We start from the raw sequence: 62,412 nt of genomic DNA on the forward strand, positions 1-62,412 counted from the left end.
TGGTAGCTAGGACGGGTGTTGAGGACGGGATATTTCTTCCGGCATTCTCTTCCTTTTCACGTTAAAGAAGCTAAAGCAGTGCTTAAATCGCAGCCTAATACCAACACTTTTGATAGAAGCACTTGAGACTCATGTATTCATGTCTACTGCTCTTAGCATCTTTATAACTGCTTTTTATTGTCCTGGCCATTTCCATTACCCTTCAAGGACTCCTGATCTGTTAAAATAGTTGCTGGCAGATTCGGCATCCCCTCTCCCCTTACTAGAATTCTTCCAAGTTTATATATCACCCCACATTTTCCTATAACCCGCAACAGACCCTTCCTCCACTCTCCCTTTGGGCAAACAACCAGCACGCCTACAAACCCACCTCAGCCCTCCGCCGCCTCGCCCTCACACCGCCGCTCCCCGCCTGTTGCACCAACACCGCTTTCCGCCCACTCCGGTGGCCGGGCTCTTCCCAGACTCTAACCCAGAGATCGTACGCGCTGGCTCCACGCCCGGTTTGCGCGCAAGTGGTTTAATCACACCCAGCACCGGGCGAGCTACTCGGTATAAGTACAGTTCTACAGGTCTCTAACGAGGGAAGTCCGACACGAGTCACGCCTTCCAATGTGGTGCTTCCCCGCAATAAATCCCCGCTCTCCGCGGACAGCCCGAGCAGCTTCCCTGCGGTGCGAAGAGCAGCGCGCCTGGAAACACAGCGATCGCTACCACCCGCCTCAGCCACCAGGCAGCCGTTAACGGCCCCGCCTCACCGCGCCGCGCCCTTCCGGCGCTGCGCGCGCAGCCCGCCCCGCTTCCGGAGAGCGGCCCCGCTTGCAGCGTCATCCTGAGGGGCCGGTTTGAATGAGACCCCGAGGGAGGGAGGCAGGCAGCGACGCGACGGACTTGGGGCTGCTATCGCCCTCCCTGCTAACGCTGCTGCCTGCCGCCCTTTCGCTTCCCCGCCGTCAACCGCGCCCTCCCAGGACACGGCGTGCCGCCCGCCCTCTCCGCCATGCCGCTCTTCTCAGGTGAGCTACTTGGCCTTGGCGCCCGCCCGGCCCAGCCCGGAGTGGGGCTGTCCTCAGCGTGGGGCTGAAGGGGAGGGCATTCCCCGCGGCCGCGGGGCTGTTACCTCAGCGACGAGCTCTCCTCGGTGGCTCTGCAGCCCCCGGCCGGGCCCTTCCCGCCGCTCCCTCACGTGGGGAGGCTCCTCCGGCGGCCCCGCTGTCCGGCCGCCGGTACTCGCACGTGTCCGAGGCCCGGGCGCCGGGAGTGCCCCGGGACATGCGGCGCGGCCCGGCCCGGCCCGGCCCGGCCCGCCGAGCTGTGGGGGAAGTGTCGGGTCGGCTCTGCTCGGCTGGGTCGAGGAAGGAGCGCTGTTGATGTCCGGGAGGGCCCGGGTGTCAAACGCGAATCGTGTGCGATCGTGCGTCTTGGGTTGGTTTTGTTTTGCGCCGAGTGAAGTGGTGCTGTCTGTCAGGTGAGACGCAGTTTTGCATCCACGCTTCCAAATGTATGCAGGTGCATCAGCCTCTTCTCTTTTAAATCCACTATTTCCTAGTTAAAATTAGAGTATCTTACTCCCCTCCTTGTCATGAAGGAAAGTTTCTAGTGAGGACTGCGAGAGTAAAACCTCCAGTGACATATCCAAGACCAGTTACTGCTTTATTTATGCTTAACAGGTCTGGCCTCCTGGGGCTTTTCAGTACACGAGGAACAGGTTGTAGAAGGCCTCAGTACACAGTCACATCCCATTTTCTCCATTGTTTTAATTGTGGTTGGCAAACTGGAATTCTCATGTCCATATAACAGGACTTTTTCTGAACTCTAGCACATCTGTACAATCTGTGTTATCTGTTCACAGGGCAGATATGTTCTTCCCTTTTTTAAATCTCCATTATTTTCAGATTAACAATTTTCTTTGTTTGTGATCTCTGAAGATGCTCATCTTCTTAAGTTTCCTCCTCTTGAGTGCCAGGTTGTCAAAACCAGTGACACTACAAGTCTTTAGTAATAATTGCTAACCCTTCTGCATATTAGGTGCTGAATGCATGACTTCAGAAATGCAAAACTCAAAAAGCTGTGACTGAGTGGGTTGTCTTCCTGAAAGTACTTGTGCTTGGTACTAAGTATGGTATACAAAATCATAGAATCAGTTAAGTTTGAAAAGACCTTTAAGATCAAGTGCAACTGTTAATAGATCTGTTTAAAAAAAAAAAGAGGTTGGGCAAATCAGAAGGTACTTTCTGCTAGAAATACTGAAAAGCCAGTTGTTTGACATGCTTTGTAATCTAATTTAGACCAAATTTTGGTTTTTCTGTTTTATAACCCATTACAAGCACTGCATGCATCTGAAATCTGAACCTTCTCGGAAGACTTTTTAAAATCACAATTTTTAAGAGGTTTGTGATGGAAAAAAAACTAGAGTTGCTGAATATATTGATGTAGAATCAAAGCACAGGTGGAAGGAAAGCTAAGACTTTCTTAAAGTATGATATTTCTGCCCCTTACCGTGCACATAGGATATTACTGTGTGCTATGTATCGCAAATTTTCACCAAAACCGCAGCTTGCTGAAGTAGCCTTATATACCTGTGATAGTGGTTGGAAGTGATCAAAGATGTGTAGCCATTCTTTGGAAGCACAGTTTGTTCCAGCATTTGTGCCTGATCTTGATTAGTACAAGCTTTACTAAAGGGAAGTTAACGTGCCCTCTGTTGTTCTGCCTAATGTTCCTGCTGATGATCCCATTTCCAGTGTCAAGAATTGCAGTTTTCAGACCGTATTTCGCTTTACTACTTAATTCCACCTTTACTGGGGTCAGGTCCTCTGTATCTGCAGCTGGTTATGTGAACACTGTCAAAACTGAGGAGGGTTGCAGTGGTGGCATCATGGATGTCACTCTGAGGTGAACTGTCCATTGGTGTGCTATTGCATAGGTTGTGTCTTGATGCACACTTGCCTTTTCATGTAGCTCCACATGAATGATACTGGTAGCCAAAGCTATGTCTGTCAAACAGTAGCTTTGCTATTAAGGAACATGGTATTGTTTTCCATTGAACAGGAACGGAAACGCTATGGAAAACTGAGCTGGAATCTCACATCTGAACTTCCTTCAGAAAGTTCAGTTGTTTACAGTAAACAGTACCAAGAAACTGGGAGAGTTAGTTTCAAACTGCTTTTCAGAAGACTTGCCTAAAGGATTTCTGGGGCTGTTATACACATTTATTGCTTGGAAAATTTCTCAGCTTATATATATTGCATACAATTGTTTTGTAGGACATTTTTAGACATGTTGGAAGTAATATGTTCTGATGGCTGAGCAAGGTGTCCCTTAGCTTGGTTGACAAGTTTTAGAGTTGAAAGCTGAATGTTCTGAGATGGTATAAATGCTGGAATTTGAAACAGTGGGTTGATCTTGGTAATAACATTCTTGTGTATTGAGAAATAATCTAGTTTCAAAACATTTTTTTTGCAGTTAATGTGAAATGGGGAAAAGAGAAATTCGATGGTGTGGAGCTTAACACTGATGAACCTCCAATGGTCTTCAAAGCCCAGTTGTTTGCACTGACTGGAGTTCAGCCAGCCAGACAGAAGGTTATGGTTAAAGGAGGAACTCTGAAGGTAGAAACCCATGTTTGGTTTTAATATTATTTCTAACTTTATTTAATGTTACAATGTCATGATCAATGACCGTATTTTTAAGTATTCCTCCAGAAGATCTTTCATTGCATGTATTAAACTGACTACACTTTTCAGAAATAATTCTGTATGATTTGTTGCCTACTACTAGAAAATCCTGAAAAAGTGCTGCTAGATGGTTGGGAGGTACACTGCTGTTTTAAAACACTTCTCCACTCTTTTATACCAAAACCTACTCTGCTTTGTGGTTTGGTTTTTTTTTGTTTGTTTGGTTGGTTTTGTTTTTTTTTTGTTTGCTTTTTTTTTTTAATGCTCCTTCTAAACATTCAGAATCTGAATGCAACTTTTTGCTTTTTAGCTCGAGAAAAGTTTCTCTGGCACTTCTTTGCCAGAAACTTACTGGTATAGTGCAGTATGGGCAGATTTTCTACAAAAAGTTGCTTCTATCTAAGCAGTGTTGAACAACAAATTAAAACCTTATTAGAAGATGACTTGGCTGCTTTCTATTTTAGTCAGACAAGACTTGATGTAAATAGTTAATATTGTGAAATCTTCAATGAAACAGTTGTGTATTTGGAAATACATTATTAATATTTATGAAGATACTTACTTGTCTTTTACTGTAAGATAATTAACTTGTCTTTTATTTCAAAAACAGGATGATGACTGGGGGAACCTAAAAATAAAGAATGTAAGTTCTGGGGAATAACTAAATTTTACTCGTTTTTCTCACATCTAAAGAAAAATGTAAAAGTTCTGCTGTTTCTGTTTCAGTCGGTAGCTCTTTCCTGAAAATCAGACCTTGATGAAAAATAATTTTACAGGCGTCATACGTAAGCATTCTTATGTAGTTCTCACCAGTGATTTGTGAAAAACCTTTTGGCTTCTGTAGGGAAATTGTCAGCTTTCTGAAGTCCTTTGAAGCATAGATTTCTTACAAGAAATGTTATGGGTCGGACCAATGGTCCTTCTGTCTTGTCTGTGACCATAGTAATAAGTGGTGTTATTTAGAGAGAGGTTGTGAACCTGGCCACTGCCTGTAGTCCATTGTGCTTGTATGTACCCAACATAGAAAATCGTGGCATTACAAGCACTGAAATTAAAGCTCAGCCTGTTTATTTCTTATCTATGTGCTGAAATTTGTCCTGGACTAAATTGCTGCTGATTAAAAACAAAGCTGTTAGTAATGGTTATTTATTTGACTAGTTCAAAAAGAAAACAAAAAGTGAATGTATTTGTGTTTCTTAGCTATATAATATTGTAACGGGGAATCCCAGAGATTTTTGTTTGGGTTTTTTTTGCAGTTTCATTTCTGTAGATACCTTGTAACATCTGTTTCGTTCAGGTTTTACTCCAGTTCTTCACTGAGCAGATTGAATTAGTGCCACTGTTACCCTTGTAATTAGTTTGCAAGCATCTGTTAGCTGCTTATAGCTACAGCTGTTGTAGCAAAGTCATTCAGTAAAATCCCTGGTACATAATATTTTTGTCCTTTAATGCATACTGTTACTCTAATAATTGCCTTTATTAATTTTGATGATATTATATACAAGTTCTAGGGGGTTATTTACATTGTCAAAGCGGTTTCTTTCCATTATGTTGGTCTTTCTTTTCCTTAGCATTGTATTTTTTCAAGGCCCTAGATAGCCATTTTCTTCCCCTTTGATAGAACTTACCGTGTAGATGGACTCCTGTGGAATGCTGTAAAACTCCTTTTCCTTATGCTAGTCCAGCAAGCATGGTAACTTGATTGCTTCCTACCCCCACTTCTTGAATGTCAGTCCTTGTGCCTAAACTGATGGGGTCATTTTGATTATTGTTCACTTTTCAGTTAGTTTAATGATCTTGGAATTTGCCACACAAAGGATGGCACTTCTGTTTCCCACTTTTCTTGTGAAGGAAACAATTCCAAATTCAGCTATGGTCATTATTACCCACATCTGTCTGAAGGGTTTCCCTAGATTCTAGGCTAAAGATGAGGGATGTTTTTGTTGTTGTTTAGAGAATTCTGAATTTGAGAAACTCAAACGTTGCAGTTTTTTTCAAATCAGAATTGAGCTGCTCAGTTATCCTGGGTTCTGAGGTACTTGCTAAGACTTAAGGGAAAGAGGAGTATTTGCACTGCAGTGTTGAAGATGCCTGATCCCTAGTGGTCTGTCAGAAAGGGAGCTTTTCTGAATGCTTCATATTGGGGTATTCAGTGAATGTTAAATTTAGTCCCAGTTGGAATCTTATGTCGCTGAGCTGGTGTCAAGCTCACCAGGCTCAGTGGAAATGTCTAGCATGGATGATGCTGTGGATTTGTTCTTGAGAAGTACTTTCTAGATAATGTGAAAGTTAAGGTATATCCTAAGAAACAACAGCACAGTATCAGTTCTGTGAACTGAGAGAAAGATTGTGTTTATTTTTGGGGAAATAACTGAAATCTATCAAGAGCTTAATGATTTTATTTATTTATTTTAAAGGAGAAATAACTGCCCTTAACTATTTATTACTATTTTTACTGTGCTTCAAGGGGATGACCTTATTAATGATGGGTTCTGCAGATGCGCTTCCGGAAGAGCCAATTGCTCGACCTGTCTTTGTAGAAGACATGACAGAGGAGCAGTTGGCTTCAGCTGTAAGCATATTTCACTCTTTGGCTCTTTGCCATTATTTCTCTTATTCTAAGGTTTACAAGTTCCTAAATACTAGAAGTTGCTTAAAAGTGGATTTTGAAACTGTGATGTCTGTTTAGCATTTATAGCTTTTTAAAGAAAACACAAATTTACATTGATGACCCAACTGGTGGCACTGGTAAGAAGCCTGGAATTTAACTTGCAAGTCATGTAACTGGTGCTGTTTTTTCTTTTTAAGCAGGCAGCTTAGTAAATTTTCTAAAAATAGCATTGCTGATATTTTTAAAGAGAAAATTGTATTACTCTTTATGTATTGGTGTCCTGAGCTTTGCCAGAATAAGGGCTCTTAGATGCCTCCTTTGTATCCTTGAAGGGAAACTAGTGTTTGAGGTGGGGTGTGTTTGGGGTTCTGTTTGTCCTTTGAAAGTAAGTTTGATGTCAGTGGAATAGGTTATATGTTTTCCTTTATGGGACTAAAGTCTGGAAGATCATAATTATTATTTTTTAATGAAGTAACTTATGTTTGAGTTGTTTCCCTCTTTACAATTTGAAAGGCTTAATTTTCTCATCAGTCATTTGAACTGGGAGCTCTGTCATACTTAACAGTTGCATGACTGTTGTCACCTGTGCATGCAGAATGGGAATACATTTATGCACGTCTGTATGAAAACAAACCTGTAGTTTAGGGCTGGTTTTGTGTTTAAGTATTTAATGCTTTCCATGGCACCAGCAGGGGAAGGATATTAATGTATTTTTGAGACTAACCCTATACACAGACTTTGAGATAACTGAGGCAAGCAAGGAGATAGTTCATTTTCAGAAAGTTGGTCACATTGCATTCCTCCGATTCATATTTTGTTATTAATCAAAATTCAGTTGTCTGTACTGCATGTATTCATTAAAATTGAATACACAGCTAAATGAATTCTCCTTTCCTGAACTAATTCAGTGGTATTGGTATGCAGCACAACTTCAGTTTCATTAAACTACATGCTTTTCCCTGACAACTGCTCAAAGATGCAGGATTAAAGAAAATTTAAAAATCTATTATATTGTGATTTATAGTTGTTTCTGAAACTGGTTAGTTTAATTATTACTTGGCCTTCGCATTTGTCAAAACTTTAGAAGTTCACAAGCTGCCTGGAAGGATCAAATTAATGATCTGTTGCAAACTTCTGGAAAGGAGCTTAAATAATGCTTTTGTTTTTGACTATGTAGTTCAGCACATTGAGAGTTTTACCAAAAACTGATTTTAATTAAAACATCAGTGTTTTGTACAAGTGTATTCATGTGGAAATTCCATGGAACTAGAACTTTAAGGTCAAAACTTGAGTGTGATTATAATTGAACTTTCTGAATGACTGCCTGCTTGAAGACATTTAACTAAACACGCACAGAAAAAAAAACAACCCAAAGCATTCCTGAATGTCCTCTAAAAGCACCGAATGGTGAAATGATTAATATAATCAGAAAATGGATCTGGAAAGCTTCATAAGGTTCGATGGAATATTCCAGGTTTTACACATCTCTGATCATTCCTTTTCATAGAAGTTGATGTCAAGTTATATAGTGTTTATGCAAAAATGGTTGCACATCTCTCTGTGACCCTCAAACACCCTTGTGAATTTTTTGGTAGATGGAATTACCATGTGGATTGACAAACCTTGGCAACACTTGCTACATGAATGCTACGGTTCAGTGTATCCGCTCAGTGCCAGAAGTGAAAGAGGCCCTTAAAAGGTAGGATTCAGCACAAAAATACCACAACCAAAATGTTTTCTTTAGCTTATGAAGTAGATATTTTGTAGAACAGTTGTCTTAATACTGGTACGAATTTTCATAGCAATCTGTTATTCTTTAAAGCAATTCAAGGTTAACATCATGATAGATTGAACTCGTATCCTATGGCTGTGTTAGTCTAAACTTTTTAAAGAATTTAAGAATATGTATTTATTGGAACTGGCTTTTAGTAGATAGAATGTATTTTGCCTAGTTAAAAAATAGTTCCTATCAAGACTTGTTTAAACTGCTTAGAGAAGCTACTGAACTCCTAACCCTGTTTTCTGATGTTAGTTTGTATGGCTAGTTCTGTGTAAAAGATTGTACAGGAGTCCTGTTCCTTTGAGGAATATTCTTTTCAGTGGCTTTAATGCTGAAAACACATTGTGCAATGAAATTCTGCCGTTATTGATGTTTGGTACTGGGAGGTACAACAGAAAGCTCTGAGAGAGGACCATGGGGTTACTGTGGCAGCAAACTAAGCTAAGATGGAGTTACTGTCATGTGGATGGGTAGGGAACAGAAGACATGCCCTTATGGAATCTGTTTCATTCATTCTGAATGCAGAATAACTTAACCTGATTTGTTTAATTATTAGTATGATAAAAACCATCAGTATTTAAGAATGTGAAGATTAGGTAGAGCATTGCCATCTTAAGGTTAACTTCTTTAAAACACACTGCTTTCTTGACACCTTGGTACCCAACTGGATAGTCTAGGTTACTGTAAACACTAGTTACTTAAATATGTATGCATTTCCCTTAATTCTGTTAGCAGGTGAATCTTAATTATTTATCACTTAGAACTATTTGTGAAGTACAGAAACACTGTTTTAAAGCTTTTTCTTGGTTTTCAGTATTGTCATTTTAGGTAAGTCTGTTTTATTTCCATATAAAGGACTGAGTTACTGCACTGAATCAGAGTGTTTGACAAATTTAACATACCAAATATCAGAATGTATGCTATAAGACTGGCAGACTGCAATACAAGATGTGGCCTTACTGTCTCTGGGAAGTCAGATTCAAAGACAGCTGCTGTGTTTTCCCCTGGAGACTTAAGACTTTATTTGGTCTTCCCTGCCTGATGACAGCATGGAAGGGTATATTGCAGTGAGAGAGAAGTGAAAGTACTCACATCCTTGAAGGTGTTTTTTCCATGCATTTGAAGAAGCTGTGGCAAATGTTTCAGAAAAGGGGTAGCTTCTATTCAGACTTTTACTTAGTCTCTTTAAAGATGGAGTTTTTGAGGTAAATGGATTGGGAAGCAGCAGGAATGTATCCAGACTTCTCAGTCTGCATTTATTTATTGTCTAAGGATGCCAGTTTTCCTTTGCTTTCATGCATTGCTTGCAGAATAGCTGAGACTTTGAGGTGAATGTGAGTAAATCTGATTTTCAGTTATTTCTGGTTTGGTGATTTATAGAATCACAAAATGGTTTGGGTTGGAAGGGATCTTAAAGATCATGCAGTTTCAATCCCCCTGCCGTGGGTAGGGACACCTTCCACTAGACCAGGTTTCTCAAAGCCCCATCCAAACTAGCCTTTCTTTTGACACAAATAAATGTAGCTGCTGCCTGCTTTATGATTTGAAAACCTCTCTGCTCTTTTTGATTGTGTTTAATTGCATACAAATTGTTTTTCTTCTCTTTTAGGTATGGTGGTGCCTTAAGAGCTTCAGGAGAAATGGCGTCTGCTCAGTACATTACTGCAGGTTGGTGTTTAGAGTAGAACACAAGGGTTTAGGCTAGTGTGCAATTTCCTGCTAAACTGCAGATGAAAATTGCAGTTAGAGCTCTGCGTGTTTTTCTTTAGTGCATATGCTTTAGCAATGTCAGATCTGCTGACACTGGAGAATTCCTTTTGCTCTGTTGTTAATATCTTTAAAGGTTATTCTGACTGTGGCTGCAAAGCATACATCTCTGCATATTATTACCTAGCTGCATACTAGGGAAAATATGTACAAGTGTCATTTAGGCTTAGACAGAAATCATTCCTGTCTCTTAAGTGTTTTGTGTGTAGGCATAAAGTAATTGGAGCTTTCTAAAGCGTACTTCATCCATCTGCAGATTTGATCATTTTGTGTAGAAATAGTCTAGTGCACAATTCTTCATTTCACTTAATGATAGGTTAACACCATACTCCCAGAACATGTAGTTCATTTGTATTTTTTAATAAGATCTATTGGCTGAGCATTAATTATTAAGTTGGTAGCTGATGCTTTATAAGTGGTATTAGTCATTACCCAAAAGATCCAGATTTCATAACTGAAATAGAAAGTAGTGTCTTCAAAAGGAAACTTGCTCTATATTGTGGTGATCTGGGTGCTCACAATGTGGGAGCTCACGATGGCCCTGTATCTCCAAGTTCTAACTAGAATTCTAGTTAGACCCCTTACATTTGAACGAGGGTACTACTTGTCCACTTTTTCTTTTTTTACTCTATTTCATTGCCCCACTAAGATGATGGGCCAGGACACTGGGATTTCTACCAGTCCATTTAAGGAAAAACAAAACAATATAAGGAAGGAAAGGTCCAGTTTGTGGGTATGCCTGCTGATCAAGTTTTGGGGTGGTAAGTTCAATGGTTACTCTATACAAACCACACCTGCCCCTCCCCTTTTCACTGACTTTACTTCATGTCCCTTGTTTTCTCTTTAAGGTGACAGCTCTGCTTTTTTAGGAATCTTAATAGTTGAAGTAATTCATAGTTAATTCTTTTGTGCTGAGCTGGTCAAGAACTCCTGCATGACACTTACGGCATTTTTTTTTCTAAATTGCTGTCATATCAGTTGTCCCTCTTAATCAAGGTCAGTGCAGATATTTCTTAAAGTGAGGAAGCAGTTGATCTTGTAATCTTGTCTATGCACTTATTCAAGAGTATCATTCATTAGTCTCTCCATTTGTCAATTAGTGACCATGCAGACTGTTGCCAACCTCACAGGGTTGTTGTGAGGATTAGTAGATGTCTCAAGTGATGCTGTAACCTGTGTAGATAAGACATTTTATAGTACTGTATCTGGAACAAAAAAGAAAGCCACGTGTATTGTCATGCAGTCGGTAGCATCTGTTGCATTGAACATAGTTACGAACTGTCTGCATGTATGCATACACATACTTGTTTTCCTGGGGCTTAAATTAAGCATGAGTATTTTCTAGATATTGTAGTTGGGAATAAGTAAAGGTTTTTTTTTTTCCCAGTAGTTGGTGAAGCTGAAGTTGCTTTAGAGGATAGATTGTGAATGCCTTCTGGTTTCTCTAGGTGTCGTGCTCTTGTGAAAACATTGTTCCTCAGATGTATTTCAAATGAAAACTTAACTGCTCAAGTTTTATTTTTCTGTTAACAGCCAGGAAAGATAAGGTCTTTTGTTCCAAACTCTCAGAATTGTTATCTTTATGCTTACAAAGTCATGTTCAGAAATGAGGTCTTGGGTGTACCTCTTATGACGCATGGAAAATTTGGTCCTGGTTTGGAAAGATCAAACTGGACACTGTTAAATGATAAGCCTTTAAGTGTTGCTGCTGTTTTACTATTCTTTTTCAACTTTCTGCCATGTTTGAATTGTTTTTCCACTTCTCAAAGCATTCACTTTTTCTTCAAGCTCTTAGAGACTTGTTTGATTCCATGGATAAAACTTCCTCCAGTATCCCACCTATCATTCTCCTGCAGTTTTTACACATGGCCTTCCCACAGTTTGCAGAGAAAGGCGATCAAGGCCAGTACCTTCAACAGGTAAAGACGAATTATTAGCTTATAGTTTGAAAATTCTAGTGTGTTGAGAGCAAGGATATTTGAAATCTTTCCTTCTCTTGTGAAAGTAATTTATCCCAGTAAAGCGTTTGCTTTTATATTGTGTAGAAAAGTTGATACTAAAAGTTGACTGTGATACTAAAAGTTGACTGTGATACTAAAAGTTGACTGTGATACTAAAAGTTGACTGTGATACTAAAAGTTGACTGTGATACTAAAAGTTGACTGTGATACTAAAAGTTGACTGTGATACTAAAAGTTGACTGTGATACTAAAAGTTGACTGTGATACTAAGTTGACTGTGATACTAAGCACAGGCTCTGAAAATGTATGGTGGAATAGGGAGAAATTCTTAATGTAAGGAATTCTTTGTTTGTTTTAGTGTGAAGATTGATGGATTTAATATTACTAAATCATAACTCTTACCAGTTACATCTAATGTTCTGTTCCCTTCTTAGGATGCCAATGAGTGCTGGGTGCAGATGATGAGGGTACTACAGCAGAAGCTGGAAGGCATAGAAGGTGATACAGTTATGGAGGTAATTTTAGTCTTACTCTAAAAGGAGTTAGGATTTATAATATTATACTTGTGGTTTGCATATATTTTCAGTAAGGATTATCTATTTTGTGAGGGGTTTAACATGTATCTATAGGCCAGTAAGTGAAACTGCTTTCTGATGTCTCATCAGCATAAAGCTACCTATGTCATGTCAGCTATGCTATAGAGCGTACTATAGGAATACTTCTCCTCTGGGCTCTGGAAAGTACCACCGTGGTGACTGTGAGTGCGTAGCACCTGGCCCTGGAAACCTGTGAATTTGGCACATAAGTTTCTTTTCCTGGAAGAAGTGCTTCAGCACTGTTGGCTGCAAGAATGCTGCTTCAAACAGACAACTCGCCTAAGCAACCTCATAAGAAGTTAGTTTTTCCCAAGGCTTTACCAGACTGACTTTCTTCTCCATAAGCTATTTTCTGGAGAGTCTTGGCAGTGGGAAAAGTCTAATTGACTACTCTAAAATTTAAGACTGATTTAAGTTGGGGAGCAGGGAAGTTTGATTTTGATTCAAATCTTATTTGCTAATATGCTTTGAGGTGGCTTTAACAGCATGCAGTAAATGCTTTTGGCTTGGAACTCTAGTGCTGTGTCAGGAGATTGACTAGGGAAAATGCACCTAAAGAAAGGTGAAGGAATAGGCTTTAAAGAATTAAAATAAATGAGATATTTTGTCTGTGAAGAATACTGTCTTTACATGACACTTAAATCATAAGAGAATTTGTTTTGCAGACAGACTCCGGAGCTACAGCAGCATCTTCTAAAAAGAAGAGTTTAATTGATCAGTTCTTCAGCATTGAATTTGAAACAGCGTATCCTAAAGACTAAGGCAAGCGATAGAATGATAATAATTTCACACTTTAGCAGTAGAGTGTGGGGAGCCTGAAAGCATTGTTCAGAATAGTATAGAAAACCAAGGTGTGTGTTGGGGAAGAGAGGGAGTGATGTTTTAGAGGAGTACACAGAAGTTAAAAATAAGATTGGATTGAGAGAGAGGAGGATGTGGGGAGGAAGAATGGTAATGAAAAGTTGCATAAGAAACCCACCTAATTAAATACCAGATCTCCTCCCTGGAGAAGGTTGCCAGTTCAAAGATACTGACATGTTTTATCCAAATAAAAGTAATTATCATCCTAAATGGCTTTTCTGTGGCTTGTAAGGGAGTGTTGCTGGTACACTTGGCATACTGCACAGGTACAAAAGATAGCTTGACTGATTTCTTAAGAAATAAATTTGATGCACACTGTTAGATGTATAAGGAACTATTGCAGCTGACAACTTCCTAGTAGCTTTTTTATAGCAAGGACAAAAAGTATATGACCACATGGGGCACACACCTCATGCCAAGTATTACTCTTTTCCCACTTCTCCACCCCACAGTCCTGGTTGTCATGAAACTGACCACCACCTTTTAGAAAGGATTATACTGTCTTATTTTGCTTGTCTGAAATATGGAAACATCCTGTTAGATGAGTACTGTATTTCACAGCTTGTTACTGACCGTCACTGGTCATTACACATGAAGGAGTAGATTGGTTAGAATGAAGGGGCTGTTTCAAATCTGGTGGGTTTTTTTTATCCTATGAGAAGTAAAAGTACTATTAATGCACAAGCAGAGGATTAGTTTAAGTTACCGTGCTGTTCAACATGTTTTCACTAGAGCAGTAGTTCAGCTCTTGATGCACCATGGTTTTCCTTAATTTTGTGAAGTATGAAATGTACAGAAGCTGAAGAAGAGGAAGTAACTAAAGGAAAGGAGAATCTGCTTCAGCTCAGCTGCTTTATTAATCAAGAAGTCAAATATCTGTTTACAGGACTAAAATTGGTAAGTTATTTATGTAACATTTATTTTACTGAAATTCTAAATTACCTGTGTTTTTAATCTGTGACTTGTAAAGCTTGGACAGCAGGTATCAATTCCAAAATTCCAGTTTGTTTTTTTGGTATTCAGTGGGAAGGTGGCAGTGAAAACAAACTGTATGTTAGTGTAAAAGCAGACTTCAGCAGAGTGTTTTCTTGACCCTGACATTGTCTTCCACATGCAGGTCACCAAGTGCCAGCCAATTTGCTTGTTCAGCTGGGTTTCACTCCAGACTGAACAGTATCACAGAATGGTTTGGGCTGGAAGGCACTTTTAAGGATCGTTTAGTTCCAACCCCCTGCCATGGGCAGAGACACCTTCCACTAGACCAGGTTGCTCAGGTGGTCTCAAACACTGCCAGGGATGGAGCTGTTACCACTTCTCTGGGAAACCTGTTCCAGTGTTTCACCACCCTCACAGTGAAGAATTTTTTCCTTATATTTAATCTAAATCTCCCCTCTGGCAGTTTAAAGCCATTCCCCCTTGTCCTGTCACTACCTGCACTGGTAAAAAGTCCCTCTCCACATTTCTTGTGGGCCTGTCCTGGGTTCAGCAGTAGCAGTTATGTTTCTCCTCCTTGGTAGCTGGTGCAGTGCAGTGTTTTGACTTTCGGCTCGGGAACAGAGCTGATAGAGATGTTTTGGTTTGGCCAAGGACTTTGTGAGCCTCATGCTCTGCCAGGGAGGAGGGGAAGCTGTGAGGAAGCAGAGACAGGACACCTGACCCAAACTGACCAAAGAGGTATTCCATACCACAGCACGTCATGCCCAGGATGTAACTGGGAGTTAGCCGGAAGGGCTGGGAGACTGCAGGGTTGGAGGAGGTATCGGTCGGAGCTTGGTCGGGCTTGGGGGGCGAGTTATCGGTCAGCGGGTGGTGAGGTGTTGTATTCTCTTCCCTTGTTATTTCCTTTATCATTGTTATTATTGGTGGTAGCAGTAGTGATCTGTGTTATACCTTAGTTACTAAACTGTTCTTATCTCAACCCGTGGGAGTTGCATTCTTTTGATTCTCCTCTCCGTCCCTCCGAGAGCAGGGGGAGGGCAAGAAAGGGGGGGGAGGTGAGTGAACGAATTACCTGACTGGGTTTAAACCATGACAGGGCCCCCTTTAGGCACTGGAAGATGCTCTAAAGTCTCACCGGAGCCATCTCTTCTCCAGGCAGAACGTCGACTCTCTCAGCTTGTCTTCACAGGAGAGGTGCTCCAGCCCTCTGATCATGATTTAAGCATGCTGTAAACAGTTCCCTAGAAGTCAATTTTAAAATAGGATGGCATTTTGGTTGCCATTTTGGTGCCATTTGGTTACATCCAGGTGGTGGAACAAGTGAACTTTAATTTTGCAGATTTTGAAGGGGGTGTTATTTTCCATGACATAGCATCATCTTTAAACTGTTTATGTAAGCAGAAGTTTTTCAAGTAGTCCATGCTTTTTAGATGCGTATTTCTAAGTTTTTTGGGGGTTTTGGAACCTGAAAGAGCCAGGAGAGAAGCCTACCACTAAACCTCTATAGTAACTGTTCTTGCAGAGTATTTGTATAAGAGCAGGGATGGAAGCAGTGGCTAAACCAAGTTGCATGCTTCTCAGATAATCTTTGTATCTGCTTTTTCTTTTTTCGACAGACTCTAGAAGGAAAAGTAAGATAAACTAGTTAATGTTCACAAATAAAATAATCATCACATAGATTATTGTTATAAGAAAAAAAGTAACCTCGCTTTCAGGCCAAGAAAGGTCTAGAATTCTTATGTTGGGTTGCCTGTAGAAACAATACTACCAACCAGCCCAGTCTTGCCCTAAATTAGGAAAGGTCCCTGGAAACACGGTAGCACCACCTGTCTCTTCTGTAGCTCTGTCTGCTCAAAACTGAGGTTTGGGAAACATGCAAATATTCCCCTGAGAGGAAACCTCAGATTTGCTTTTAGTTGTGTTCCAAGCATGACATGACACATTCATAACCAAATCCAGATACAATTCCTAACCAAATGCAAGTTCTACTCCTGCAGAATTTAATTTTCTGCAGAGAAAAACTTTGTGCTGTCAGGGCACAGGAATGAGCCTGGAGCTGAACAAATGAATGGGCTTGCTCTTTCTGCCAAGGAGTTTCAAAATTCTGCCTGTTGTAATGGCTGATAGGAACAAAGGAGATGGGCAGAACCTGATTTAGCTTAGTCTGTGCTGTGCTTTGCTTCAAGCTGTGTTTTATGATTAACATAGGTGTTATTACCTTTCTTTTAACAGCGTCTTCAAGAGGAAATCACCAAACTGTCTCCAACACTGCAGAGAAATGCACTGTATATCAAATCTGTGAGTGGTACTTTTGTTGCTCTCTTCGTCATTCTTTCAACTGTTGTCAATCTTCTGTCCCAAAACACAAAGTTACTGCTGTAACAGAGTGTGATTTACGTTTATAGAACATCTGAATATCCACTACCAAAAAATTTAAAACTGGAAATTATTTCTTTGACTACACTACTATACAAAGTTTTAAATTAGGAGGCCTTGCTACATTCCTGTGTGTGTGTGTACAGGATAGCCTGTGATTTAGGATTTGCAGTGTTTAAAAGTTCTGTCAATGTCTAAAGTAATAGCTTTTTCTTTTTTCCTTATAGTCTAAAATCAGTCGCTTGCCAGCCTACCTGACTATTCAGATGGTTAGATTTTTTTACAAAGAGAAAGAATCTGTGAATGCCAAAGTTCTTAAGGTAAGTTTTGTGCATATTGAACTTGAATTCCTCTTCATGCTTTTCAGTGAGGTTTTTATTGTAGGTAGACAGCTAATACTTGAAGGCTATTTATTCAAGTGTTTGCTTTTAAGTTGCATTTAAAAATATTGACAGTGCAGTTTCTTTGCTGAAGTACAAGGTAGCTTTGTTCCCAGCTGTGATGGTCCCAGTGGTGTGGCAAACTGTGCTACCAAAATAGGCTGGGGAAAGGGAGGTAAGGGACATAAATGAATTTGCTCCAATACTGCTAGGATGTTTTTTGGTCTCTTCTCACCAATGACTCGGAGGAGAATGTTTGGTTAAGGAGAGGGACATGCTTTCAGTCACTAGACAGTGTTCTAGGGTTGATGAGAAATGCTTTAGCTAACAAACGCTTCCTGTACTAATTATTTTAATGGGCCTTCTGACTGACAAATGCAAGAACCAGCTGCCAACAGCTACATGTTCCAGTATTGCTTTCTGTTGGACTTGGCTGATAGACTTCCTCAGCTGCCCCAGCATATCATGATAGATGATGCCTGCTCTTCACAAGAGAAACAAGGGAATGAAGATTGAAGGCACACATTAACTATTCTAGAAGATTGTTTGGATAACATAAATTAACATTTTTGCCAGTGTACAGACATTCTGCATGCATATCTTTTGCCTTAGGGTTGTGTAGGTATTTCTGTAGTGTAAAGTATGACAACTAATAATAAAGGATCTATGATGGTTTATTTATACTGAATTAGACATTCTTCCGTAAAAGTATTGTAGCCCTTTACATAAGTCCTGTCAGCCACATTTCAGTGGATCAAGTTCTCATAAATGTGATGAGAGTTGTATCTAATTGGACTTAGTATTGTCTTCCTATAGGAGATGGCTTTAACATGGAGTACCAAGTAATGTTAATAATCTTTCTGCTTTTTACTTCCTAGGATGTTAAATTCCCTCTTATGTTGGATGTGTATGAGCTGTGTACACCAGACCTTCAGGAAAAAATGGTTTCTTATCGATCAAAATTCAAAGATCTAGAAGACAAAAAAGTCAATCAACAGCCAAAGAATGTAAGTCTCCTGACATTTTGATTAAAGAAGTCATACAGCTGGAATTGGGGCACTCATAAGGACTAGAGAAAACTTGACTTCCTGAAATGTAGCATTTGAACTCTTTGGTATTGAGCTTCAGATCTTTTTGTGTATTTTCGTGGAAAATACCCTGTCAGCTTTGGTATGACTGCTTCACCAGAAATGTTAAATGCTGTAGAAAATTATATTGCTTCCATTTTTATTTCAAAACTTACGAAAATGTCGTGCTTCTGCTTACCAGTGTTATGGCTAAAGGTTTGCTGTGAATTACACAGAATGGTTCTCTTCAAACATGGCTGCTTGCTGGCAGGTCACTTCTTCCATGACAGGTAGCTTTCTCCTCACCAAGTGGAAAGGGTTGTACAAGGTTCTACGATGTGTCTGACTGATAAAATTTAGAATATATGTACTTACATAAATTTAGAATATATGAGCTTATAGTCTGCATTCTAAAACCATGGTAAATGGTTTCATTTTCTATTCTGTCTACATATTCTAAAACTGGCTTCCCTTGAAATAAAGAAACCATTTCCTTTAATGAAGGAAAAAGGTAAACAAGCTAAAACTGTAATGTTTTAGCCATTGTTTTTAAGTTTGCCAGTCTTTTCCTGGCCTAACTCTTGCCAGTTTCATTTAAACATTTGAATGAGGCTCACATCTCTACACAGTTAGGAACAAGGAAAGAGTGCTATTAAGAGTCTGTTTCTAGTGTTTTCTTGTTGCCATTTGTGCTGCTAGGAAGTCCCTAATAAGGAATACAGTCTTCAATTGCAGAATTGTTTTATAAACAAAACTGTCAGTCTGGTGGGTAAACAGTCTAGGCAAAAGGTGCTAAAGCAGTGTTATATTTGCAGTAAAAAGTGGTCTGGTTTAGATGAGGCTTTTGCATGTCCACTCAGAAGTATGGTAATGGAACTTGGTTTCAAGTTGAACAGAAAATGTTTAGGCTTAAAACCATCTTTAAATGAATGGGGGGTTGGGATTTGATAGGGTTGCACTAAAGCTTTTTCACAACTGTTCCATATTAATTCAGTATATTCTGTTCTTCAGTCTAGTAAAAGCGAAGGTGCACAGAAAGAAGTTAAATATGAACCATTTTCTTTTCCCGATGGTGAGTACAAGGAAATAAATCTGTTTTAAAGTAACTTTCTATTTACTTATGTGTAAGTGGACCCAATGGTAGGAATATTTTTAGAACCCTGGTTATTTTTAACACTTTTGAAAATTAATCTTCAGAAACTGACAGAAAATTAAGGACTGGAAAGATGAGGCAAGCTAAAATGCTCTTGAGATGGTCAAAGACATATCTTCTATGCATCATCAATGAATGATATGCACATCAAAAGATATTTGCATGTCCTAGAATTATAGCATAGAATAATAGAATGGTTTTGGTTGGAAAGGACCTTAAAGATTATCCAGTTCCAACCCCCTGCCATGGGCAGGGACATCTGCCACTAGACCAGGTTGCTCAAAGCCCCATCCAGCCCGGCATGTGCAATTTTGGGTGCTTCCTTGTGAGTGGTTGGTGTTTGAAGGAAGTATATGTCCAGAAAGCTTACTGATGGGTTTGATTTAAGGTTACCGCATTTGCATTCCGTCCAGGATCTGTATTTATGTCTCAGTTTCCTGAGAGGCTGTCCTGGCTGAAAGCTGCTGGGTTTAGTTCAGTGATTGAGAACCATGCTGTAAGTGGGGCTTTACACAGCTGCGGTGCTGCAGTTTGGCTTGTGTGTCTTCAGTCTGCATGCTGTTAAAACATAAAACGGTTCATGTACGACTCACGTAACTTGTTTTTCCTCCTCTTCCTTCAGATATTGGTTCTAATAACTGCGGCTATTACGACCTGCAGGCAGTGCTAACACATCAAGGCAGATCAAGTTCCTCTGGGCATTATGTGTCTTGGGTTAAAAGGAAACAAGGTAAAACACCTCGACAACTCACAGCTCTCTCAGTTGCCCTTCAGACTTGTTAAGTGTGCTTAGATTTGATGTACTTACATTACAAATAATCCTCTCTCTTTTCTTGCAGATGAATGGATTAAATTTGATGATGACAAAGTCAGCATTGTTACACCTGAAGATATTTTGAGGTTATCCGGGGGTGGAGACTGGCATATAGCTTATGTTCTACTCTACGGGCCTCGCAGAATCGAAGTAGTTGAAGATGAAGCTGACCAGTAGTCTTCAGTTTTAGCCATTCTGCCTAGGTGTGAAATAAATGTTGATAACTGATCACTTCTTTAACCCCAGAGCTTTTAGCAAGTGGATAAGTAATCTGTTCAAACCTTCTCACATGAAGAAGGGTATGGGTTCAAAACTGCTCCAAGTACCAATTTGCTGCCGCTGGACTGGACTGGGCTTGCCCCTGGGGTGGTGACAATTTTTAAAATAGCTTTAACATCTTGCAGAAGAGAAACTTTTTAAATGAGCCTCTTCTTCCCCCCTGCCCCTTCCTCTCTGATGTCATCAAGTATTTATTACACACCTACTCTCGCGTTTGTTACTCTTGCATGGTTTCTGCCACAGTTCAGAAGTTGTCCATCCTCTGCCTTACCTGGCATGGTTGTTAGGAAGGTAGAAGAGCAACTGTTGCCTTGTTGTGTAACTCAGTGCTGCTGCCCATAGCCAACAACCATGGCTCCAATCAAGTATTGTCCAGCCTGACGTTCTGATTCAGTCTGTTCTGTTGCTGGCACCTGATGACTTCAAAATCAATTGTGATCAATGTGTCCTCCATTAAAAAAAGTTCATGTCTTACTGATATAGTCAGTATGTGTTTGTTTTCACTCCCTAGGCCACCACTGATGCATGTCTGGAAGTAGCCTTGTGATAAAGCCACTGGTGTTTAAGCTGTAGGATTTGTCTCCTGTCCTTTGGCTCTCACTGCTCTCTACAGCTATTTAAAATGAGGACACAGTGAGGAGGTGGCTGGTCTCTTTTCCCGAGTAACAGGACAAAAGGTAATGGCCTCAAGCTGTGTCAGTGGAGGTTTAGACTGGATAGGAATTAAAATTTCTTCATCAGAAGGGTGATTTGGTATTAGAACAGGCTGCCCAGGGAAGTGGTGGGATCACTCTCCCTGGAAGTAAGATGAGATGACTCCTTCAGTAACATGGTTTAGTGGTGGACCTGGCAGTCCTGGGGAGTAAGGTTTGGGCTTGAAGGTCTTTTCCAGCCTAGTTGATTCTATAATTCTTTGCTAAGTAGTTTAGTTTGGTGGCTAACTTGGGCTATGCTTACTTAGAGTAACTGCTGCAGTTACTGCATAGGAATGCAGCAGCTGTAGGCTAGTGGGAGATTGCAGTTAAAAAACATTTCAGTGTTGGCCAGAGCCAGAAAAGCACTAGGCCAGCAACTGAGGATCTGATTTTTAATGTGTCCCAGACCCTTGTGGGTGAGCCAGTCCATACTCACATGAAATACCTTCACTTGTATGTGCATTAGCAGTGACAGCATGGGGAGTTCCTTGCTGAGAAAGCACCCAGCTTTCACCCTCCCCTGGGGACATGGCACCAGCCATGGCTCCCCAGGTGGTTTTGGTTCTTGCACTGTGTTCACCACTGCACAGATGCCCCAGGAGCGCACCAAAAGCCTAAGGGTGGATTTTAAAGAAGTTGCATGATGCTTAAAGGCAGCTCCAGACACTGAGGAAGCCCCATTGCAGTATGGCCTGTTCCTCTGTTCCCCACAGAAATGGCACGGACACATCTGTTTATAATGCTGCTTCTGGTTCCTGTTAAGGAGCTAAGGGAATCGTGCCCGGTTGCTGATTTGTGGAACTATGTCCTAGTTGTGGTCCTGTGGTCACTGTTGTCTCTTAAAGTTCCTGTTGGCAGCTCGAGCGAGCCTTCTGCGCAAAACAACCCCCTGCTATGGCCAGGGACACCTCTCACTAGACCAGGCTGCTCAAAGCCTTATCCAGCCTGGCCTTGAACAAAGCTAAACCAGGGGGACAGCTCAGTGCCCAGGTCTCTTGCCTCGACTGTGAGCACCAAGGTGGTGGCTCATGCCTGAAGCATCAAGAATGTAACTCGCTGCACATGGCTTCCTGCAGTCATGCTCACTGTGGTGGTCATCCCCAGCCGCAGCTTTCCAAGATCAAGGTGGCAGGTTGCCATGCCCAAGCGCCATTAGTCATTCCCCATGCACCTCAGTCTAAGGTCAAGTCCCTTAATTGAAATGTTCCAGTCTGTACCTTCTACCAAACCCTACCTGTAGCGGGAGGCAAGACTTGGGCTGTGTTATTTCCTAGACTCACAACAGGTCCACATACCTCTGGGGGCCCCAGAGCTGAACTCAGTACTCCAGCTGGGGTCTCACCACAGCTCAGTAGTTTCCAACAATGTCCCATCTATCAGCCTGTTCCAACTTCCACTTCTGTACCCAATAATCAAATTCCTAATACATCCAAAGTGGGGGGAGCAGGCACAAAGTTCTCCTCAATGGCTCTGCAGTCAGGAACTTGCCTCCCAGCCAGTAGCCAACCACCCCAGCAATTCACAGGTATCATTTAATAACTGAAACAATACTATAGGGGGAAAAGTTCTGGGATATGTAGTTTTCCACACACTTGGCAATTGGAGAGATTTCACTGAATGACACAAATTCTACAAGCAGCAGCCACGACCCAAGTTGTAGCTAGCTACTGCTTAGCACCATAAAAACCTCCTGCTTTTTGAGGGAAAACAGATCCAGCTACAACAACAGCTTGTACCCATAAACAGGTAGCCATATCCTTAAAATGGAACCCATTGTCACTTCACAGTGAACTGGGACAAAGAAAGTACTGGAGGAGTTCCTACACAGCCAAACACATCCAGAGACTGAAGTTAGTAACTGCTAATGCACACAAGCATGGAAACCCCCCCATTATCAACCATCAAGGTCCAGAAAGAACCAGTCCTTCAGAAAGGAAGCAGGTTGAACATGCACCCTGCTAAGGACACTGGTGCTTCACAGGAAGTGCACACTGTGACTCGAGTCTCCCCCACCACCTTGTTTTCTCAAGGTTGAATCACTCACAAGCAGGTACACTTTGATGGTCTACAGCATCGACCACCCCAAAATGCTGGCTCACAGGTCCATGCTCTGAGAAACTGCACGGGGACAGTGGTCACAGGGACCATCAATTGCTCTATCCAGCTGGAGCGACCCAAGCTTTGCTGATGGCTGCACAGAAAGCTGCCTGACTTCCCACCCTCCCTTTCACCCTTCCACCAGCCAAGATGAAGCTTCTTATTCCCGCACCGGGGTGACTAACCCTTCTCTCAGCAAGTCTGCACAACTCAACACATTATTAAAAAGTTTTATCTTTTACTGACCATCAGATGCCTGTTAAAAATCTGTTACCTAGCAACAACAGGAACCATTAACCGAAACAGTCACAATTGATGATAATGACAACCACCATAACAAGTAACACCCCCCCCAAACCAAACAGGGTTGAGCAGCAGCTGGAATGAGTTAGCTGCCACTCTCGGTGTCGTTGCTCAGGCTTTCTGCAAGGTCACCTAACCCAGCTTTGTTCAGTGCCAGAAGCAGGTTCTCAGGGGTGGCATGGGCACCCTCCTGGTCCTGCCAGGCGACCAGCAGCTGCTTGGCTCTCATCTTCATGTCCTCACTGTCTGACTCAATCTGCCGGATGTCAGCATCTTTCATTTCCAAGTAGGGGGCCAGGGTCTTCCACTGCTCCCCAAGCCTGTTCGCAACTGCCTCGATCTGGTCGCCCGTCATGGCTTTGTCCCGCTGCACATCTGGACCTGGGGAAACAAGAGAAAGAATCAGTGAGAGACAGGGAATGGCTCCAGATACTGCAAATTCATCTTCCCTATCTGCCCTGGTTTAAATCCCCTATTTACTTACTAACAAACAGATGACTTACACCTTTCCTTCAGCTGTTAAAACTACTCATGGGCTCTGAGAACAGATGGATTTTTACAGCTGTATTACCTGGGTTTCAAAAGGAACATTCCTTATTGCCTGTGACAAAGAATATTTGGGGGTTTATGTTATCTCCCATTTGATTAAGAGAGAATTTCTAAAGCCTTATGTAGATCAGAACCACCTCCTCCAAATGAAAACCAGGATTCTGATAGGCAGCCTGCAAGTTTCAATACATGAGTCAACTATAATATTAAAATACAGAGTGATCTTTAACATTTAATTGTCTCTCAGACTTCTTTCAGTCACTTTGCTCAGTGCGAACCCAGGTAAGAACAGTTTGCTTCCCTTTAACTGTTACTGAAGCCTCATGCTCTTGTTAACAGCAAGACTGTGAACAGGACAGTAGTACCTTTAATACACAGTCAGTACTTTTAAGGAATTCTCTGTCATTCTGGCATGTAGATAAAACCATGGAATACTGTGCTCTGCTGAACAGCCAAGTGCTGCAGTGATTACACAGGGGGGTTTTCACATTTATAGCTTAGGTCTACAACCTATGGCTTACCACCTATGTTTGCTTCACACCTTAAAAGAAGAAGCCCTCAAGGCTGAATTAGTTAATTGCATTTAAGTTAATCCCAACCCGAAGAGCCAGCTGGCGTGGAGTGGAAGTTTCAGCTCTCTCCAGTGCCATTTATCTGAACTAAACCTCACTGCATCAAGGAGAAGGAATGGAAGATCACAACAAAACAACAGAAGCACTCTGCTCGCTTCCCTTATTTCTAAGCACAGAGGACCACAGCTTTGCCATCCATTTGCTTTATGGCAAGGTTTAAAGAAAGATGCAAGTTCCATGCAGTAAAGCTGTGCGGTTTGTTTGCTTAGGCAGCGTTATGCTGAAGAGTTGGAAACTTCCCCGCTATTGTCAAGAAGACTGTGGAAAAGGCCAGCTGCTGGATGAAAAAGGGAGACAGAACAGAGATTCACAAAGGCCCATGGGAGGCTTTGTCACTCACAGAAAAAATCTTTCAGCAAAATTGACAGTGGTGGACAGAGTGTGGCTTCCCTGCTCTGCATATCCTACCTGCCCATGCTGGATACAAGAGCTGGCACAGAGAGATGTAACACACAAGAGAGAATGTGCTGTGAGATGAAGGCAGGAGTGAGGATGGAGGGAGGCAAATCCACAGACACAGGAGACAGTGAAGGACACTTACAGGAGTACAACGTACCAGGGTTACAGGCAAGAGACAAAATGGAAGGAGTGGTTTATGGAGAGGAATGAACAAGAGATGAAGTTTGTCAGGAAGGCTGCTCTTCTAACAGAGCAGCTTTTGCCTTTAAGTTATTTTAAATGAAGAGGACGTAAAAATCTCAGAGTTGGAATATATCCATTACTGAAAGCTCCATAACCACCCACTCCAGTAGGGCTGGAGAGAGGCACTTATCTGTGGCAATTAAAGGGCAGAAAGAACAAGGAAGCAGGTCATGGAACACTCAAGGTAGGTTTTTACACAGCAATGCTGGCATTTTAGCTATATACACCTACTAACACTGTAAACACCACCATGTAGCAGAAAAGGTGGAAGAGGCTCCAGATTAAAAGGCTAATCCAACTTCAACTAGTCAGATGCTTTCAGCACTGCAGGCCATGAGACCCAGAGGTTGCTATGGGTATCCCATGCCCTGGGAAGGCTGCGCTTTGTGGTATGAATGCTGGTTAAGTCAGAAGCGCTGACTGTTAAAACAGCTTCTACAACACACAGCAAGAGAGCTACTGCAAACATGGAGAACATGCATATCTTACTTTCATTGTTTTCCTTTAATAAAGCATCATTATCTTCCTCATCTTCATCCTCGCCTGTTTTTATTTCTTCAGAAGGAGGCTACAATGAAAGAACTAAACATCACTGGATGAATTTTGTGTTTAAAGAGAAATTTTACAGCTCTATGACTGTCTGGAATGTGTGGTAGAATGGAAAATCTGAGATGATTCCACATGAGAACTAAGGATCCCCCAGAGTCTCCCATATACCAGCCACCAGTAACAAGCGTTCTAATAAAGCTTAGTATTAACTAAAAAACCTAGTTAAAGCATCCACCGACTTCACAGGATTCTCTCCTTTTCATAACAACTACAACTAAGCATTGCACACCTACCTTTATTACTTAATAAAAAAACAAATGAAGAACTTCCTGTGAAACCGCTACTGATAAGTGTATTTTTCAAAAAGTCATTATTCTTCATTAATTTTATTCCTCCCTCAGGAATTCCTCAGTTTTCTGTACTTTCAAGCTTCTTAAAAGTGGCAAACAAATATGCAAACAGCAAACTTTTCACTCTTCAATTTAGCTGTTGAACACTGACTTCCTCTTTGCATGTTTCAGTCACAGGCCCTATCTATGTATCTGTTTCTTGCCGTAACATTTGGAACATGCCAGCTGCACCATGAGGAATACTGCACCAAGTGCTACCTTAATACATTAAACAGCTTTCCCCTCCCAATAAAACTAAAACTGCTATTAGCATCTAGTAAACTGTGATAGCTGAACAAACAAAAAGGCAATCCAACCTTTACACCTTAGTAGTTCCAAATTGCAAACAAGGAAGGTCTTGGATATGGAAGCATGGATACAGTCCACAAGGAACTGCTGGCTCGTGCGCTAACTCAAAGGTTTGGAAAACGCTCCCTTCCCCAGCTGTTAGTTTCTCTTATCATTGTGTGTAAAAGAGCTGAAGGACCCCTCCCTGGCCTCAAATCTGCACTGCTGAACACGCAAAGGGTCAACACTTTACATTTACAGCTCCACAAGGTCTGTTCCTCCTTAGATAGTTTAGAAGTCGGGGAACTCATAGAAGAGCTCTGGTAGAGAACCCTGCTGTAAAGCTGTGGTAACGCTCAGTGCATGCCCTGCCCCTTTTACTGCCATCCCAGGAACCACAGTCACCAACACGCATGAGCAGTGACGCCAGCTACACCTTCTGTGTGTGCTGCAACACGGAACCCAAGTCACGGGGTACAAATGTATTCCTGCCTACAAATTGGACTGCCACAGCTGGCTTTCCAGAGTACAAGGCAGAGCTCAGCACTTACTTGGTTAGTCAATGTTGCTTAGTTTGGTTTTACTGGGATCTTCACAGATCAGACCAATTTTATTTGAAAGTTTTACTTTAGCATACATGTTTTTTTCTCTGTTTTTTTCTCTCCCTTCCCTCCCATGTACCAAATGGACTGCAGAGAGACAAGCAGGATGTCAAATGAATTCAGCATTTATTATTGTAGGATAGTATTACTTACAGGCAGCTCCTTGGCTAATTTGATTACCATGTTTTCTAGATATTCAGGTAAACTCTTGAATTGCTGGTTTGTTGGCTGGAAGAAGTGGGGACTTCTGCGTGCTAGAAGCCTCAGTGCTCTCCAGCCATAGTTAGAGTTGTTCACAGCCCTACAATAAAATACAGGCTTGGTTGGCAACAGTCTGGCATCTAGAAAAGCACAGAAAAAGATCTGTGGCATTTACTAATCAATACAATTCTGTCCAAACTTAGGCGTTTTTTGTACATGACTTGAGTCCTGCACAGATATTAGTAATGCAGAGAACAGTGTGTTTTCTTTTACTGATCCATACACGAAAGAGATCAAGATGAAGTGAGACACAACAAAGATTCACGTACTTGTACTTATTTTCAACCATGTTTTCAGGGTCTGCTTGTTCAATAGCTTCTTCAAAAAATTCCTCCAACGTTGGCATATATTCCCTGGAAAAGAAAATTAAGGAGCTTAATACGCCTCACAATCTACTCTAAAGTAGCTGGTTTTGAATTCCTTCATACACATCTCAAGCTTATCAACTGAAGGAAAATAAAAACCAACCCACTCTACTCAAATTCAACAATTGCAAATAAGCAAAGAATCTGTTCAATATGCGTTGCTACAAAATGACTGCCGATATAAAATCGGCTATGAAATTATTTGCTGATTATAGCCACTGAAGCGTACCAGCGGTCACTAGCACTGTGTGTTGTGTGCCTTTAAACCTTCTGTCATACCAAAAAGTGAAACGAACATGTCAGTGGCATTTGGTGAAAAAGGACAATGGGACCCAAAACAAGAATTGTGGCAACACGGAAAGGAGACTTTTATAAAATCACCTGTAACAACTGACTGGCTGTGTCAGAAACATGCTGCCACTTGCACAGCTCACAAGTGCTCAAGACCCCAAAGGGGTTGTTTTGTGCAATTTCACAGGACAAGTAAAACACCAGCCTCATCAACCCTCACCCCCTATTTCAGTGTCATCTGCTACCAGAGAAAACTACATTACCATTTCTCCACAATTTCAATTATTTACGATCACTAATTTTAGAGGGGGAAAAACAAAAGGCAGCTTAATGTTACACTTAATTATTCCATCTTAGTGGCTCCCTGACTTCCTTAACGATGACCCTTACACCTTCTGCTGAAGGTACTTCAGTTAATGTACATTCAATACAGATCCAAAGGCTACAGGTGTAAGGAGAAATAACTTATTTGAAATGGACTGAAAAGCCTCTGAGCTCCTGGGCTCAGAGAGATGTGATCAATAGCATGAGGTCAAGACCTGTCACTAGTTCGATTCTGGGACCAGTTATTATTTAGCACCTTCATTACTGACCTACTGATGATGGGACAGAGTGCACCCTCAGCAAGTTTGCAGTGTAGAAATGGAAGGAGTGGCTGACAGACCAGAGGGTTGTGCTGCCATTCAGAGGTACCTCAACAGGAATCTCATGAAGTTCAAGAAAGGGAAATGACAATTTCTGCCCCTGGGGAGGAACAACCACAGACACCAGCACAGCCTGGGGACTGACTATCTGGAAAGCAGCTTTTAGAAGAGGTATTGGTGGACACCACCATGAACATGGGCCAGCAATGCACCTTCTGGCAAAGAAGGCCAGCAGCACCCTGGGTTGCATTGACAAGAGGGTTATCAGTAGGTCAAGCAAAAGGATCCTTCCCTTCTACTCAGCACTGGCAACATATATCTGGAGTGCTGGGTCCAGTTCTGGCATATGGGTCAATGCAAAAGGCTGTGCATGGACAGGATCATCTAACATCCAAGAAGAGGGTGAGGGAGCCAGGACTATTTACACTGGAGAAGACAGGGCTCAGGGGCAGTAAATAGCTGATGTGGGCAATAAGGAACAAAGAGTCAGGCTGGATGCTACCCAGTGGAAGTACAAGCAGCAGCTGGCACAAATTGAAATACAGGAAATTCCAGTTCAGCAGTAGAAAAAATCCCCCAACTTTTCTGTGAGGGTGATCAAACACTGAAATGGGCTGCCCAGGAAGGTTGTGGATTTTCCACTCAGAGAGATGCTTGAAACCTGACTGGCAAAGACCCTAGGCAACTCGCTCTGGTTGACCCTGCTGTGAACAAGAGGTGGACTAGGTGAACTCTAGAGGTCCCTTCCAACCTCAGCTCTTCTGTGACTTAAAAGACAATTTTTATGGTTCATATGGGACATATTAAAGAGCTGACTGATGTTTCTGCTCTCAGAACAGCTAAAGGTTGCTTCTGAAAGCTATTCAAACCAGTACATAAGCAACCATGACCTAAAAAAACCCCCACCAAATAATATTCACAATGATCAGGATTTGCTGCTTTGAAGACTGCAAGCAAGAAACACATTACTCAAGAGCTGTAGGTTACTGTAAGCCAAGATCGTCAGTGGTACAAAGCAAGCTCATAATGATCTCTGGTTTTCCTTACATGTTTGACAGAGGCACAGCTGCTTCTACAAGTGAACCTTATAATCATTTGGGGCACGGAAAGAAGCACACTGGTCTACAAATTCACTTTAATTTTGTTGTGAAAATCTTGTTTTGGCCAGGGAAGCATTGCGTCATGCATGTTTAAGTGTAGCTGTATCACTGACTAGTGGAACCGAAGCAAGCAGCTTGATAACCCGTTTAGTTTGAATCCTGCTATATTATCCCACAAACAGCTATCTAAAAAGATGACAAGGAAGGAAGGAAGGATTATCCCATTTGAATGAAGGCATGAGGAACCAAAGCAAAAAGTTAGTCACTTGACTATATTCTGTCACAAAGTCTGTAACAGAGCTTAAAATCAAATCCAGACCCCCGTGGATCTTCTCTTTCCTGTTTACCGTGGCATGCACCGTCTTGGTTTATCTCCCTTTGTTTAGTTTTATTTATTTATTTACTTGAAGAAGTTGCAGCACAATACAATCGTGCACAGGGAATAAAAGCTTGCCTTCCAGACACAACTCCACCTTTAGTCCTTGGCCTAGTAAAGGCAATTATCCTGTCAGAGGCCTTCCTGCACATCCCAGCCTCACAAGAAAGGAGGGCACTTCCTCTGCACAGTTCCCAACCTCTGCAAAAGCAATTCCTCCACTCACGACACCAGCACAGCTGGCACCCCTCCCCAGGCACCCAGCCTTTACAGCCACTACAAGCAAAGCTCTCTTTGGGAACTGTCCCCTTCCTTTTCCAAATTTTCGTATTAGGTATCACATCTGCACAAGAAAGGATTATGCTATTTATAATAAACAAAGTTACACAGTAAAGTACATTTTCAGTATTTCCTACAATTGTGCAAGCAGAAGGGATAAACAATAATTGTATTTTTCTACATCTGCACCACTAGTAGATCGAGTATGCACCAAAACAATGCTTGCTAACTGATTTCCTCTCATCCAGTATTGTTCAAAGCACATGCCTCTTCGGAAAACACAGCCAAATAGCATGCTAACTTCATTACAGCCACACTTGGCAACCTTCCTTTATTATATAAGGTAATTAATTAGACAATCATGCTCTACAAAATGGGAGTTTCCATCTGTTTTTCAGCTTATTTTACTTTACTAAGCAATGAAAATTACTGACAGCATAAACAGTAATGAAGAAAACTGTAAGGAGATTCCAAGATTAAACACTAGTGATGAAAACTTTAAGGAGATTTCAAGACAAAGATTCATAAACCAACTCCTCTCCAACACACACAGTGAAATGGCATACCATATAAGACCATCCTACATGCTTTCCTTATGCCAATTTTGTAATGATTGTAATTTCCTGTGTAAGTAGAGTACTGAAAGTTAGCATTAGACATTTAGAGAATGACATACCATTTTTTACCTACCTACTCTCCGATTTACAAGCTTCCATGTTATCAGGACATAAATTCCAAAGGCGGGTCAGTTCCTCACTGAAAAGAGAAGCACAAACACATGTCAAACCCCCATTCATCATTCTATCACTTAATGTTCCATCATTCACCACAGACAGACACATGAAACAATACTACAGAAATTTTCACCTCAGGGCCTTTATAATAAAGCATACTATACAAACCTTGTGATAATACATATTAGGAATTAGCAGAAGTGATGGAAATCTTATCTGAGGTTGCATACAAGGAAAATTACGTGTTAAATTTCTGTTAGAATCTCCTGCTGATCTGTGGTCAGCAACAGTAACAAACTCTCTTTCCAAGCCAGCTAAGGCCAGGCCATACTGTTTTGATAAATGTGAAATAATTTATCATTATCTTTTTCTGAAGGGATATTTTGCTAAACACTCAGTAGTCTTGAAAATCAAGGTCAAAATTTCTTCTTCTCTAGGCTAGGTGAACTGTTACAATAATTAGACTGTAATTTCTCCAAAAGAAGGAAGTGAGAAGGTACAGCACTTAGTGTGAATGGCACTTTTGTTAGAGAGGGCCTATCAAGAAGACATCTTTGCCCTAGGGATAAGATTATCAGTGGGTGTTATTTTAAAACCCATGGCACAGAAACATTTTAAGCAAAAACGTAAAGAGGACAGAAGTAATGAAACTGATCCAAACAAGTGAAAACAATGGATTTTCAGTCTGTAAATTACAGACTATTTAAAAGGGATCTACAAGAGACGATTATAAGGAAAGGAAGCCTACTGTGAGTTTTAAAAGAATTACATATTCTATGGCTGTTCTTTCCTGGCAGTTCCAAAAGGAGGAAGTTTGAAAATTACTGACTAGAAAAACATACAGTGTCAACCCCCCCCCCCCCCCCCAAACCAACCAACCAACCAACCAACCAACCGAAACCTGTAACAAAAAAAATCCAACATACTTCCCCATAAGGATTTTTTTATTTGGTCCTTTTCCCAAGAAGTCCTCTGGAGCTGGCCTCTTTCTCACAGGCCTCATTGGCTTAGAATCAGGAGGCCTACAGGAAAAAGGATGCTCTTTAGCATCAAACCAATGATATTTAAAGAACAAAATCAAGCCATTTCAGATGGTACCCAGTTAAATTATAATGGAAGTATTCAGAAGGACTGAGATTCTAGTAGTGGAAGGAGGTGGGGGTGAGAGGAGAGAGAAGGTAAAGTAGGGATAAGGAAAGAAATTTACCAGACACCAAAATTAGTTCACTCACAAACTGAAAGGTCTATCAGAGTCCCGATACAGAAAAAGTAGTAAATCACGTTTCTGCCAGCAGCACATACTAAGAATGATCTACCCTGCTGCTGGGATCATCTGCTCTATGATTGCAAGTTCTTTTCCCCCAGGTGCACCTGATTTCATGGGATCAGAGAATGGAGATCCCAGACCACTGAAGTGAGGGTAAGACCTACCCAAGCTGAAACTCTGGCTGAGATCTAAAGAAGGAGACAGAACATTTATAAAAGTCAAATTTCATAATTTTACTTTACAACCCCTCTGCAACAGTCATTTCGCTCTTCTCACAGCCCCCCTCCCTTTTTCACAATCAGTTAAAATCGTGAGGAGGTGGCTCCACCTGATCTCTCCACAAAAGGAAATGCGCAATGAGATCGTGCCCCAGATGTTCATTACCACAAAGAGCCTATAGACTGTGTGCAGACTGAAGGAGGATGAAGAGGAATGTTTGGTCACCACCTCACAACAGTCAAATAGACATGTAGAGTCAGAGTGTAAGGTTTGCCAGTAGCTGGTAACTAATTACACAGCAAACCTTTCAGTGGTGAAAGCCACCTAATCATAATTTCCTTTGAGGTAGGGAAGTGATCACCACCAAGTGGCAAGCCCAGTAACTAAACGGCATAAGAGGAGAACTGTTACACAAAACTCCAGTTCTGCTGCCCCACCAAAGCCATACTGCTAAAAGCTTTGCTAGCGGCAATCCAAAGTGATGTATGGGCAAGTCAGGCACCAGTGTCTGAAAGCTAGGGCGTGCCTCAGTCATTGGATGCTTGGTATTAAGGGAACAACATGTTGCCATGAGACAGTGAGGAATGCTCTCCTGAAACTTCATACATTCATAACCACATCTTCACTGACATAATGAAGCCTTAAGACTTTTTGGCAGAAATCTAAGAGCCTTCTGCACACAGAAGGGAAATCCACCTAAACAGATCTTAAATTTGTGTGAATCATTAATGGTCATATACACTGTGGGTACATACTCTAAAGCTGAACCATCATTTCAAACAAACAGCAGGCATTACTTCATCATTTGCATTATTATTACTTATGCAATAATAATCATATTACTTCATAATAGTTACCTTTCTTTGACAAAGCTTGGGCAGCCCTCATTTTTCCATGAGTTCCAGTTTTCTTCAGTATTTAATATATGCTGCAGAAACATAATATTGCACATTATTAGGGTCATAATAACCTTCAGAATTGAACCCAAAGTTTTTAACAGAGCTACTAAAATGAAGGGGAAAATTTTGTTACAGTGTATTTCAGTCACTAATTTGAAAGTCATCAGTATAATCTTAAACAGAGGCTTTAATTTATTCCAAAAAGCTTATCTTCTCTCTTCAATAACTGTGGGAAAGGCTTTATTTCTTCTTCTCTAAACAAGAAAATAGATGCAACTGAACTAAAAGAAAATAGGAAAGCAAGACAACACACATTTTAGTTTTGTTTTTAATTTCACTTGTGTTTTACTTCTGCGTCTTTGGGCACAACACTCCTTTCTGCAAAGGAGTTTCAATGACCACTCTCTCCTATAGGCAGCCAAGCACATATATGCACATTTCCACTTGTCCCCAGGAGAAGGAAAAACACATTAATAAAAACATGGGAAAAATATGACTAAAATAAAAAGATGTTATATTTTTTACTGAGATGAGATAGAACTTCTCTCAATTACTACATATGTGCCCCAAAAGCTAATTTATGCCAGACATAGATTGGTTCAGACAGGCACCGAAGTACTTACTTCTACCATCTTCGAGAATCTTTCCCCATCTGGAGGATTTTCTGAAAGAAGCTACAATTGGGAGGGAGAAAAAAAAGTTAACTTTTTGCATTGTATTTGTAGCAGAATACATAGGAAAAAAACAAACCACAAAGAAAATCATGGCTACTGCTTCAAAAAGGTGCTTGATACAATATTACATGCTAGATATTCCTTCATGCAATTTTTATAGAAGTACCTACTCTACCAACCTGGTAAACCGCTTTCGTAGTATCTTCAATCCAAAGTGACTGCTCATCTGTAAGAACATAGTTTGAACTGGAATCGGGGGGGGGGGGGAGAAAAAAAAAAAAAGAAGTGTCACTAAATCAGCTTACTTAAAAAAAAAATAATTGAAGAGTTTACTGCACATCAAAATAACACTGAGGACACCACATTTACACTACACACTTTCTGAGGGGTGTTAGAGAGGTTCTGAAGAAAGTACTCTGAATGTGCTCTGGTCTGGTCCCGTGGACTGACCACTTACTAGTAGTTTGTGGAGTTAACTAGATGTGCTTGTGGAATATTCTTTCAATTTTCAGCTTCATCCAATAGGAAGTCCATTTGCACAACTCAAGATCACATCCTGATGTTGGGACCAAAGCACAGCAAGTGTGCACAATTAAAAGATTTAAAATAAAAACCCCAAAACAACCCAACTCTTCTAACCCCAGGTAAAGCTGTTTGTACTGTAGACAAATCATAGTAAAAGAAACAAACTAATCTACCAGCTGTATACAGAACACACACCTTGAATAACTCAAAGCGTCAAATCTACATAGCACAACCTGAAGTCATTAAACAAGTCGCTTGGTACATCCAGAATTATAATGCAATCAGTGATCAGAAGTGAAAAGAACACAGAAATAAATCCAACATGGCCCACTTCACTCCCAAGCTGAGACCAGAACTTTTTTAAACACGTAAAAAACCCAACCAGATGAGAATCTAATCTTTGTTTTCCACTGGTCCAAGAAGAATCAATTTGAAACATAACCATCAACATTCCCTTTAGAGCATTCAAAAGCAACATAACACCAACCAGCTTTTAATGAAGCACTAGATATCTTAAATAGCGAATACGAACATGATCATGAAGAAAGACTTCTTCCCTCTCATGGCTGGCACTCACCTTAACCAAGCTTTCACGGCCTCTACCTCTCTGATACCCCACTATACTCATCAATTTGGCAGAAAACTAACTCTGCAAAGATGAACAGATTGGTTTTTTGCTGGCTGAGTAAACTGCACAAATTTGCACAAGTCTAACAAGCACTAAAGCCCCAGCAAGAGAAGAGAAAGAATCACGCAGAGGAGCGGAGAAAGGCAAGAATGAGACCTGCTGTAAAATAACTTCAGCCACATCCTGCCTCAATGCAAGGCTCTGCAGGTTTCACAAGAACCTTAGAACAAGTAGACAAACTCTTTTAAAATATTTTGAGATATCTCGAAGTTTTTAGCTCCCCATCCCCAAAATACAAAATATTTCCACATTACCTTTTAAATTTCACCTGTCCTTTTAGGTACTGAAATAGTATTAAGTACTGCAACAAGATGTGACGGCGAAAGTTACTGTCACTCAGCTGTAAATCCATCAGCTAAACAAAAGAAGAATTATACATTAAAGACACTAGACACACAAAAGCAAAAAGTCCAACAAATTTTTTCTGGTAAACTCTAGAGAGAGTAAATTTACAAGACGATGGCAAGTCATTACAGAAGCTCTATTTAATATCACATATGTTTTCAGGACAGCGCTTCACTTTGAACTGAACCAGAATTTGGAAAACCAAATACTCCAATATTTCAGCAAGCTGAAAGACAGCTTCCTCCCTTTCCCTATGAACTACTGCCTACAACATCAGAATTTGGTTATCACGGGAGCATTCACTCTCATCAACACACAGTGATACACTGTTTGGTTTCTACCCTGTGTGCTGCAGCATGGTAAATCACACAAAGCGAACATTTGAAGATTCTCTGAAGAAGGCCTTTGACTGCTGGGTGTTAATTAAGCAACTGGTTCTGTTTTTTCTCTACTACATTATTTTAAAACTGTAAATACACATGTCAAAGGATTTTGATGAATTTACCTACTCTTCTATCCCAGAAAAATTCATGCTGCACCACAACTTGCTGTCATCTACTAATGCATGCAATTAAAAGTTAAAGTTACATATTATTCCAAAATGAAGACAACAATTTCAGGATTAAATCCAACAGAGCACTGCATTTTTAACTCAATATTAACAGAATTAAAACCTCTTAACAGCTTTTTCAAAGCAATTTTAAACAAGGCCATTATGAGGCAGAAAATAGCACATCAGCCAAGTTTTGGAAATGTAATTCTAAAAGCAATAAAACCCTAACATGTAACAATACAAATCAAATGCAATAAACAGGTCAGCTTTACTGCAGAATCCTATTCCAGAAACAGGAGCTCATGAATCATCAATTAACAGAGGCAATACGCAAAAAGAATCAAACGAAAAAGAATACAATAAATCTACATAAAGTGATCAAGCAATGTAATGGGATATTCAGAGAAACCGTGGAGTCTCCATCTGTACAGACATTCAAAACCCAGCTGGATGCAGTGCTGATTAACATGCTCTGGCTGAGAGCTTTGAGCAGAGAGGTTTAACTAGACAGCAGTTCCTTCCAACCTCAACTAGTCTGGGATTATGAGAAAAGAAATCACATACCTTTTCACTAGTTAAGAACTTTGCAAAATATACATGTTCTCCTCCTGTTTTTAGTTCTTCCAACTTTTTTCGGGAAGCCTGAGTGTCGTCCAGTTTGTAACTTTTGAAAACAGCCAAAACTTCTTCTGAGTACTATAAAACAGTTATTTACCACATTGAAAATAATATAAAAGCTTTGTAGTTATAGAACTACACTAGACTTAGTGCCAAGCAAGTAAAATCATTTTTAAACTTGCTAACAGCTAGTTGAAACAACCCATTTGCCACCAATACACAGGGCTTCTCTGGCCTCCACAAATGACAGTGAAAGCATTATTTATCATTTCAGAGCATCTAATCATTTGGAGTACTTAAAATATGCTAAAAAAAACAATGTTATGGATTGTGAACAGTACACTGCTTTGCTGTATAGGTGTTAGAAGAGAAAAAGGTCCACATGACAACAGTGCTATATTAGACACAGTTTAAGCTGTTCAGAATATATACAGAAAAAGGTACAGACATGAGAGTTAAATTTGAAGCGCTGCTCTTAAATTCAGTTCAGAGCCCTAAAGGTGCAATGAGATAAAACTTTCAGCTGAAAGAATTAAGCCTGGCTTTGCTCAGTTTCTCGGTACCACATGTTGGGGCTTTTGCTGCGTTCCCTGCCCCAAAGCTAAAAATGTAGACCTCACTGACTAGATTTATATTAGGAAGTCTGAGCAGATGTTACGTTTTATTACCAGAACACAGAGAATGAAGATCAAAAAAAATCTCAGGCTTCTTATTTAGTAAATATTGAGCGGCAAATTGTGAAGAAACAGCAGCTTAGCAATAAACCACCCTCAACATTCATACTAAGCAAAACTGAAACAGCTGGCTGAATGGACATTCTCTTCTCTTTGCTTCATTAGGCACCTATCCTCTTTAGGATCTGACTGGGATCAATATGACTATTCAAAACTAAGATTTAGGCCTAGGTAGGACCATTTATCTTCTTGGGGGGCAGAACAACAAACCCAAACAAGTTCTGCTTTTTGCAGTTAATCACAAAAAAAGTTACTTCTGGCACTGTTGCAACATATGAAGTCTGTTATTGAATTACAGAAGTTTTTTAGGAGATCTACTGTACATCTTGATACTGTGTACTGTCAAAGGCTCACTTCAGAAAACACCAAAATGCATTTTCTCTTGCACTATTATTTGTCAATGGCATAAGCATTTGAAGTGTTCTATCCTCATGCACTCGCTCGCCTACTTGTGTAAATGGTGATTTTTTTAATTAGGCCTAATGACTGAAAGCATGAACTCAGTATTACCTTAAGAAAAGTTTTCCATGAGACCTTCTCATAGCACTGCACAGGATTTCTAAAATAATCTTGAAGTGACCAGAATTTTCTATACAGGTTATAATCTATTGGAATGGAACTGGGGGAAAAATTAAAAATAAAATGAAAGCAATGTGTTAAATTAGAGTCTACTCAGGAACCTGCAATCACAGAAAATATGATTCACTTTTGTAAGTGAAATACAGACAATACTGAGCCCTAACAGAGAAATGTGTAATTCAGAATTTGTCCCTAAAGGGGTTTTCGATCCAGTACTGTATTTTCTTACCATTAAAGCAAAAAATAGAAAAAGGGATTTTAGGAGTTTTTCACTATCTGGGTAATGAAGGGGAGCACAGCTTTTTCTCCTAAAAGCATATATAGCATGTACTGATTACATCTTACCAGAACAAGATTTGTCAAGGTAACTGGAAAAACTGCCAAAGAGAATAGCAGTGCTTCTCAGTCTGGGTATGCAACTTTTTCAAACAAAAGATCTGCTTATTTCTTTCTCTTCCAGGCAACTCCACTTAAACAGATTAAGACACTGCTAGGTTGTAGCTAATCTTGAGCAGGCAGGAGACAAGCAGAATTCCAAGCACAACATTTAAGGATATTTCCCAAACAGCTCTTTACTTTCACTTTGGAAAGTTTTCTCTCAACTTTTAAAACTGTTGCAAGCTCACCAACTTGTTGGTGCTTCATCATCTCCCATTTCACCTTCTTCTACATCCATTCCTTCTTCTCTCTCCTCGGTGTGCTAATAGGAAAAAATAATGTAAGACTTATACTAATGCCACTGTTATTTGCATGCAGTTCTCACAGTCTTATTTTAAACATTCTATTACACTTCAGATCAGAAAGCTTAAGCTGGTACTTCAAAAAATCTCTAAAATATTATTCCAGTAAAACACATAACAAATTCCTGGTTTAGCACCTTACTACTCTTTGCAATTGTAGCCTCACTTCTCTTGGAAAAAGCCGAAAGGACAGCTCTATCCTCCATACACTGTGGGGAACACTTAGTACAGGCAGTGACAGTGCTTATCCCTCACAATCAGATCACCTTTTTTCCCCATCAAAGTCTGCACAGTTTAATGTACCATGCCTATTTCCAGAATCAGCAGCTTGGCCTAGGAGAGCAACAACCAAATAATGAACATACAGTTCTGATTACTAAGCACATGAGCATGTTTTTGTGTGAACAGCCTAACAGGTTTCCTGCAGAATGAATGAAAAATGGCACAGGAATTTTCACCTTCTGTCCTAGAGTGCTCTCATGTTCATTGGTATTGAAGACAGTAACATTTTCCAGGTTAAACTGGCTCTGCAAGTTAAGTCCTGTGAAAAACAAAGGGCCAGTTGTGAAGTTGATATGCAATCATATGCAAGTCTATTAATACAGTTAGTTGTTTTATGAGATGCTGATATTAAATTCTCAGAAACAGCATTTAAAACCTGTGTTTGAAATCACAGCAAATGAAGGATACTTAAAATATTTAAGGTAGAGACAAGAACTAAGATACAATTGCAAACTGACTTCCTCCAACTGGATTTGTCTGCTACCATCATAAAGTTAGAAGATTTAGCATATTTAGTCTTTGTTAGATCTTAAGTGTAATGCAATGCAAAAAATTCTCACCTGACTTTTCTGAAAGTGGAAATAATCTAGCCAAGAACAGCTGAATTCTTCCACAGAAGACTGTGTTTTGTGACTTAGATAATCTTCTTAGGAGGTCTAAATATTATAAAAATGTAAAGAATGTTAGTGTTTTTTCCTCTTCTAATTTCTCACATGCTAGAATTTAAGACTTGCTAACCACATGAACTACATAGATAATGAAAGGAAACCAAGATTTGTAAATTTAAACACTAGTAATTTTCTCAGATTGGCCATATTTTTTCCAAATGCATTCTACCAATTTTCCCAACACCTTCAACAGCAACAGAAAATCAGTTCAAATGAATTCTACTCAAATCAGCATTTGGTATGGGCCTTATCATTGCTGCAGAATATTTCTCAGATGTTCTTAAGAACCTCTACTGATGAAGAGATTCCCTCAAGGTCAGAACAACTTTTACATTAACCAGCAATACTCAAGAATATCTGCTGTGTGATCTGCCTTTTAACTTGATTACTTATTGAATGCATCTGAGAGTAAATCAAATTATTAAACTTTCTTCTATTTGCTAAGATAGGGATTTCTTTAATTCCTGACCACCCCCCTGAAAAACTACCATCCTGAAAAACTCACCATTGCACATTCGTAGCAAGTAGTTTTTTCCTGCAGAGTAAAATGTATTCTGAAATGGAGTAAAGGTATTTAGCTCATTAGCAGGTCACAAAACTTTCTTGAGTGGATTTTCATTCACTCACAAGCCATGAGTAAGTACGAGTCATTCCTACTATTGCCTCTAAATTAGAATCTTCCTTTAAATAAGAAGCGGGTTTCATGAAAAGGCAACGTAAAAGAAACAGTCCCATAAATTCCAAGAAAGCATAAGCCACAACGTTTAAATCCAGTTTCCATACAGAAAACCCCCATGTGACAGTGAACTGCAGGAGCAGCACCTGCTTTCTTTTCTGGAACACACTAATTTTTACTCATTGCTTTTATTATTCCGTGCAAGAGTAATAAGAGTATTAATAGTACCAGTAACCTGGCAGCAGAAGAAAGAAATGGAGTTTGCGAATATACCAGGAGACACAATACTAGCTGAAACAGAACACCCTGAATAAACGCCTACGGGAAGTAGTCCTGGTTAAGAAATCGGAGAAAATTGAGTGATTTTCAACTGTTACCTATAGAGTTGCATTCCTGGCACTACTGACAAAGAGCAAACCAAGGATACCGAGATCCAAGGTTTCTTATCATCTTGGAATAAAATGCTGGCAGGTTAGGACTTCTGTCTGAGACCTGGAATTCCCTCTTTAATTAACAGTGGCTGCAGCACAAGAAGTGCAGCAGCCTGCTGCAGCAGCAATTCTCCTGCTATAGCACCATGGCACAGCAAGAGCATAAAACCCTCACATGGGCCTCAAAACTGATTGCTCCTCAAGAGCAGAAATATTCTAGGGCAACATATTCACTTTTGCTATAGTCCTGTGAGGGAAAGCTCATTAAGAAAGTGACCAAGAAGAGCTCTGCCCTCTCAGGTAAGAGGTGGAAGAATCTCCTTCAGCTCTGAGGAAGAAGCTGAATAGTAAGTCAACAGAGAAGCTACTCATGCAAATTGTGCATTATTTCTAGTGCAACAAAATCTGTATAGTGTAAAAGAAAAAAAAAAAGCAGTTGGAAATAAAGCAATTATGACTTTTTTTTAATTATTAATTTTTTGACCTCTGCTGCCCAGAAATTTAAGCCTTGAAACAAAATGTGATGAATGCTGCTATTTTAACAGAAGCAGATACAAAGACAGTTAAAATCTGTTTGCAAAAATCGTTCAGGTGGACAGAAGTTCTGGTACAACTATATCACATTTTGAACAAATACCTACCGATTTCCATGTAGCAACATTCTTCTCCACAAAAGTGAAAATTCTGTCACACTGATCCAAGGGCAGGCAATCCAGAACATCTCCCAGAAGCACAAAAGGTGTTGATGCAGTGCAGATACCTATGAGGAATAGGGAACATTTTATTAAGTGAAGTTGAACTGAAACACAATAAAGATGCATGGTAGCTGAGAGACATGATGTTAAAATAAAAAAGAAGAAAAAAGTTCTCCTGGGTTTCTACAAATCCTAACAGAAGAAAAAAAAAATAAAAAGCTTAGGCTAAAGTGTGAACTTCCAGTAAAGCTATTTCTGGATGTGCATACATGCAGATGAGCTTTACAAGAGCCTTGCATTAATATAAAACAAGTAATAAAGAATAACTGTTGTAAACACCTCAAAGTCAGAAACAACATCACATCTTTTTGCAGACTGCAAGTGAACTAACTCCTTCAGACTTCTAAGTCCACAGTTAGTTACACTACACACGCCCATGAAGTCCGAGTTTTTTCTTCATGTAAAGCACCACTAAAGCAGTGCACCAAGGCAGTCTACCCATGCTCTGTAGTTAGGCAATGTCTGAATTCCTTATAATCACCGGTCTTGTTATTCTACAGTTCATAAAACACATATGTAGTTGAGCTGTACTTATTAAAACAAACAAGTATTTGATGCAACATATGAACAAATAAACAAAGGGAAGATTGCAAAAGCCTCTTCAGAAGAGGTTAGAACATTGATTTCTGACAGAAAGGGCAGTTATACAAATGTATTCAAGTATCTAAAAACCGGTCCTGTACTGACAGATACAATCTGAACAGAGATATCCAGGAAGAGTTATTTCTGGCTCTGCCAGCAACTGACAAGAGAAACCTGCAGGTCATTTAACCTCTCTGCCTCAGTGGTCTCATCTCTAAAATGATGGGAGACTTCTGTGTATTTTACAGTGATGGACAAAGACAGAAAATGCTAATTATGTTTCAACTAAACCCATGCATCTTCCTCTATTAAAAAAAAACAACAAAACAACACAAATGTTACACATACACCTGAATTTAATTAGAAGTCATTCCTCTCATGGAACAGACTTCATAACCGCTAGTGTAAGGGCCACATATTACCAAAGCTAACTGCTGCAGATAACTTACAAAAATTAGGATTTTAAAATTCCCCTAATTGGTCCCTAAAACTGCCAACAAATTTGAGAGAAAGATGCTCACCTTCTGTGACTCCATTAATAGCAAGAGAAATAATTGCCAGGAGATTTTCACACGGAGCTTTGTTTATCTAAACAAACAAGACAGTGTTACACTTTGGTTATGCTGACTTAAATACATCTAACTAAACTAAAATCCTTGCTTCCAACTAGGCATACTTAAAACAAATACTGACGTTCAACTTCCCAAAACTTCTATCTATTAAATCAGACATGTCAGTTAACATGATGAAGATTTTATTGAGTGAGCAACATTTCCTGACTGCTTCTAACTGCTAAAGACCCTACAATATCTACTGTGTAGAGTCATTTACCTCTGAAAATTAGCACACCACATTCAGCCTTCATTCAAGCAATACCAATAAAAACCAGTATTTGATTCTTTTCATCATTCTTTTTAGTTGACAGGCAGCTTTGTTACATGTTAGTAATAGATAACCCACTCCACCCCATCCTTAAATGTACAGCTGCAGAATAATGCATATTTATGAACTAGAATTTTAAATAGCAGACTTTCATGAGAATTATAAAAAAACTGCTGGAAAAGGCTAAGTCAGCAGCTCTTGCTATGCTGTGGTATCCATAAAATACTGCCATTCTGTCCAACCTACCAATCTCCTTTAATCATCTATATTATACCATAATTAGGTAACTCTTACATAATGCATGTTTTTATACACAGTATGTTCTTATACTAAAATAGGCTGCTATTAATACATTAACTTGCAAACAGAAATTTGAGCTTTATCAAGAAATAAGCTGTAGCAGTTTAGTACTTACTATTTCTTCTTCTACAATAACTCTAAAAGCTTGATCCAAGGTACACTTCTTTTCATTTTCACTGCAAATGCAAACATTCCATATCAGTTAATAACAACTACTAAGGTAAAGATTACTAAAAAGGTACCTGAATAGGCACCTTTAAAAACCAAGCAGCATTTACTTACCTCCCAGGAATCTGGTTAAATGCACTCAATAATGGCTTGATACTTTTGACATTCAAGGCCTCTCTGGTGGATGTCTACCAATATGTAAAGAAAGCAAGCTTACAAAACCAGTACAAAACCAGACAGATCTCCTCCTTCCTCTGACACTGGACAGAAATACCAAGGAATCTGTTTGCCAGACTCCATACAGCAAATAAGAAGTGCCTAGGAAATTAGACGTGAGCTAGCAGCACATCACACCCCAAATCTGTGTGGTGAAGCAAAACACAGACGAATACACTGCTGCAACCGACACTGCATCTGCAACAGCCTCAACTGTGTTCCCACCTGCCGCCCCAATTTCACCTGCCTTACAGGTAGTTTATGGCAGCCTGGGACAAGACTCCTGCTAAAAAGCTGGTATAAAAATTACCGTATCTTGTAATGAAATCAATCTTACGGCACCAGGCGTCTACGCCTCAAACACCCCTGTGCAAGCCTAACCCCTCTGTTTAACAAACCGGGCCACAAACGGTGGTCTCCAGAAGCCCGCGCACACATCCAGCCCCACCTGCTCCTGACACGGAAAAGCATCATTCAGCAGAGGCACAAGAGACAAGCATAATAAGCAACGGACGTTTTGCTGCGGGAGTTATGCCATAATTTATTTCACATTAATATTAGCTAACCAAACAGCTGATCCTCCTTTTGTTGGGCTGAGCTGGGCAAGTACGAAACCCTATCCTAAAACTTATACAGCTTTATTTCCGCTGCACTGAACGCTCGTTAAAGGAGACCCGGGCCTGCGGGCCCAGCACCGGGCCCGGCCGGTGAGGCGCGGCCGCTGAGGCGGAGCCCTTCACGGGAGCGCAGACGCAGTGACCCTCCCACCCGATACCAAACGAGGGTGTCTAATGGGCCCGGCCGGGCTCACCGTGAAGCGGTGCCGCGCCTCAGGCAGGCTGAAGAGCGGCGGCGACATCCCTCCGGCTCACCGACGCTCCGCGCCGCCCGCCAATGACGCCATACTTCCCCCCTCCCGCCCGACACCTCTGCGTACATCCTGCCGACGCCCCACCTCCCTACTCCCCCGCCGTGCCCCCTAGCGGTCAGGCGGGGTCTGAGCGCATGCGCGGGACGTGGCTGCTCGGGCGGCCGTTGGGGTGCTGAGGTGAGCGGGGGGGATAGAGAGAAAGGGAGGAGCAGGCAGCTCGTCGCCTTTGTCAGTGTGAGATTGTCTAACTGAAAGCGGCTTTAAAAGGTTAACGTGTGTGGGAGTGACAGGTGTGGTGGTTGTTTCTGGTGACCAGCACCTCGGAGCCGCGATCTGCCACCGTCTTCAAAGGACCACTGAAGGAGTTTTTATATCGGTAAAATCACCTCGGCACTAACAGTTCGCAGGTTGAATAATGTCCTGCAGGTACCTCCCCTGAGTCACCTTGGATGGGAGTGTAATCATTGCTTCTCTAGATTTAACTACTAGTCTGAAGTAGCCCTGCAAAAATAAATGTTTATTGTGAAATTTATCTTTTTTTGTGTCTCAGCTCCTTTAAAGACCCCATTTTCCAGCTAGGCCAGATAGTGGCAGTTCCCAGACTTGGTTCTTGACAGCCATTTGAAAATTGGAAAAAGGCATTGGAAATGCTGACAAATGATGCCTAGTCTTCCATTCCTGTATCCAAGCTTGCAGCTATGAGTTGGGAACCCTTGTTATGTCCAGCCATAAACTCCTCTCAAATATATTACTCATCAGATGTCTTCTGGATCTCTCAAGGGCACTTCAGAACTGACTGGAGACACTGTTTTCTCTGCTTCTCAATCCTGCTTTCCTTTTTGCTATCAAAGCAGAAGCATTTGAGTCACTTTCCTAAGAAAAGAAAAAAACACCCAAAACCAACCAAAACCCCCACCCCACCTTTTTCTCTTACCAGTGCTGAACTTCCTTAAGCAATCACTGTCACTAAAAACCCAACTATGTAGCTGAGCACGCTAGCCTGTCCTGGTGATGCACAGCTCTCAAGATGTGTGACTGGTACTAAACAAACCAGCCTGTGTCTGTTTAGACTGTCACCATGTTCCTGGGGGAGTGTCTGCCCTTACATTTAAATTCCTCAACACAAGGAATCTGTGTTGCAACATCAAATGCATTTATTTGACCCCTGAAAGACAAAGCTATGTACTTTGATGAAGGTAGGTTTCTTCCCCTTGTATATAGAGACCTGATGGTCCTAATTCACTGGGTGGGGAGCACTGGTCTGCCAAAACTCCCCAGTAATTATAAGTAAGGAAAGCATTGTCTCATTTATTTGGACTCTCCCCTCTCTCTCACTATATAACAGAGCAAAGCTTTGTCACGAATTATCCAATAGCTTTTTAAACCTCAGCCTGTTCTGCTTTACAGTTAGAAATACAGGGAGCAGTTCAGGTATCTAAAGAAAGGTGCCCAGTGCCATATTAAACATCTCAGGGTGTGGGAGGCATCTTCACAGAGCTGACAGATAAGAATGGGAGCCATGAGACCTGCATCCTCCTGAAGCAGCAGCTGGAGGCCAGGCAGGACACCCTTCTACATCTATAATAGCACTGGAGGCCTGAATGGCATCCTTAGAAAGTAAGGGTGGCATTCACCTCTCTGCCCTCTGTATATCTATGCTGAGCTTGCTCTTTATACCTTATGAGGAGAGGGAGGATTCACACTCATCTCTCAGGTATGAGTTCTCTCAGCTTAAGGCATCTGGATGAGGGCAGAGGAGGAATATGACCCTGCCAGTGCCTCTTTCTCTGCATTTAGACATCTGAGTTTAAGTGAGATGAATACTACCCCAGGTGACAGCCTTTTCCCTTTTTAGATGATACCAGTGTATTAAGACAGCACAGGGTTTACCCTAGGCAAAACACGTAGGAAATACGCACAGAAAATTGTTGTGCTGAATAGCATGAAAGATATTTTCCTGTGTCTCTTCCTACTTTTGCTGTCAGGAGAAGCTGAACCTGTGCTGATTTAAATACACTCATCCCATAACTCTTTCTTAGCCAAATCTCATGGTAAGCACAGTGGTCACCTGTCTTTTTCACACTGCTGTGATGTTTTCCTGGGAAGGCTGGAGGAGGTGTATCTTACTTCTGTTCATGCGCTGGTGAGGACCTCACTGTCCTCACCAGTGCATGAACAACTTGCAGAGGCCAGAGCACCACAACCAATATATTTGCCCACCCAGGTATGATACCATGCTGAAAACAGTAACAACATGTTAGCCTAACAATGTTGAGAAAACTCGCAGTGGAGTGAGAGCATTGCCTCTGAGTTTCTGAGTTACAAATGGCTGCTTTCTATGCAGGAACATTATTTTCAGATGAGCTACAAATGGCTGTTTTTTGAGCAAGAACATTGCTTTCAGTTAAAAGTAGTCATTTCTTGTTTCAGGAAAGAGAAATATCGGCAATTTTTGTACTCTTCTGAGTCATTGAATTGGTCTGCACTGCAGATGCCTAGCTGGCCAATTGCTTTTTTCTCCTCTTGACTCTCCTTTTTAGAAGTCATTTATCTTTTAAATCACTAGGAGAGTGCAAGGAATTCAGCTTGGTATCGAAGACCTCCTTATTGTGGAGCCTGCTCTTTCCAGCACTGTAACCTGAGGCTTTTGGCCAGTTGTGGTTTCTGAAGCATGACGAGTGCAGGCACTCTCCTGCCCATCTTTGGCTCTTCACATGAGAATTTCAGCAGTTGTCTTCTGCTGTTGTCTCTTAATCCCTGAAGGCAACATGTTCAGCTGGGGTGTCCTCGAGTTACAGCATGCAGTTCTCCATTACATACTTTGATTTCTTTTCACAGGAGTCCTTTCCTGCATCCAGCTTTGCTGGCTGGAGGCTCCAGCTTTTCTCCAGCAGACCAGTAGGCTGGGACAAGCCCTCACTGCCTTGCTGGTGGGGAGGATCACATGGATGCTTTGGGTTGAGCTGGCTGTGTCAGCAAGTTAGATCACCCATGCCTTCTCACAGTCTGTGCAAGCTCAGCTGTTTATATCTGCATGCTGATGTGGAGTTAAATGCACATGTTCAGGGGTAGGTGTAGGAGGTAGCAGAAAACCATTCAATCAGTAAAGTTGCTTGCAAGGGGAGGGTCTAACCGGAACTGTTTGGGTGGTAAAACACTGGCACAGGTTGACCAGGGAGGTGGTGGATGCACCATCCCTGGAGACATTCAAGGCCAGGCTAAATGTGGTTTTGGGCAACCTGATCTAGTTGAAGATGTCCCTGCTCATTGCAGGGGTGGTTGGGCTAAATGACCTCTGAAGTTCCTTTCCAACCCAAACTATCTATGATGATTATATTTTGAGCATTAGAAAATGTCATTGCTAAGTTTTACTTTTTGGTTTGTTTGTTTAAGGTGAAGGACTGCCATGGCTTCAGCCTGTGTTTTAATTCAGAGAACTGAGAGAAAGCCAAGCCCCAGCATGATTTCCCAGGTCTCCTAAGAATGCTTGTTTGTGTCTGGCCAAAAAGCTCAGGTACTGCCAATGTTCATGGGTAGGAAAAAGCTCAAACATCCTGTTCATATGGGAAAAGGCAAATAATATTACGATCAAATTTATTGTTATTATTAAAAGAAATGTTTAAAATAATGTATGAAAGGGTAGATGGGAATAGGTTTTTCTATGTGGTGTGGCTGTAGTTAGGTTTTGTACCGGAAGAGGGAAGTGTTTGCCCAGAAAACGAGTGCAGAACGAGGGGCGGCTGGCGCCGATGCTGCTCTGCTAATGGGGAGCTGGGGGCATGCCGCCAGCCCGGAGTTTGTCACTTCATCTATAATAGAAAACAGTGTTTGATACAGCCTAAAAAATGTCAGAGCCATGTCAATTCATTTCAAATCACGGGGAAGGGGTCTTCATGACGCTGAAAACAGGCTCCACATGATGTATCGTTTCAAATGAGTAACCTGCATATACTGTGAGACATGCTGAGTATTCATTCAAGCTTGGAAGAAAGTTTACTTGTGTTTTTTTTTACAAGGCTTTTTCACTAGTTCTCATCTCTTATTTTGATGAAACATAGTATCATCTGAATGAAGGGCCATTCTAAATAAATAATTTGAAATTATTCTACCCCCCACCTCTTGCTGTACAAAAGAAAAACAGAGGAGAGCTCTCTGAATAGGTAAAAATAAGCTTTTAAACTTTTACAAAGATAGCAGAAAGTCAATTACGAGTGTCCTAGGCAGATACTGCCAAAGTCATGGAGTCTTTTCTAGAATAGATATACCTTAAGCCAAGACTGATGTTGTACGTGAAGAGAGGATTGCCAGCATGCTGAAAAGCAGTATAATGTACTTGTTAGTGAGTATAGCATAAATCTTTCTTCTTCTTAGGGTAATACATAAAGAAGAAAACCATTGTTACCACTGCGATTTAGTAGCATTTTGTAGCCACCTCTTGCTTGATACCAAGCTTTTTCTCTGTTTAGAATAGCATTTGTTACTTTCTGATAGATCTCATGCAGAGGAGGGATTCTCACTGATCTGTTAGTGCTCACACTGAGATATTGTTAAATGAGTCTAGAAAGCTGGCTGCAGTGACTGAAGAAGTTAGCACCCCAGCAGTTGTTGTGCACCTCTGGCAGACATTGCGATTCCTATAGCAGTGTCAGCAGCATGTCACTTCTGCTTGCCACTTGGTGTTGCCTCAGTGCAAAATCTAACCATGTTTCTTAAAGCTATTCTCATTAGCTGGCAGACAGCCAGACTGGACTGGCAGACAAAAACTGATCTCTGTGTTGGGACTCAGAAACTCAGAGTACTAGTATGGCTTATCTGTAAGGCAGTAGATGCCACAACTGTTCTAGATATGAAGAAGATTCAGTGTCCCAAATTAGTTAGTGATATGTTAGAAAAGTACAGCATCAGGCTATGCTTCTAGCGTGTGCTAAGTTGGAAGGTAAGAGGGAGACAAATAAGATAATCTTTCTTTAGAACTATTGTAAGCAAAATCAGGTTTCAGCCCAGATTTAAACACTATCACCAGCTGAAAGCTCAGATGGATGAAAGCAATTAACAGCAGCAGTATCTCAGAACATCTCTGTACTCAGAGGTCAGTTGATAGAACAGAGATCGTATTACCTCATATCAAGAGTTTGTAGAGTTTGAATTACAAAAAAACCAAAACACTTCACCTAAACCAGATATTATCTTTTGGAATAAAATCCTGCTCCAAAACCAAATTGACTTTCCGTTTTAACTTCTGCTGTCATTCCTACAGAAAGGTATGCTCAGAGACTGTGAAGCCTCCCATCTCTGATGGCAGTTGTGCTTGGTGCTTCGTTCTCCCTCTATAAGTGCTCTCCTTTATGCTCAAGAGCCCTTCTTTTCAACCTTCTTGGACTTCCTTGGACAAGTTTGCGCACCATTCAGTACAGAAGGACTGGCACGAAAGGTGGATAAATTGCCGTATTAGTTCGGTTTAAGTAGCTTACCTATTATTTCCAAACCAGTCATGGGAAGTTGCACAAGATACTTTCATCTTTTAAACAATGATGAACACAAGCTGTATTACCTTTGATATTTAATTTTTAGATGGCATCCTGCCAACCACTTCAGTTTGTTACTGTGTTACACATTCAATGTGTGGACTGATGGAGGAGAAACTAGATTAACACAAAAAATAACCCCTCAGAAAAAGTTAAATTACATTTTTACAAAGCGTATAACAGAATCTTTCTTTCATTACCATGTCACACTTCTCACAAGGACAAGTATACAAATTTTATGTTGTTACATCTCATTATGATGTTCTGCTGCATTTAGTACTTCTGTTTCTTCTTGATTTCCTGAATAAATTGCAGGGGAATATATGCCATATGATCCCATTCTGCCATGCCAGTCACAGCAGAAATGTTTCACCAGTATGTTTTGGTGGAATTTTTCAAATAAATACACTTGGTACATGTACCTAGAAAAGGCTCATTTACCTGGATTCACCTATAAAACCATTTCACATGTTAATCTGAGAATGACTGATTTTCCTATTCCTCATCTTTCACTAGCACAGTTGTTCTGGAATGCTACCACTCTTCACATAGATGGAGATACGGTCACAAATAGCAGTGACTAGTGGCTTTCATGATCAAGACCAGGGTTTTGACTTTAGAGTAGAATAAAAATGGGAGTCAGTGGCAGCCAAGAGCATGGAGTATGCTCTTGCAGCATGCTGAAGACACTTACAGGGTGATTCTGTCCAAACTAGAATCTATTGTCTCCATCTTCATTGAACCAAACTTTACTTGTATTTGGCTAATTTATCATCAAGATCTGGGTATCTTGAGTTTGGGTATCAGTTTGCAGAAGTGTTTACCATATATTGTTGGTTTTATCCCAATGCAGAGAACATGTGTCATTTCTGTTGCTGAAAGAATTTACTGAAGTTCCTATCTCTGTGCTACTAATACTACAAAAATCTGGTTTGAATTGGGTTTTTTTGTTTGTTTTTTTGTTTGTTTTTGTTTTTTTTTCAAAAGCAAGGTTTCTCACATCTGGGTGCTATTTGCAATAATCATGCTATCAACAGCACCTTTCCTCAGTCAGTAATATATTTTGGATAATAACACTACTGTGAGTTCAGCAGAGGACTTGGATTAGTTGGACTTTTTTTAGCTAGAATTTCCTTGCAACATACCTCTCAGTTTGAACATACTCTGATATGGAACCCCTTTAATTTTATTCACCAGTGCTTTATAAAATGTCAGGCTTTGTTATTAAAGAATGCAGGAAGGCATTTTCTGGACCACATACCTATGTTTCTACACCACAGGTGCCTGGGGTTACTTCTCTACTTTCACATCTGCCATTGGTATGAATTCTGAAGTATGCTGTGGATTTGTGATTACACTGCTGAAAAATGATACCATTTTTGCAGATTGAGTTCCTGTAGACTGCACTACTAAAGCTTATTCCTCCCTCCTTGTTGTCCTCTTTTTGACCTTCCTTGTCAATATTCAGGTAAAATACAGCTCTGTGCAAAGAACTTGAAATCTATTTCAAACACACACATAAAAAAAAAAAATACAAAAGCTGGTGGCAGAGGTAGGCAACTAATGCCAATCATAAGCTTTTGCAAACGAGCTTTTCTTTGAGGGTGATTTTGAAGTAAGAGAACAAAGCTGTTCAGTGCTTCAGGCTTGGGGTGGGATGTAAGAAGACAGGAAAGTAAGAATACCAGAAAGACACTGGCAAAGAGAGTGGGAGTTAGTAAGATGCAAGGAGGAGGCAGAGTCAGAGCCATAAAGACCTGGAGGATGAGCTTGGTCTCAATGGAGAGAGCAAGAAGGAACCCCTGGCAGATGAAAAGAGTAGGTAAAGGCAGGGAGAGCCCATCTTAGCTCAAATGTTCAGCTTCCTTTGCCCTGAAATGGGAGAAATGCACCACACTGCAAATGTGTACCCTTTGGCTGCCCAATAGCTCTGTGTTAGGGGCTTGGTTAATGAGGAAATGATCCCTAACCAGTGTTTAGTCCAGTCCAAATAACTTCTCACTGTCACATATATAGGAAAAAGGAAAAGAAGGGATCAACTCTCTTAGCTCGGTCTTCAGAAATAGAACCTGGAAAAGCCCTGCTGAAGCTGTGGAGCAGCAAATCATCTAAAAATCTCCCCAAACCAAGGCAGACTATCTGAGTAAAATCTTTAGACCAGAAGTTGTTGCTCTGTCAGCTGCTGCATTTCTCCTGTTCTTCAGCATAGGACAATTTAGGAAAGGGGATCCTCTAGCTTAGGTGCTGCATCATCACTATGTGCTGATATTGTGTTGGTTTTCAGCAGCAAAGAATGAAGAAAAGAAAGACTGGAAAAATATGATTTTAAAAACTGTAGTGTAATTCAATTAAATATGTTAAAATAGGTAAGGTCAATTTTAGTAAGATACACAAAACAATTTTAGTAAGATACACAAAAAAAAATAAAACAACCACCACCCATAGGGAGGGTCAATACAATTATCAAACGGTGTGTCATATCTGGCTCACTTCACTGTTATGTCATTTTCTACTTTTTATATATATATGTAAAAAATAAGGTCCTCATACCCAGATGGAGATTTGTAAAGTGTCTTGCACTTTGTGGATCTGTGTTTCACCTCAGACTGCTGCTCTTCAAATGTCATTTCTAGATCATCTGTGCATGAGGGTCTCAGGTCACCCTCTCAGACACATTGTAGGTTGGAAACTGCCAACATACAGCAGCTAATGACATTCTTTAAGAGCCAGCTTAAAATCCAGCTGTGTCCCTGTGTAAATTCTAAGGTATGTGTCAATGGCAAACTTTGCTATCATGGCTTTCTTTTATACTTTGTTTCAGGTTTCAGTTGGTATAAATAATGTCGCTTTGGCTGCCTTTCAAAACATGAAAACTGAGCACATGTGGATTCATCGAATGGGAAATTAGTCGTCCCTTATTGCTTTAGAGAATCCAATCATTTTAAAATCCCTGCCATGTCAGTATGACACCCCCCCCCCCCCCCCCAAAAAAAAAAAAATAAAATAAATGCCCCAGAGGATTTCTTGTTCTGAAGGTTGTCTTAATGCAACTGTCTAACTACTAAACCACAGTTCACCTACTGAAGTATGGAAAAGCATCTGGAAGTATAGCTCGTTCAGTCAAAATGTCTGGACAGACTTGGAATCAGCACAGTGTTTACATTTTTGTCTGTTATCTAAAAGTGCTCACTGCTAGAAGCTGTCTTTTTCCAGGCAGCCTCACATGTGATATAGTAGTGGGAAAAAGAAAAAAAATCATGAAGAAACTCACTGTCTTTTAATACTGCAATTAGCAGCAAATCTAAAGCTGTTTACTCTCACTTCACGTGGATCCACACATTATTTCCCTAGCTTTGCAAAGGCAAGCTGTTTCTCTAGGTGTAAGAAAAAAGCGCAGGCTCAGAAGATGAAGTGTTATTGCCATGGTGCAACACATTGTGGTGGTACAACCCAACTCCCCATGCTCTGTAATAATGACATGTGGCAAGCAGGTTGCTGGGACTCTGTTATGGGAAGCCTTCCCTGGTCTCCCAAAAGGTAAATCAGGCTAAGTGACAGCAATTGACCAAAGAGACCACTAATAATACCCACAATGGCAAAATGGCTTTTGTCAATAGCAGAGCTCTCTGGCTCTGAGACTGCTCCAAAGATCTACCTAGTCATCACTGGGAGAGTGGCAAACAGCCTGTTTTCCTTCAGAGTTCCTCCTAGTTGAAGAGCCTTGAAGCTAGGCTCTGGAGCATCACTCCTACAAAAGACATGTGAATGGCAGGCTCAGAGGCATTGAGAGGAAGGAAGGTAGGGGATAATTTGTACCTCCTGTTTTGTATTATCTGTCATAGCTAGTTCTGTTCCTTCACTGAGGGCCAGATCCTGGTTGCTTGTGAAGCCTTGGTGAGGAACACAGGCTTCCTGACCACTTCTGCTAAAACCAATGGCAGTTGAGGTTTCAGGTGAGATGAGTGATGCTGCAATGGTGTGCTGTCCTTAAGAGAGCCTAAGGCAAATGGCTTCTCTCCTAGGAACTCAGTTACATACCATAAATTAGGTGGGATGGATCTAAATGACAGGAATAACTTAATGATCTCCACTATTTCTCTCTTGCTGTGTCTATAACTTGTAAGTGGAGCAGACCAGCTTATTGGATGATTTTCATTCATTGCACACACACCCGCTTCCTTCAGGCTGCAGCCTAGGAATAATGGCTAAATTGGCTTGCTCAAGATAATCTCAGATCTGCTGCTTTTCCAGATGGCTGCTTGCTTTTGATGCTTCTTACAAAACTGAAGAGGAATCTGATCAGCCTACTCACTTTTTTGGGGTCTTAGTCATGGTCTGGAGACAGAGAATTTCTTATGAAAACTGATAGCAAGCTCCATGTATTCAGATATATATGTAGCACTGTAGTACCTCAAGTGTCACTCTGATTCCTCTCTTTGATTAGGTGGTTCTCCAGACTCACAAATCTGGATTTTTCATGCATTTACAATTGTATTATTCACAATTTCAGTTTCCTCACAGCATTTGGTATTGGCTTCTTATTTTCCTTAATAATGAGACTTAAATTCTCTAACTGTTCCAATATTTCGGCATAGTTACTAGCCACTAGATTCTTTTATTGTTGAGGAATTTCACAATTGTGTGATTGAAATAACAGTGTACATATGGCAGCATAAGAAGCTCTGAGCCACTGAGTTATGATTTTGGATTTTAAAACTAGTCATTTGAGTTTGTGCTCAGGGCTGTGATAGCAACAGATTCATAAGAGCAATTCGGGGACAAGGTTTCACTAGGTCACTGTTAATAATACAGCCTGCTGAAGGTTTTGCTTTACTCAAAAATAGGTTGAGAAAGCCGAAAAGTTAAAGCCTGCAAAGTCTGAAGCAAACATTTAAGTACTCTCTGAAGCATCTTTCTCCAAAGAAAAATTCCTAGACAAGTTCCTATATTTTGCTGAACCTGGGAGCCAGGTAAGCAGCCTAAGAACAGCATCTGCTACCACATGAAACAGTTCCTGGCTCCTGGGGGAAGAACAAGCTGGGGGGGGGGGGGGAGGGAGAGGGGAGAAGGGAAGGGAATGACAATGACATGACTGGAAGTAGTTTCACTTTCTTTACTTGCTCTTGGCTGTAACTGCCAGTTCAAATGACTTTGTGGCCCATTTTCTCCTTGTTTTCAAGTTGTTTTTCCTCTCACTTCAGAGGAGATAAGAGAAGAAAATGGGGAGCACCTTACGTGGAGAAATATATGCAAAAAGCTGCCAAAGACCATCAGTCCACTGGAAAAAAGTGTATTGAGATACATACATTTCCCCCTAATTTCTTTAGGGCAGCATTAGTAATCTGAGGTGCCCCTGTGCTTCACAGGAGCAGGTATGCTCAGGTAACAGTGGTTTCTAGCCTGAAGATAAAATATCAAAATGATAAAAAATAAAATCTGACTACAACTTTCTATCAGTCACATCTCTTCTTGTTAAATATAACTTACCTGCTTAAATTTCACATGCAAATTACTTCTCTGGGGTATCCAAGGGAACAGTAATAATTTACCAAAGTATTCACCTGAAAGTTCCTAAGATTATTTAGCTATCTATTAGACTCTAGATAGAATAAATATAGCCATGGGGAGGGGGCACTTCCTTTAAAATCCAGGCCTGGAAGAGTAATTTATGTTGCTGCAGCAGCCAGCAGGGCCCCCCTCTAACTGCAGCTCTGGACTTAAAAATGTTTTAAAACCTCTGTTTTAAAACCTTTCTTCACATGAGAAAAGTATAAATCAGGGAGGGAGGCATTGCAAGAAAGGCCATCTGAAGCAGAGCAAACAGTACAGGCAAATCTTACCCCAGCTCTTTGAGCAGGCAGCTTTGGTATGGGAGGACTCAAGAGGTGAGGAGATCATCCTTCCTGGAGTAGCAGTGATGCTCTTTGCAGCTAGTTAGTTGTATCTCACTACTCCAGTGCCCCTCTTTCCACAGGTATAGACTGGTAGACCCTGCTTTAGTTCTACAGTATAAATAGCAATAATAGAGGCTTATGGCTTTCTCTATAGATAGCATAACATTTTTGCTACTTTTGCAAAAGGAGTAGGGTTTATCTCAAAGAGTCTTTCTAATTGCAGCCTCATAACTTCTGTCTATGCACTCGATATAGGTTGTTGTGTTTGTGGTTTGTTTGTTTTTTCTTTTTTTTTTTTTTGCTTTTTTTTCATTCATTGACTTAGTTAAGGAGAAGGTTTAATTGGTCTGGTCAGCTGCTACCTGGTAAATGAGACAGAGTAGTTTGAATTACTTGATTACAAATACCTGGTGAACTCATGAAATTTTCTGGGTGTTTACATTTCTAGTCCATCTTCTAGCCAACTTTCTCCAAGCGTTTTGCATGTGTTCCTGTGTAAGTACTCACAAAACCTTCCCTTGCTTGGCAAATTTCTTCAGCATCTGTAGTGAATAGTTGGAGGAAGGGGGGTGAAGAGTCATTTAGACATTGATCAATGGGACCAGTGATCTGTTTAAAGCCAAGCACAAATTTAAGTGATTTACCACACCGGGCCTTCAAGTCTTTGCCAAGTGTCATCCAGAAAGTTGATTCTAGTAGCCATATCTCCTACAGCTCTGCCAGGCTCAGGCTTAAATTATTATATCAAACTGCTGTTTAATATAGTGAAAAAAAATCTTCTAAGATGGGAAGAAAAATTGACTGGGTTTATGGTAGACTGTTGCACATGGAAATCTTATGTGACAGCAGCACAAGATGGGGCTCAGTCTGGTCTACTCCCCAGGAGAAAGGACCTTAGAGACTGTGTTTGCTGAGAATCTGTGAAGCAGAGGGATGGATGTCTTCTGGGTAAATCCTCCTTTGTCAGGCTGTAGAATTTTTAAAATAAGAAGCAAATTTCACCTGCTTTCCTGAGAGGTGAAAAGCATTAACATATCTCTAGCTTCTGTTGCCTAAACCACAATGGCGTTCAGTAATTCCTTATTAGGCATGGGACAGTCTATTTTAAAATCAATACTTTGTTTCATTAAAGCATACGTTACAAGCAAATGTAAGGTTGTTCTCCACAACTTGGAAGGAAGTAAAAGGTAAATGTCAATGAGCAGGATAGAAGAAGCCAATACTCTTGGCAAGTTTTGATTCCTGTGGCAGCCAGGGCTGTCAGCCCTACAATGTGACATGCAAACCCCGGAGTGGCCATGTTGCCCTCAGCTAGCTCAAACTGAATTAGCCCTGATGATGCCCTTAAATGCCACAGTGCCTTTAGCTCTTTGAATGTGATTCTTGCTTGTTCAGGAGGCGCAGTCCTCACTGTTAGGTTGGTTCATCAAGAAATGGTGACCCAGGAGTCAGTTTGTTGGGTGTAAGTCTGGGTGCCTTTCCTTCCACATACATCCCTTTAGTTACAAGGGTAACACTGTCTCTCAATTTTCAAGTGAAATGAATATAATTCTTAATTCCCCCTTTTTAATTCATTCTCAAAGGAAGAAAGGAGCTTTCCCTGCTCACCCCATAGAGAGAGTCTAGAGCACCCCATTTTAAGAGTCTAGAGCACATCTTACCACTGTCATTTTTCCTGTATTGCTGTATGGTGACACTCAGAGGCACTCGCAACCACAGTATAAGCACTACTGAAAACAACTCCTTCTCCATTAAATTCAAGAGCTGAAGTTAAGTGTTACACTCATGGCAATGCTCTTTATTCCCTCTCTGGTTGGCATGTAAATTACGTAATTTGGCCTGCTATAATAATTGCAGGATAATAAGCCAATTTGAAAATCCTTTAGCTGATGTTTTATTTTTTTTCAAGTGCACACTGTTCATGCTCTAGAATTTAATCTATTTATGCTATTATACTCTTATTATTATATGAACCAAGCTAAATCAGGCCAAGGATGTCTGTGGTGCTGTGTGGCATTAGTGATGTATTTGCCAAGCACTCTCTGATGTCACCTAACCACAGGTACTTGATGCTGAGATGGCCATGTATAATACACCCTGAGACCACACCCTAAGCACTAATCACCTATGAGTAGTTCCTGAATAAATCCCTTGCCCTGTGAGTTTGTTTTCTCAGGCAGAGATCTCTTTTGCAATTGAAGCAATGGGTCTGATTCTGCCCTCCAACAGGCATTACACTTTGTGATGTTCCGAATGTGTCATCTCATGTGGAGGACAAAGACCTGCTGTGTGCCCCCTTCCAATGCCTGTATAGCCCTGATCATGTTGACAATAAATAATGTATTTTCTCTAAGTTCTACTTGTCACATATTTTGGCTAATTCTAGTGTTTGGGTTTCTTTTTCAGCCAAACTTCAGAACCTTCACATGGTTTCTTCGTCTTCCTCTTAATGTGTTTAAAAATTAGGGATGAACCTTGCAATCTGCTTTATGTACATTGGGAAATAGCTGACCCAGTGCTGTTCAGGGTCTTTGGGCATGGAAACACCTCTGGCTGCAGCATCAGCCATGGTGGGGGAGCTCCCCACAACAGCTGTGGTGCAAGAGCCGTGCACTTCTCAGCCAGTAGTTAAAACTGTCAAAACAAGGCTTGCTTCAGCTCTGTGAAGCTTGTTCTTGGCTCTTCACATGGAAGGGCTGTCATCCCTCATCCCTTACCTGTGGCGTGAAGAGCACAGGGCCCAGAATGTGGCCAAAGTGCTGTGGGAGTCAGCTCCAGATGGGTTTGTGCAGCCCCTTACATGGTGTACGCTCTTTTCCATTCTCTCTGATTGGAAAGAGAGCCGTATTCCTGGCTTTTTCACGTCGTTTCAGAGCCATATATTTGTACAGGGTTTTTACCCTTGCTAGTGTGATTACAAAGGAAATAGTGCAGTAGCCCCTCAAGTAGAGGGAAAAGAAAAGATCAAAACACACATCAGACTCCTTAGCCGGCGTGCCAACTACCACAGTATTGGGGAAAATGCAGTGTGCGAGATTTTGCTGCATGTGAAAATGAAGGAAAGGGAAATGAAAATATATACTACCACGTCCTCTAGAAATATGTACCTACAGGGTTGAAGCAGCCATGAGTGATGCTGTGCAGACGGTTTTTCTCTTGCCAGGGAGAAGGGTAGTGGGGCCAGAGTCTTTTAATCTGTCATATGTATAACCTAAGATTTACAGTTGGAATCAGACTTGAAAATGTAAATGGATTTTCAATTACAGAGTCTGTTCCATGATAATGGCTTTCATTCAAGGCTTTGTCTGGGTAGAACAACAGCTGTTCTGCCTGTGTTTTTTCATTTTTTTATTTTATTTTTAGACTTTTCTCATATGTAAAATGCCAGCCAGGAGATGGACACAGACTGGGAGACATCATGGTGATGTCTCCTAAATAAATAAAGTGCTCCCTGTGATACTTCAATGGAACTACATTTAAAAGGTGTTTTTCCATCTCTAACATTGCAAAACACAGAAGGAGAGGGTTGATTTCAGGTAATGAAGAGCTCTGACGCAGAAGTTTGACCACCTTCCCACCCCTGACATGGCTAATCTGGATAAAACAGGACACAAAGCTCTGATCTTACTTTGAAATTAGCATTTTGCTTGAAATCACCAGCTGGTGATTGTTGAGAGTCCACTAAAGCCTCCAAGTTTTGCCTTTTAAAGTTAAAAATTAGGGAAGGTCAGTGGTCACTCATTTTAATATGCCACCTTTAAAACCATTTCAAGCACTTAGGTATTTGAAATTGAACTGTCTCTGGTGTTCAAATTCAACAATTGTCCATCTGTTTGTTTAAGCTAGGCAACCTTTTTGTTTCAGTAATTCCTCTTTCCACATCTGTACCTTTCTTCTGCTGTTTATTATGATTTTTAAAGATGCATGTTTGACTTTTCATAAAGTACACCTGTTCAAATACAGATATCAATGAAAGTTCAGTACAGAAATAGAGTTACAAGTCCAGATACTGCTGTGGATCTATTTCCCACAGCAGACATTGTTTTGTTGCTTGGAGACGTGCTGCATGTTCTTGCTTTAATCTGCCTTCCAAAGCTGAGCTCTGTGCTTCTAATACAACTGGAAAGCTAGCAAATATTCTGTGTTTCAAAACTTGTGTAGGAGGAAAAGGACATGTAGGAAAAACCTACCAAACACCAAAACAAAAGCTCCAACCCAGCTCCTTTGAGACCTGGAGCCACCAAGAATTTTTGTTTGTGCTGGGAAAGTAATACATAACTTCAGGCACCAACTGAATGACATGCTTCTCATGCAAGGCAGGAATGCATTCTTTTCACAACTGAGAACAGGAATGATGAAAACCACGACAGAGCCCTGTTATGCTGTTTCTGAGAAGAGAGCTCCTCTGTGGTTGATCTTACTAGAAACCACAATGAGACATCAGGGTTCATTTTCCTCCTCAGTCATTCTTCATATATTTCTCTCCTCCCTATCTGTCCCTTTCTCTTTGTTTTGTTACTTTTTCTCTCTTTCTGTCCTCAGCTCTTCTCTCTTTCTGTCTCATCTTTTCTCTCTTATCTTTGAAACACTGCAGGGCTGCCTGCAGGGCTGCCCCTGTCAATCAGAAGATAGAGCAGTGACAAGACTGTACCTGTGGTGAAGTTTGCTTCCACAAGCAGATAGCACTAAGCTGTGTGCTGTTCAAATATCAGTTCATGCTGTTCTCACAGGCATTAATCCAGGAACACTATTTGTCTGATACAGTGCGATACTGCAATGCCAAAGGGTAGGTTTTTGGATTTCCATTTCCAGGCTTTTATTCTGACATAGAAAAAAAAGTGGACAAAAAATACATTGTTGCCATACAGAAAAATAACTCATCATCTGTTTTACATGAGTACTGGTAATAGAGATGGAATTAAGGAAATGTCATCTTTGCAATATGCCCAGACTTCTGAATGAGAGGGATTCCCGAACAAGCGTCTTCCAAAATCACATTTCAGACTTCCAGTTTCCATCAGCAGGACCTTTGGCAAGGCTGGCAGGAGCATGACTGCAAACATGGGGAGTTTGGAAGCAGCTCTCAGAGCGTGGAACCACACTGATGCCTGAGCCACGGATTTGTGAATTGGCAAGACGGACAGATCAGAAAAAGTGGAAGTGACATACTAATCTCTGAATCGGAGATTTTAATCTCTTGAAGAGCAAGGGTCTAAGTCTGATCTGCATTTGGATTCTGCTCTGGTGTAAAGCCAGAATAAGTGTGCTTAAGCTCAGACCTACAGACTAGTTTTTCAAATGTGTTATAAAACATGGCATTACCTTACAAAAAGCCAAGCTCTTGTAACCTACTCTAATTCAGCAGCAAAGCATCCTCTATACGCATTTTGTTGCTCCCTGTCCTCCAGCAGTACTAACAAGAGTAGAGTATGGAAACTTCCACCATTCAAAGAAGCCCAGCATGTCCTCAGATAATCCCTTGTGGGGCTGGACAGTGGGACCAGAGCCAGGCTCGGTCGTCAGGGCTCCCCAGCTTGTTAGAGGGATGTGTTTGTTCCCAACCATTCCTTACTGTCTCAAGATGAATGGCTCCACTGACCACCACAACTGCTTGATGGTCCCGGAAGAGATGCTACTTAAGCTAAAGGACAGCACTTGGAATGAGAACAAATGTATCTAAACGGGCCATAATTACATTCATACTGGTTACTAAAAGAAGGTTCGTAATAAAGTTTTGGAGGATCAGCCAAAATGATTAAAGGGGAATCTAATTATTTTTAAAGTAGACCTTGGTTCAATTTTTGGAAGATTTATAGAAGCTGGGCTGCAGGGGAGTCAGTAGTCTCAGCAATCCTTGAACCTCCTTCCTTCCGATTAGGGGGTCTCTTGGTAATTTAGTGTCATCTGTTAACTCTAAACCACGCAAGACATCTCTGTCTACTGGGATTATGTTGCTGTCCTGTAATCACACTGAACTCTACTCTTCAAAACAGCAGCAGAAATGGCCACCTCCCACAGTAATGTGGGAGAGACACCATTCTGTTTAATTGAGAATTGAAAAGTCCACTCCGTTCACTGAGGTGTATGAAAACTAATTTTCTTTATGCCAGTACTGGTTCTGCTGGGAAAAAAAAAGAAAAGAAAATCGGTAAAAAACTCCTCCCCAACATATGAAAACAAAATCCCCAAAACTGAGATGTCAAAATGAATCATATTCTTGAAAATCTTCTTTTTCCTTCAGTCACAAAATCAGGCTGGCAATAC

General features: G+C 40.8%; 2 protein-coding genes across 5 annotated transcripts; one reads left to right on the forward strand and one right to left on the reverse strand.

Annotated features, from left to right (window-relative positions):
* The first annotated feature begins 904 nt into the window (after positions 1-904).
* USP14 (ubiquitin specific peptidase 14) lies at positions 905-20,735 on the forward strand. Its single transcript, XM_061448674.1, has 16 exons — positions 905-1,016; positions 3,466-3,611; positions 4,288-4,320; positions 6,145-6,249; positions 7,884-7,987; positions 9,678-9,736; positions 11,624-11,754; positions 12,231-12,311; positions 13,058-13,137; positions 14,036-14,150; positions 16,425-16,490; positions 16,796-16,888; positions 17,827-17,955; positions 19,027-19,087; positions 19,791-19,898; positions 20,008-20,735. The coding sequence occupies exons 1-16, from the start codon at positions 1,001-1,003 to the stop codon at positions 20,157-20,159; spliced, it is 1,479 nt and encodes a 492-aa protein (XP_061304658.1). The 5' UTR covers positions 905-1,000; the 3' UTR covers positions 20,160-20,735.
* A 2,536-nt stretch (positions 20,736-23,271) lies between these two features.
* Positions 23,272-44,780, reverse strand: THOC1 (THO complex subunit 1). Of its 4 annotated transcripts, XM_061448706.1 has the most exons (23): positions 44,670-44,753; positions 43,757-43,830; positions 43,590-43,650; positions 42,814-42,880; positions 41,597-41,715; positions 40,354-40,402; positions 39,741-39,836; positions 39,357-39,439; positions 38,785-38,858; positions 38,090-38,198; positions 36,792-36,923; positions 35,584-35,684; positions 34,296-34,362; positions 34,066-34,116; positions 33,401-33,471; positions 32,489-32,512; positions 31,984-32,079; positions 31,014-31,079; positions 27,538-27,621; positions 27,161-27,308; positions 25,669-25,747; positions 23,841-23,927; positions 23,602-23,737 (listed from the first exon to the last, which is right to left on the reverse strand). In XM_061448706.1, exons 1-22 carry the CDS (start codon positions 44,715-44,717, stop codon positions 23,869-23,871), a joined length of 1,758 nt encoding a protein of 585 aa, XP_061304690.1. In that variant the 5' UTR covers positions 44,718-44,753; the 3' UTR covers positions 23,602-23,737; positions 23,841-23,868. The 4 variants fall into 4 exon arrangements, with proteins under 4 accessions (XP_061304688.1, XP_061304689.1, XP_061304691.1 ...); XM_061448704.1 differs by lacking the exon at positions 23,841-23,927 and having other exon boundaries at positions 23,272-23,737; positions 44,670-44,780; XM_061448705.1 differs by lacking the exons at positions 23,841-23,927; positions 32,489-32,512 and having other exon boundaries at positions 23,272-23,737.
* Between the last annotated feature and the right edge of the window lie 17,632 nt (positions 44,781-62,412).

This window comes from Pezoporus flaviventris, unplaced genomic scaffold, assembly GCF_033815535.1.
Source record: "Pezoporus flaviventris isolate CSIRO_AGI_PZ_B2104156 unplaced genomic scaffold, CSIRO_AGI_Pfla_v1 ptg000007l, whole genome shotgun sequence".
Taxonomy (NCBI): domain Eukaryota; kingdom Metazoa; phylum Chordata; class Aves; order Psittaciformes; family Psittacidae; genus Pezoporus; species Pezoporus flaviventris.

Coding starts and splice junctions, on each gene's coding strand:
- USP14 (XM_061448674.1), top strand. Junction 12,312..13,057: donor AAGGTGATACAGTTATGGAG/GTAATTTTAGTC, acceptor TTTGTTTTGCAG/ACAGACTCCGGAGCTACAGC. Junction 14,151..16,424: donor TGTTTACAGGACTAAAATTG/GTAAGTTATTTA, acceptor TTCTTTTAACAG/CGTCTTCAAGAGGAAATCAC.
- THOC1 (XM_061448704.1), bottom strand. CDS start 44,717: ATGTCGCCGCCGCTCTTCAGCCTGCCTGAGGCGCGGCACCGCTTCACG. Junction 43,831..44,669: donor AGGCGCGGCACCGCTTCACG/GTGAGCCCGGCC, acceptor ACATATTGGTAG/ACATCCACCAGAGAGGCCTT. Junction 27,622..31,013: donor GCTTGTAAATCGGAGAGTAG/GTAGGTAAAAAA, acceptor TTTCTTTTCCAG/GGAATATATGCCAACGTTGG.